The sequence below is a fragment of the Oryctolagus cuniculus genome, chromosome 13 (assembly GCF_964237555.1).
Source record: "Oryctolagus cuniculus chromosome 13, mOryCun1.1, whole genome shotgun sequence".
Classification (NCBI taxonomy): domain Eukaryota; kingdom Metazoa; phylum Chordata; class Mammalia; order Lagomorpha; family Leporidae; genus Oryctolagus; species Oryctolagus cuniculus.
Window position 1 is genome coordinate 20,922,122 of NC_091444.1, and position 55,305 is coordinate 20,977,426.

General features: G+C 54.2%; 2 protein-coding genes across 3 annotated transcripts; one reads left to right on the forward strand and one right to left on the reverse strand.

The window, feature by feature from the left end:
* The first annotated feature begins 2,841 nt into the window (after positions 1-2,841).
* MFSD4A (major facilitator superfamily domain containing 4A) lies at positions 2,842-31,779 on the forward strand. Of its 2 annotated transcripts, XM_070055186.1 has the most exons (11): positions 2,842-3,141; positions 10,824-11,022; positions 11,561-11,821; positions 14,632-14,800; positions 15,077-15,192; positions 15,849-16,022; positions 17,731-17,878; positions 21,520-21,590; positions 22,957-23,077; positions 24,317-24,368; positions 24,493-31,779. In XM_070055186.1, the coding sequence occupies exons 1-11, from the start codon at positions 2,912-2,914 to the stop codon at positions 24,542-24,544; spliced, it is 1,593 nt and encodes a 530-aa protein (XP_069911287.1). In that variant the 5' UTR covers positions 2,842-2,911; the 3' UTR covers positions 24,545-31,779. The 2 variants fall into 2 exon arrangements, with proteins under 2 accessions (XP_069911287.1, XP_002717605.2); XM_002717559.5 differs by having other exon boundaries at positions 2,843-3,141; positions 24,317-31,779.
* ELK4 (ETS transcription factor ELK4) lies at positions 27,251-52,874 on the reverse strand. The gene is made up of 5 exons (XM_051821235.2): positions 52,741-52,874; positions 44,645-44,860; positions 39,340-40,218; positions 38,470-38,586; positions 27,251-35,792 (listed from the first exon to the last, which is right to left on the reverse strand). Exons 2-5 carry the CDS (start codon positions 44,849-44,851, stop codon positions 35,694-35,696), a joined length of 1,302 nt encoding a protein of 433 aa, XP_051677195.2. The 5' UTR covers positions 44,852-44,860; positions 52,741-52,874; the 3' UTR covers positions 27,251-35,693.
* Positions 52,875-55,305: the final 2,431 nt, after the last annotated feature.

Genomic DNA, 55,305 nt, shown 5'->3' on the forward strand with positions numbered 1-55,305 from the left:
TTTTTTTTTTTTTTGCCAGGCAGAGTTAGATAGTGAGAAAGAGAAAGAGACAGAAAGAAAGCTCTTCCCTCCGTTGGTTCACTCCCCTAATGGCTGCTATGGGCAGAGCTGCGCTGCTCTGAAGTCAGGAGCTGGGTGCTTCCTCCCGGTCTCCCATGTGGGTGCAGGGACCCAAGCACTTGGGCCATCCTCCGCTGCCCTCCTGGGCCACAGCAGAGAGCTGGACTGGAAGAAGAGCAACCAGGACAGAATCTGGCACCCCAACTGGGACTAGAACATGGGGTGCCGGTGCCGCAGGCGGAGGATTAGCCTAGTGAGCCATGGTGCCGGCCCAGCAGATTTCTTAATTTACCAAAAAGTCAAAACTATGGGAGCAGGGAGCTGCTTAACATTACTCACAGAACACCGGCTTTTCTATAGGGGAGGAGAAGAACTGGGACTGTGGGCAGTTTTGATGGCTTGCAAACAATTATCAGGGGAATAAATGGCCCCAGAGACAATTTCTTTGGAGTCTAGATGATTCCAAAGGACAGACATTGTCTTCTAATGGAAGTCCATTCAGCGTGCTCCAAACAGTTGTGGGGGCGAGAGGCAGGTGCTGCGGGGTGGCAGCCTAAGCTGCTGCCTGGGACTCCCACATCCCCTTTGGAGAGCCGGCTTGAGTCCCGGCACCTTCGCTTCTGATCCAGCTTCCTGCTAGTGCATCCTGGGAAACAGCAAACGATGGCCAAGTGCTTGGGTCCCTGTCACCCACATGGGAGACCCAGATGGAGCTCCTGGCTCTTGACTTCAACCTGACACAGCCCTGGCTGTTAAAGGATGGGGGAGTGAACCAGTACTGGAAGATTCTCTCTCTCTCTCTCTCTGTCCCTCTGCCTTCAAGTAGATGAAAATAAATAAACAAAATTTCAAGGAAAAAATTTCATGGAAAACATGAATTGTTTTTGTTCTAAAAACTTTGAAATCCACACATAGGTTTTTCACGATGCACGTCTCCATGAACTGTCTGAAGACCCCACACGCATCCCTCTGTCTTCTGAGCTAGGTAACGAGATCGCGGGGCGAGGAGGAAAGGCAATTGGGTTCCCTCTTTCCAGTCTGGTCTCAGTGCAGATAAGGAGAATTCCAGTCTTCTCCTTGCACTTGGGGAATGAGAAGGCAGGAAGGCCAGAGGACTTCGGATTCAGAGCCTGCCTTTCTTTAGCTCAAATTGCTCAGGCGAAAAAAGGCCATAGATTTCAGGTGCTGTTTTCTGAGCCCAGGAGTAACGGGGCATGGCGCCTGGGGCCACAGGGGCCAAGCCCGCAGGGTGATGCAGCTGGAAGCTCCATCCTGGCAAATAACCAAGAACTGCAGGGCTGTGGGCTGCAGGAGCAGATCCCTGGGCAAGGTCATCGTGTGTGGAGGGCGAACACGCACAGAGCAATTAGACCAGCTCTGGGGCGGGGGCAGTGGGGAGCAGGTGCAGGGAGCGGCGTGTCAGGTCAGCCCACAACCCTCACTGCAACCAGAGCTGGCCGGCAGTGGAAGCAGGTCCTCAGGCCTGGTCAGCAGGGGGCTCAGCCAAGGGCAGGACTGGCACACACCTAACGGTCATCACCGGAGAGCGAAGGGACTCAGCTGGAGGTATTCCTGCCAAGTCCATACTCCCACAGTTCTGGAATGCCGACAGGGCGGCAGAGAGGGCTGTCAGAAACATCGGGGCACGCCATTCCCCTCCTCTGGGACGACTTTGTCACGCGTACCACGCAGGCCGACGACTGTCACCTTTCACCTACAGATGGGTTGGGCCACGGGGACCCCAAGGGGGTCCTCTCTTTGCTCAGCCTAGGGAGGAATGGAGAAGATGCTGGGGTGTCCCTGTGGGTGGGAGCAGCCGCTGCAAGACAAGCGGGCCGCCCCCACCTCATGCCAAGTTGCCTTGGGGGCACCCACCCCACGCCTCCCCAGTCCCTGCAGCCCTGGTCAGGCACCGGGACATGATGTCACGGCTCCTGCCACCACCCGCACAGCTGCACAGAAGCCACGCGGTCCAGCCTTCTGGCTCTGCCTCAGGGACCCGTGCAGGAAGCAGGCCCTGGCTGTTTCCCCCCAGCCTGGGCCACCGGGGGAAGGGACAGCAGGGACACCGGCCTGGATCCAGACGACTCTCCCTACCCCGCCCAGGCTTTCCTCCAGAACGCCCTCTTTCTGGAGGATTTTCCCAATTCCTCCCAGGATCCTCAGGTTACCACCGCTCCCTCCCTGGGCCCTGTCCCTGTCCAGGGAAGCGCGCCTGTTTCTTCCCGCGCAGGTCCAGAAGCCCGGCCTGGCCAGTGTCCAGGGCTTTCTGGACCAGCGGTGCTAATACAGGGCGCGCGGACTCCCTCCAGAATGAAACGTACACACGAGCCGTCCCCCTCTGGACCCAGCAAGCGGGCAGCACCAGCAGCCCTGGCGTCCCGCTGCGAGGCCCCTCCAACCCGCGCTGAAGGGGTGCGGGGTCCGCTTTCCCCCACCGCCGAAGCGCAGGGGTGTCTGGGTGGCGGGGGCTGCTCGGGGCCCTCCCGAACCCGGGCGAAGCGCTGGAGGATCCTGCCCTCCGGCCTCGGGCTGCCCGCCTGGATCCCTGGACTCCGAACGGGGCGCTCAGGCCTCTGCGTCCGGGGAAGGGACGCCGTATAAAGAGGCCAGAGGGGCTGCAGCGGTGGGAGTGGGTGGTCCCCGCAGCCGGGGAGAACGGGCGTGGGGGACCGGCAGGAGCGCGCGCCGCGCGAGGCGCGGGGTCCGAGCGCGCCCGCCGCCGGCCGGCCGAAGGCGGGGCCCCCGGCGTGCGGCCCCTCCCCGCCCCGCCCGCCGCGGCCTCCCCGCCCGGCCGGCCTCCCGCGGCGACGCGCGCTCGGCCCCGGGCTCGCTCCGAGCCGGCCGAGCCATGGGCTGCGACGGCCGCGTGTCGGGGCTGCTGCGCCGCAACCTGCAGCCCACCCTCACCTACTGGAGCGCCTTCTTCAGCTTCGGCCTGTGCCTCGCCTTCCTGGGGCCCACGCTGCTGGACCTGCGCTGCCAGACGCACAGTTCGCTGCCCCAGATCTCCTGGGTCTTCTTCTCCCAGCAGCTCTGCCTCCTGCTTGGCAGCGCCCTCGGAGGCGTCTTCAAGAGGACGTGAGTGTCGCTGCGGCCGGAGCTGCCCCCGCCCCCGCCCCCAGCCCCGATCGCCCCGGAAAGCCCTCTCTCTCGAGACCCCTGGGCGACTTCGGTATTATTCGTTCGTCTTCACCGCCCGGGGAGAGGATGATGGGGTGGGCGGAGGTGGTCAGGGACTGCGGTTCCCCGGTGGCCCCAGCCGGCACCAGGGGCGGACTTGGCCCAGAGGGGAGGGCGGCAGCAGGGCCGGGCGCCAGGGCTGGCCTGCGGCTTGACCCGGTGCCCAGGGCCCGGCCGCCGTCCGGGTTAGCTCCACATCAGCGGTCCAGGTGCCCGGAGGGAGTGGGGGCGGGGGGAGAGGGGCTGTGGGTTGTGTGGTCCTGCTCCCGAGGGAGCCAGGACACCCATTCCCGGACGGCCCCTGGAGGCAGAGCTCTTCTCCCTGGGAGCACACGAGACCTCACCAGTAGGGCAGCAGGAGAGTCTTAGGGTGTCGCAGCCAGAGCTTGGGGGGGGACTCCCACCTTGCCAGGAGCCCCTCCTGTTCCCCTGTTCCGGGCTCCCACCTCACCCCCACCCCCGCACTGCTCCAGCCTCTGCCCCAGGACAGGGCTCTGGCCCTCCCTGTGTGCACCCCAGAGATGCCCCCTTTGGATACCGTCCCAGAGCCTCCCTCTCCTGGCCCACACTGGGAGGACCACCTCCGCAGGGCCTTTCTGGAAAAGCTGCAGAATTCTCGCTGGGAAAGCAGGCGGGTGTGCAGGAGCAGATGCCTTGGAGCCAGAGGCTGCTGCTGCATGGTTTCCTTGGTCCCAGCGCCCAACCCAGGACTTTCCTAGATTGCATGGCCTCAAGCACACAGCTGGCCTGGGGGCAAAACCACAACTGGGCTCCTCCGGGGAAACCCCTGGAGTGGCCTTTCCATGCCCAGGGCGAGGGTTGGTATCCCATCCCCCCTGGAATCTGGCGCTGGTGGGGAGGCACACAGGTGTTGGTACAGATGCAGCCCCTTTAAGCTGCGGGAACACTCTCTATCGCCAAGCAGTTATCCCCCCTGGCCCCTGAGTCTCTTGTAAACCACAGGGTTCTCCTCTGTTTTCCGGGGTGTGCCAGGGGGTGCACCAGGGATCTTGGGCTTTGGTGCAGGGCTTGATGTACGGGGCATTCGGAAAATCTGTTTTATTTTAAAGGTTTATTTATTGAAAGTCACAGAGAGAGAGGGAGAGAGGTCTTTCATTTGCTGGTTCCCTCCCCAGATGCCCACAATAGCTGGGGCTGTGCCAAGCCAAAGCTGGGAGGCCGGAATTCCATCCGGGTCTCCTGCCTGGGTGGCAAGGACCCGGATGCTTGGGCCATCCTCCGCTGCTTTCCCAGGTGCGTTAGCAGGGATCTAGATCTAGAGCAGCCAGGACGTGCACTGGAGCTCTGATGTGGGATGCAGGCGTCACAGGCGGAGGCTTAACCTGCTGCGCCCCAACACGGGCCCCAGAACATCTTTTTAAAAAACCCAAGATCCGTTTGCCTAGAGGCTTAATTAGAAGTGAAGAAAAGGTATCTGTGAATATCAGACGTGTTTTTGTGTATTTGTTTTTAAAGTGGCTTGACTTCCCAAAGCTCCCTCACCTGGAACTTTTTAGGAACACGCGTGACGCAAAGAACAGGCAGGAGAATGAGGACAATTGGAAAGGCCAGCGTGGCAGGCCCGGCTGTGTGACACCCCTAACTGGCCCATCTCTTCCGGGGCAGTCCCGCATCTCCGAGGGGCTCCTTCCTTAACAGGGGGCTCTAAACGGACAGCAGAGAGAGGGGCCTGCAGTGGGAAGCCGGCTTCTTGGTGTTCTGCCTGTACTGCCCAACTCGTCTCCTCAGCAGTGTGGTTGGCTCCATTGCATGGGAAAGCGGAGGCCCAAAGAGACCAAGGCACTTGCCCCATTTCACACCACTGCTAAGAGGCCTGGCTGGGAGTCGAACCTGGGCCTTTGTCTGTAGAAGCAGGTGCTCAGGCCACGCCCTCTTGGGCTATTTAATGAATCATCAGCCTCCAGCCGCAGCCGGGCCGAGATGAGCCTCCTCTGCTGGCTGTGGCCACTCCCGCGAAGGCAGTGCCGGGACCTTGGGGTGGGAGCGGAGGAGAAGGCAGGTCCTGCCAGTGCTTCAGGTTTAAAGTCTGAGCCTCGGTCCTGCCACCCCAAAACAGAATGTCCCCAAGAGCCTTTCCTTGGGTGACGTGCCAAGCGGACTTCCACGAGCCTCCCACCACCCAGCTCACTGTCGCAGAGGGGCAGCTCTCATCACAGCCCCTGGCTCCTCCCAACAAACAGAACCTCCACCAGCCCTGAAAGCTACCCCTCCACCCCATAGGCCCGCATCTCAGAATGCTACAGCTCGCAAGGGTGGGCTGTCCAGCATTAGTGCTCCCCGGCCAGCACACCAGGCTGTGACTTGTAAGTGGGTGCTGCATCCACAAATCTTCAAGGGCCAGCTGTTGCGGGGGAGTGGGGAGCGTGGGGGAGGCGCCGAACTACAGGGAGGGGAGGAGAGTCAGGCAGAGTCCCCGGCTGCAGGGGTCCTGCCCAGGTCCTGCCTAGCCTATGCTGAGGGCTCCTGGCTTACAGCGGCTTCAGGAGGCCCCCATCGAGATAGAGCAGGCCCTGGAGGGGCTGCGCGTGGAGAACCGGGGGCCTGAGAGTGGGTGATAATGAAGGACTTGAGCCCTCACTGCCTGGGCCAGCACCAGCCCCTCCCCCATCCTCCACCCCACCTTCTAGCACAGACTGAGGGGTCTTGAGAGGGGGCTGGGAGGCAGGGAGGGGGTGCCAGAGTATGGCCAGAAGCAAACCTCCCTTAGGAAAATCTTGCCTACCACGAGGAGGAAATGGTTCAGGGGAAAGAGAGCCAAGTGCCTGTGGCTGGCAGAATGGATGCTGTGTGCTTTATCAAGGAAGGGGCACTCAGACAAAAGGTCAGGGCTTTTCCTGGTACCCGGGGACCTGTCTAACCACCCTGAACAGTTGCCCCTTATCTCGGAGGCATCAGGGCAGAGAGATGCCTTTGAGAGCTTTTCCTGCCTTGGCCAGCCCCCTCCCCACCTCTCCCATATGCAACCTCAGGCTCGCTGAGGTCCAGTGTCTGCCTGTTCACTCTCTCTTAGATTCCCTCTAGTCTGCAAGCCTTGCCCAGCCCCAACTCCGGTGTGACTCCCTCGTCCTCACTGGATCAGATCCAGTCCTGCGTATTCCTGCCCCCACCACCCTCAGACCTGCTCCCCAAGGTGCTGGCCCCTGCAGGCCCTGGAACACAATACACGCCCAGTCTTCGCTCCGAGCGGGGCTCTGGTCTGTCTCCCAGAAAGCATCTGTCTTTGCCCCCAGGAGCCGGTTGCCTTTCAGCCCGTGCCAGAAGCCTGCTGGGAGTCTCACAGCAGACAGGGCCCTTGTTTGAAAGGCCCCCTCTCAACCTGATTACGTCGGAGCTGACATCTGCATAACAGGAGCGAGCTGGGCATGCCGGGATCCAGGAGGGGTGTTCCAGTCCACAGACTGCAGGCTCAGCCAACACCTAGGGTGCTGTCTCTGGGTGCTCATGGGGACAAGATCACGCTCAGGGTGCAGCCCCAGCCTCATTCTGACAAGTGGTCTCACCCCAGACCAGGATCTCCCCAAAGACAGGCTCGTCTGCTCCCCCGCTCTGTGTCAGAGTGGAGGGCGCGAAGGCCCGAGTTAGAAGGGGCATCCTCTCCGCAGCCTCCCTGGTCTAGGCCACCCCGTGCCCATCAGCCTGGGAACTGAGTTCGGAATGCCACGCTCTCCTAGCTCACAGGGGCTGCCTGTCCCTTTGGGGGTGGCTGAGAGCTGGGGACACCTCTATGTCTTCCGCATGGAGGAAGATTTTCGGTGTCTCTCTCCCCATCTCTGGTTCTTCTGGGAAAGTGATCCTCCAGGCTGGGCAGCCAGGGAAGAGGGAGGGTCATTCTGAGCACTCCTGCTGGGCAGAGGGACCCCTGAGGCCCCTGGTGGGTACTGTGGGTGAGACCTCAGCATTCTCCCCAGCCCTGTAGGACCGGAGACAGCTGTTTGGAGCCAGGCAGTCTCTCCTCTTTTCACAGAAGCAGGTGCCCCAGGCAGGACTAGGTCAAGGTGATCACGTGTCTGTCTGGGTGAGGCCGCGTACCAGGGCTGGCAGGGCTGGTGGGGCTGGGCATGGGAGAGGGGGCACAAGGTCACATAGCAAAGGTGGCTGGGCAGGCACCTCCAGCAGAGCACCCCTCCCCATTTGTACCTCCTCTGTGGAGTCATTGAGAAGCACCTTGGTCATTTCTCGGCCATTTTAACATGGACAACTAGACTTCCTCGGCTGTGCCTGGCTGTCCCCTGGCCCCAGGGGAGACTTCCTCTAGGTGGACTGAGTTACCAGGGAGGGAAGATCAAGGCCACGCTCTGCTGGCCCTTGTCAAGTCCAAAGACACAGGATCCTGGCTCAGTTCTGCTCTGCTTCCTGCCTTGTCTAGGGGACAGGACTTTCGGGTCCTTGTTGCCACTCTAGTCGGGATGCTACAGGTGGACATCACTGGGCAGCCTCTCAGGGCCACCCCTCCCCAAGCCCTGCCACAGAAATAGAGGCTGACAGGGCCAGGAGACGCAGGAGCCGACCCTGTCTCTGCACTCTTGCTGCTGGGCACAGCTCTCAGGGACCAGCACTGCTCTTGCAGAAGCCCAGGGCCGGCAGGGAGTGGGTGAGCAGGGAGGGGGAGCTGCAGGTGGCCAGGGGGCATCAGTGAGTGGGCTAAGGAGGCTCCAGTGTCACACCGCACTGTCTCCCCAGCAGGCAGAGCTTGCTGTGCCCACCCCCCCCCCTTTTTTTGTTAGCTCAGAGGGGCTACGCGCAGTGGCTGACCCTGTGCCACAATGCTGAGCAGTGGCAGAGGCAGACCTGCAGCCCGGTCTTCAGATTCCAACTCACTCTCCATCCTCCAAGCCAGATGCCTGGGACACAATCAGTCTGTCATTCTCCTCACCCACAGTCCTGGAAGGGCCCTTGACCAGGCTGTTTTCAACGGGCCAGAAGCTCATTTCCGTCTGGCTCTAGGCTGCACCTGCGGCTTCCTGGTTGGGGCAGCAGCACACCGTTCCAGACACACTTGTTCCTGCTGGTTTTTGAATGCCCAGGCGCAACCCCACGGAAGTGATCAGAGAGGGCGGGCGGCCTGGGACCCCCGTGCAAGGTCTCCTGTTTCACAGATTCCCCAAGTCCCAGGATTGCGTTCCCACTCCCCTGGCTCAGCCCTCCTGCCCTCAGCTGGACGGCACCAAGCCCCAGTGATGGCCCAGGCTGGCAGGAGAGGCCGGAGGTGTGGGATTCCCAGGCCTGGTCCCCGGCAGCCTCTCCTTTCTGTCTGGTTTTCTCTCCTCTCTCCTGCCTGTCTCTGGGCCCTGTGAGTGTCTTGTGCCGTTTTCAAGAATGACAAGGAGGGGAGGGCATGGCTGGGGTCGAGGGGAAGCTCCCACCCCCAGCCTGGTGGCCAGCGCCCCGCCCCTTCCCTCTTCCTGAGGCTCTGTTGTTCCTGGCCACTGCCCCGCAGTTGCTCTTTATCTCTGTCATCCCCATCAGATAATGTCCCGGCAAGCTCCAGTCCCTCTCCCCAGGCCTTCCTGTGTGGGGGGTGAGGCGGGCCTCCTGGGTGCTCTTCCAACTGCTTCCGGTGGTGCCAGGCTGCGGCGGATGCCGGATGCCGAACGCCGTGGGAAGCTTGCAGGGAGCCCACGGCCAGTCGTAATCACGCCTCTAGAGCCGAGCGACACCAGCAGAGGGGCCGTCAGCCGGGCGCCGTGGCTGCCTACCCTTGCCATTCCAGGCTCTGTGAATGTGGCCTCAGGCTTTCTGCTGGTGCCCCCTCTCCAGCCTGGCTGGGTCCCTGGCCCAGCACCATCCTGTTTACACACACACACACACACACACGGAGTCCTCCACGGACAGGCAGCGTGGCACAACCAGCGTGGCATCGGAAGACCTGGGTTGGAGTCCAGGCTCTGGCGGCTTCTTCGCCTTCCTCAGCCTGGCGTTACTCCTGGGGCGAACAGCATGGGCAGACAGATCTCCCTCTCTGCGTTGTCATTTGCGGTGAGCAAATGCCCACGCTTCCTGTGTGACTACCGTGCTAGCTGCTGCCCAGCGTCTCCGTGTACTGGGGCTGCTGACATCACACCGCCTCTGTGTGCTGCCTGTCCACAGAGGAGTGCACTCGTGTGTGTGTGCAAAGCCTGGTGCTGGGCCACGGACCCAGGAGGTGCACCCTTCCCGCTGAACCTTGCTCCCGGACTTGGAGGCTTCACCCAGGCAACAATGAGAACGCGTTCGTTCTTCCAGAGAGTGTTTGCACCTGGCTTGGGGGAATCCCCACTTTGCTGCCAGGTGGTGAGTGAGGGCGTGGCTTTGTCTGTGTCCTGGTCTCAGCCGGGATAGTGGAAGGCACAGTATGGGGCCACGCAGGAGGCTGCCTGGTCTGTCTTGTTGAGGGAAAGGAAGAGGGGGAGACTCCGAGAGAGGTCTGGTCTGACGTTTGCATGAAGCCGTGAGCATTGCCTCCCACTGTGCTGAGTGCCAGGGAGGAGACAAGTGAGACGCACACCGCAGGGAGCCAGGAGCGTCCCAGGGCAGGTGGCAGAAGCAGGGGCAGCCAGCGCTGGGGACCGTCAGAGTGGGGACTCCAGAGAGAGTCTGAGGGTAGAGAGGGACTGGGCAGCACCCCCAGCCTCCCCGCCTCCCCAGCTTGCTTTCCTCCCACTCTGAGTTCTGAGCAATCTCCCCTACAGATTAGCCTGGAACAGAAAAGAGAAAAAGCCAACAGCTGCTAAGTGCCCAGGGCCCCGTCTTTCCGCTGGGCTGCAGCTCAGACGGCTCTTCCTGCCTCCACCACCCAGCTCTCCAGCCAGCAGCCAGCCTGAGGCCGCCCCGGGTGGGGGTGGGGGTTCTCTGCCTTTTCAGGAAGTGAGAAAGCCCCCCCAGCACTTTCAGAATCTTCCAGAATCTTCTTGCTGCCCAGTCTCACCCCCCTCTCCCAACACACACACATTAGCCTTTCAAACTGGTCCCCAAGATACAATCTCGTTCTTTCTCTGCAAATCTGGCGGAATGTCCCGAAAGACCTTGACAAAGCCTTAGATGCATCATTCATTCATGGGCTCATTCATTCATTCACTTGTGAGGGACCGGCTCTCAGTCGCGGCTCGGCGGGGAGAGCCTCCGGGTTCCCAGCTCCCTCCAGACACCTGCCAGGCGCAGAACCGGTGACCTCTGCCTACTGCAGGGATCACCAAGCTGCCCAGGTGCCCCTGGGCTGCGGAGGGCACCCTGGAGGGCAAGAGATCTGGGTGCAGCCGGGACCCAGCTCCAGTTGCAGGCACCCAGCCCTGTTCTGGGCAGGTGCTCAGAGCAGCCGTCCTGAGACAGGAGTGTTTTTGCACACGATTGTTTGGAAGCAAACAAGGCAAGGTTTAAGCAGCTCAAACAGAAGTGGTTAGGCCGCCTGTGTGCCACATGCCGCAGCATCTTGAGCGCTCACAGCCACCCTGGAGTGGTGCTGCTGGGTCACTTCCCCTTCTGCCAGAGGGTGGGACCTCCCGGAGTGAGTGGAGGGTGGGAGGGAGGGGTGGCCCCTTAGCAGGCCCTGGGCTCGCCGCTGACCCCGGCCCTCTCCCGCTCAGCCTGGCCCAGTCCCTATGGGCTCTCTTCACCTCCACTCTGGTCATCTCGCTGGTGTTTGCCGTCATCCCCCTCTGCCGCGATGTCAAGGTGCTGGCCTTGGTCATGGCGCTGGCTGGCCTCGCCATGGGCTGCATCGACACCGTGGCCAACATGCAGCTGGTGCGGATGTACCAGAAGGACTCGGCCGTCTTCCTCCAGGTGAGCCAGCCAGCGGGCCGGGGCCGGGGATGGGCAGAGCCTGGGAGCTCCCTGGGCCCATCCAACCCCTGCCAGCCCCAGAGTCCTCCCCACTGGGCCAGGACGGTGCCAGCAGGGGGAACCCACATGACTCAGGCCCTAGGACGGGGAGATGGCCCCTGCCTGCACTGCGGGGAAAGTCCCTTGTAACTAGGGGAGTGGTGAGGAGGGTGGGCTTGCTGTCCCCGTCTACACCCTTGCCGCCTTCCCTCCATCACCTGGGGCTCCTGTCCAGCCCTCCCCTGTGTGGGGCCCCTTCCCTTTGGGTCGTTTGCCAGTGGATGCTAACTTGGGGAACAGCCCCAGTGGGGGGTTCAATTGGGGAAAGAGGAGACAGAGGGGGTGTTTGGTCACTGTCATCCAGGGTGCCTCAGCTCTCTGCCCTGTAGTGCTCCCCACTCTGGGGCCAGGCAGGGGCTCCCGGAGGGAACACACACTGGGTGGAAGTCTGGGCTGCGGCTTCTTGGGCCTGGAGACAGCCGCACCCCCACTTTGCCAGGTGCTGCATTTCTTCGTGGGCTTTGGCGCTCTGCTGAGCCCCCTCATCGCTGACCCCTTCCTGTCTGAAGCCAGCTGCCTGCCCGCCAATGGCACGGTCAATGCCACCTCCAGAAGCCACCTGTTCCACGCTGCCAGAGTCCTGGGCCAGCACCACGCTGGGGTCCAGCCGCGGCCCAACCATACACTCCCAGGGCTGCCCCTGAAGGATGGGGCCGGCACCCGCGTGTCCTATGCCTTCTGGATCATGGCCCTCATCAATGTGAGTGTCCCTGGGGGGGCTGGGGGAGGGCTCGTGCCCGTTCACACCTCCAGTCCACCTCTACCAGCAGGGGCTCTGCAGATGCTGCGACATGTGTTTGGGCCACGGTGTATAAAGTAGACCCCAGGACAGAGCCCGGCAGATGTTAAGGTCTTCTCCAGGGACCTCCATCACTGCCCGGAGCTCTTGTGGAGCCTGGGGGGGTAGATGAGATGCCCCGCCACAAGGAGCTCCTCTGGCCAAGGCAGCCTGTGGTGAGGGCAGAGCAGAGAGACCCCCCCCCCCCACCAGTGGCCGGGTCAGCCTGGCCAGCTCTGCGTGCTCTGCAGTCCGAGGCAGGCTTCCCTCCTTAGCCCCCCTGCAGCCAGAGGCCCAGGTGGGGAGACCCACCAGTCTGCTCCCTGCCGGGCCTGGGAAGCATTTGGGCAGCACCAGAGTGCCTGCCTCCTGGCTGGGGGCAGGGAGTATCCCTGGAGGCTGATGGCCTGGCTGAGGGGTGGAGACGCCAGTTGCTCATCACCCCAGCTTAGGGCCTCCCTGCTCCAGGCAGACTTGCTGGGCAGGACAGCAGGTACATCCTGAGTGAAACACCATGCATGCGTGCGTGCGTGCGTGTGCGTATGCGTGTGTGAGCCGCACGCCAGTTGTCATGCCATCCCCGGCTCGAGGTGCTGATCGGGGGCTCCAGTGAGGCTGCGCCGGGCTGGGCAGCCGACGCCGGCGCAGACCTGCTGGCTGTGCTGGAGTCTTCACTGGGGGCCACTGCTCCAGCCCTTTCTGCCCAGGCCCGTCCATTGTTTGGGGGAACAAGCACTCTGGGCCTGTGCCTTCCACGGACGACCTGGGAAGGGCAGGAGCCCTGTTTGCAGAACGGGAGGCTGCGACTGCACGGCCAGGAAGCCGGAAGGGCCGGCTTAATCCCGAGGTGTGTCTCCTGCCCCGAGAAATGCAGACTCCACGGAGGCACTTTGTTTGCTGCAGGATTTCCGGGCTTTTTCCATTGGTTTGCGCCTGAAAATAAACAGTGCGGTGCAGAGACGATGGGGAGGTGCGTGCCCACGGGCACACTCCTGCTGGCACACATGCTCCCCCCCCCATCTGTCACTCTCGATGTCTAAATGTGCTCCTGCCTGCATCGCCAGCCAATCCTGGGAAGTCTTCCCCACCGCCCCTCCCTGGAAAGTCCCTCCTCCGCGGGCTCGGCCTCTGTCGCAGCTGTTTCCCCTTGGCCTTCACCCCGGCTGTGCCTGTTTCCCCACCTCGCGGAAGAGGGACGGCTGGGTCTCCCCCAGCAAGCCCTGGAGCTCCCTTAGGGCAAGGGCTGTCTCTTCCAAGGATTTGCGGCTTTCCTACTGCCAGGAGCTGGCTCTGACCTTGACTTATTTTTGAGTGTGCAGCAAGGCTCCCCAGGTCACCGCTGGGAGGTGCCAGTCTCTGTGTAGGGGGTGTGTTTTGACTTTCACACTGGTGGAAGAACTTGGGAAATGCCCGGTGAGCCAGCCTGCCTCCTGGGGAGGGGACAGGGCTCCAGGGGTTGGCGCAGCTCTGGGCGGGTGAGGGCTGTGAGCGGGGAGGAGCCCTGGGCTGGCTGCACCCACCACCCTGGGGAGCCCGCAGCTGGCTGGGTGCTTGGATTTCCAGGGCCCGAGGGAGCCGGGCTGGAGTCGCAGCAGGGCAGCAGCCCCAGGCAGGGAGAAGGGCTCTGCCAGGCTGTTTAGACCGCAGCTGGGGCACCTGCGGGAGGCGCTGAGGCCTCGCCAGGCAACCTCGGAAGCAGGGGACGCGTCCCACTGCTCTGGGGAGCCCAGGGAAAGCCTAACTGAATGCGGGGCGGGCCCGTGGGTTGCTTGGAAACATGCACTTTGCATGGAAAGAGGCCAGGCCTGGGTTGTCTGTTCAGAGCTGTGGCCCCTCCTGGGACACACACCACCCAGCAGCCCCAGAGGCACTGCACAGGGCAGTAGCCCAGGCCCTGCCCCCTGGGTGCAGCCCAAACACTTCTGCTCTCTGCACCTCACGGGTCCTTTCCACGTCCAACAGGATGTAACTGAGGGACAGCTTGCCCTTTTTTTTTTTTTTTTTTTTTTTTTTTAGATTTATTTATTTGAAAGTCACAGTTGCAAAGAGAGGGAGAGAGATCTTCCACCCGCTGGTTCACTCCCTAGATGGCCACGATAGCCGGCACTGGGCCAGGTCAAAGCCAGGAACCACGAGTTTCATCCGGGTCTCCCACATGCCTTTCCAGGGTGCATCAGCAGGGAGCTGGATCAGAAGTGGAGCAGCCAGGATGCGAACCAGTGCCCATATGGGATGCCGGCATTGCAGGCAGTGGTTCTACCTGCTACGCCACAGCTCTAAGCCCCAGTGCCTGCTTTGAGCCTCAGTGGCTTCATCTGGAAAATGGGGATGCTACCCCCCCCACTTTCTAACGCTGTGATGGACTGAAGTAGAGCTGCTGCCTAGGCGTCACGGGCCCTGCCAGCCCGCAGGCAGGAGGCGCAGGTCCCCAGGTCTATTCAGGCCGTGAGGAATGAGGTTGCCCCCAGCACCCTCATGGGCCAGCGAGGCCTAGAGTCCAAGCTCCACTCAGTCTTTTCTGGGAAATGGGTGTGACCGAGATGAGCCAGCAGCCAGCCATGTCAGGGGCCTGGCTCGGTGGTGGGGGGCGGCGCTGGGGTGGGCAGCCTTGGAAAAGAGCCATCTTCTCCTGGGGCTGTGCAGCTGTGCCGTGTGCCATGCGGCCACGTGCAGTGCGGGCGGCGGGCGGGGCGTGGGGAGGAGAGCCTGACCCTCTGCCCTGCCCCCCCCAGCTGCCAGTGCCCATGGCTGTGCTGTTCCTGCTGTCCAAGGAGCGGCTGCTGACCTGCTGCCCCCAGAGGACGCCGCTGCTACTGAGTGCAGACGAGCTGGCCCTGGAGACACAGCCCCCCGAGAAGGAAGACGCCTCCTCCCTGCCCCGCAAGAACCAGCCACACCCAGGTGGGGGCTCTGACGACCTTTCTCACCCCTCGCCCAGAGAGGGTGAGCCCAGATCCCAGGTGGTAGCAGTTAGGAGAAAACCTTGGCCGTGGCGGACTCTGGGGCCGGGAGATGGCCCGGCTGCCTCCCCGGTTCTGCCCACGCCTGCGTGTGCCTCTGTGGGCCGAGGTCCCTCCAGGCCCGCCCCAGGCACAAAGCAAGAGGAGGCGGAGGAGGCCGCAGGTGGTCTCCCCTCCGCCCCGCCCCTGCCAGCCCCGCCCCTTCCTGTCTCCCCAGGGCACGAGAGCCTGTTCAGCTGCTGCCAGCGCAAGAATTGCAGAGGAGCCCCATACTCCTTCTTCGCCATCCACATCACGGCCGCCCTGGTCCTGTTCATGACGGATGGGATGACGGTGAGCCTGTGGGGACCGGGGCGGCCTCCCGTCCGGGGTGCACCCAGGCTCCCTAGAGACCACCTGTGGGCCTTGTTTTGGTGAGCTCGCCGGGCAGGGGCTGCCGGCAATGCACTGCAAAGCTGGCCGCAGCCACGGGCAGCTCATTCCTCGAATGACCTCTGCTGCCCTGTTTATTGCCGCCTTCTAGAAGTCTCTTAGGGTTAGATTGGGACAGGCCCAAATAGCTGATGGATTAACTGGCTGCCCCGTGCGGGACCCAGAGCGTGAGCCCTTAAAGAACCTCCGCGACCCCGGGCAGGACTCGTGACACCACTGGGTGACTTCCAACGCTCAGTGTGCCCTTGGGCAGCTCGCTGCTCTCTGCTCGCTCAGCTGTGAAATGAGATGCTTGTGCACACCTCATGTTTTTCACTGGGGAGCAGTGCCCGTGTGGCCAGGCGCTCCCGGGGTCCCCAGCACTTCCCTGCCAAGCTCGGCCTCTGCAGGTGCAGTCTGTAAGCTGGGGCGCCCCAGTCGCTGTCCTCAGCTCAGCCCCGGGCTCTGCATCACCAGCCAGGCCTCCCTCGGCGCTTGCCTGCCCCGGCCTGGGCCTCCCGGGGAGGTTGCGGCCTGGCTGGGCTGCAGGCGCTCAGCAGGGCCTGCTCTCTCCACAGGGGGAGTATTCTGCCTTTGTGTACAGCTATGCCGTGGAGAAGCCGCTGTCCGTAGGACACAAGGTGGCCGGCTACCTCCCCAGTCTCTTCTGGGGTTTCATTACCCTAGGCCGGCTCATCTCCATCCCGGTCTCCTCGAGAGTGAAGCCCGCCACCATGGTGTTCATCAATGTGGTGAGTAGCAGGTGGCCGCCGTCTCTGCTCCTGGCCGTGTGCTCAGGACTGGACCCTGCCAGCCGGGAGAGGAGGAAGGGACAACCTGCGTGCCCCTGGGAGCCTCCCTGCCCGTCTGGGTCTCCCGTTTTATACCCATGGAAGCAGAAAAAGCCGGGGCCGGGGCCCCGTGTGACACAGCCTCCTGCTGGTAGCCCGCAGAGAGCCAGGGAAGCAGGGCTGGCCTCTGTCCCCACCCTGCTTACTGTGGTGCCCAGCTGACCAAGGCCTTCTGGTCAGTGGAGGCCAGGGAGCCCCCAGCCTTGAGTCAGTCACCCCTACCCCAGGCTGGGGCCAGTTTGCATTTTGTAGCTCTTCTATGTGATTTTTTAAAAGTTTATTTATTTATTTATTTGAAAGGTAGAGTTACAGAGAGCCAGAGAGAGAGAGAGAGAGAGAAAGAGGTGTCTTCCATCCGCTGGTTCACTCCCCAGATGGCCACAATGGCCAGAGCTACGCCAATCCGAAGCCAGGAGCCAGGAGCTTCTAGGTCTCCCACTTGGGTACAGGGGCCCAAAGACTTGGGCCATCTTCTGCTTTCCCAGGCCATAGCAGAGAGCTGGACTGGAAGTGGAGCAGCCGGGACTTGAACCGGCGCCCATATGGGATGCTGGCACTGCAGGCGGAGGCTTTACCCACTATGCCACAGCGCCAGCCGCTTCTATGTGATTTTTAAGAAAGACACTTATTTATCAGAAAGGCGGAAGCGGCAGAGACAGCTCTTCCACGCACTGGTTCACTCTGCACATGGCCACAGCAAAGCCAGGAGCCGGGAACTCCAGCCAGGTCCGTCCAAGCACTTAGCGCCTGAGCAGTAGCAGGAAGCTGGAATGGGGAGCAGAGCTAGGACTCGAACCCCGGGCTCCCAGAAGTGGTGCCTGAACCATGAGGCCAAGCGCCTGCCCTAGCGTGGCTTTGGTAACTGGTGCTGTGCTGCAGATAGGAAGCTCGGATGGGGTCAGCTTCAGGTGCCCACTGCTGTAAAGCACAGGTCGGCTCACGCCTGGCCCTCTGATGCCACTCTCCTCCTGCCTGCATTTCTCCCCAGGTGTGTTTTGCATAGAAATCACTGTGGACACAAAAACATTTTTAGAAAACTTAGAAATGGGGTTAAAAAACTATGCCCATGCAACTGAACCAGGAAGGTTCCTGGGCCCAGCAGCCCGTGGTAGTGGTCTGGCCGCACGGCCCGTGGGAAGTAAAGCCCCGGGGGGGAGGGGCACGCTGGCCGCCGTGGCGCTGACCCTCCCTGGGAACTTGGCTTGGTGCCCCAGAGGGCAGGGACCCTGCAGCCACCCCTCTCCTGCTGTCTGAGGGCTTCCTCCCTGTCACTCTGCCCCAGTGGGCTCGGGGCGTTTAGTGGGGGAAGGGCGATGGGTGCTCATCCCCCCGCCCTCCATGGTCAGCAGGGCCAAAAGAGCTGATGACGCGGATGGACCCTGGGGACAGGCAGTGTTACACCTCCAACCGCTGCTGCTGGTGTGGCAGCTCCCACCAGGAGCGTTGTCATTCCCACCTTGTCCACAGGGTGGCGCGCCGGTCACAGCGGCGCCAGCGCGGACGCGCCAGGGCCGGGGAGGAGCTGCGGGGGTTCCTTGGCTCCAGGGACGCGCAGTTTCTCCCCACTTCCCTACCCCGGTTCTCACGCCCCCCGCCTCCGCGCCGACAGGTCGGCGTGCTGGTGACATTCCTGTTCCTGCTGATCTGCTCCTACGACGTCCTCTTCCTGTTCCTGGGGACGGCCAGCCTGGGCCTGTTCCTCAGTAGCACCTTCCCCAGCATGCTGGCCTACACCGAGGACATCCTCCAGTACACGGGTGAGTGGCCGCGCCTCGCGCCCCGCGCCTCCCTCCCGCAGAGCCCGCCGCGCCCCGCGCCTCCCTCCCGCAGAGCCCGCCGCGCCCCGCGCCTCCCTTCCGCAGAGCTGAGTGCTCCCGCCGGCCCTGGCCGGGAGCAGGTGCACCTGCAGCACTCGCTCTGCTCCACGTGGCTGGCCCCACTCAACATCACACCCGTGTCGTTCCCCACAGAGAAGTCTGTGGAGCTGCAGCTGGCGTGAGAAAGGCATTTTACAGTGGCCGGCTGCAGTGCCTCAGCCAAGCTTGCCTTGCGTGGCAACTGTTGTAGGGAGCACACAGGCTTAGAAAGATGCCTGGCGTGGGCGTCAGAAATCTCTCTCTCATCCGTTCTCCCTGCCCTTCCCCGGCCCTCCCCAGTGCACACGCCAAAGCTCTTCTTTATAATGAGTTCATTAAAAATAATTATGTTTTGAACACTTAACATTACTCTTAGAAGTAACCGGAGTCTCCCTAGAGGTTGGAAAACCAGCATTAAGATGAGTGATTTTTTTTTTCTTCACAAGTGCAGGATATTGGTGTCTACAGAGGTTAGAACAATTACAGCTATACCTGACTCCGCTTCCCACAGTCACAGCACACAAGAAGAGCCTGGATCACTGGGAAAAAACGGGGAGGGGGGTGAAGCATTGTGGCACAGTGGGTTAAGCTGCCACCTGCGATGCCAGCATCCCATATGGGCGCCTGTTCAAGTCCGGCTGCTCCACTTCTGATCCAATTCCTGCTAATGAACCTGAGAAAGCAGTAAAGATGGCCCAAGTGCTTGGGCCCCTGCACCCACATGGGAGACCCAGATTAAGCTCCTGGCTCCCAGCTTCAGTTTGGCCCAGACTAAGCCATCGTAGTCGTCTTCCATCTGTTGGTTCATTCCCCAAATGGCCGCAACGGCCAGAGCTGAGCCAATTTAAAGCCAGGAGCTTCTTCCGGGTGTCCCACATGGGCAGGGGCCCAAGGACTTGGGCCATCTTCCACTGCTTTCCCAGGCCATTAGTGGGGAGCTGGAACGGAAGTGGAGCAGCTGGGGCTTGAACCGGTGCCCATATGGGATGCTGGCACTGCAGGCGAAGGCTTAACCCACTACACCACAGCGGCGGCCCCGGCGTTCATTTTCAAGATGGAAAGATTTTATTATAAAAGCAGTATGTTCCCTACAAAAATCTCAAGTAACAGAGTGTGTTTTTGAAGCAGTGAGAGTGGCTGAAAATAACCCTCCTGGTTCCTTCCCGGATTCCTTCTGCGCATATGCGTACGTTCTGAAATCCAAATGAGAGCAGGCTGGCCTCCGCCAGCTGTCTATCCGTGATTTAGAAGGAAAGCATCCATGTGCTCCGATGAGTGGAAGAATCCAGTGTCCCCACATTTGCCTCTGGTCCTGTGTGCGGGGAGGGGTCTCAGGGCACACCTGGTAGTTCTGTTGGAGGAGGCGTGGCTCTGAGGAGGTGCTGGCCTGGGCAGAGCGAGCCTGGCCAGGCATCAGGCAGCCCTTCCAGCTGACCGAGCACCCATCTTTTCTGCTGCCCACAGCAGCCCAGCCCCTCCCCGCTGCCAGCCCCCCACCCCGGGAGCAGTGACGTCATGAGAGGATGTTGCGGTCTCTGCTGCCCCCTCCTCTGCCCCTCTTGGCGTCCCCGCCCGAGGCCAGGCCTGCCTGCAGCCTCACTGACCTGTTTGGACCGGGGAGCACGGTCTCCTCGCCCTCCTAAGCCAGCTGGCTCCACCTGGAGCTCTCATCACGAATCCCAGTGGGCCTCACCTCTGGGCCCACTGCCTGCACACACACACACACACACACACACACACCCGCTGCTGCGGCCGGGTGCTGCCAGCTCCCACCTTCTCTCCCCAGCCCTCCCTCTCCCTGTCGTTCCTTTGGGCGCATGGTCAGCCTCTGGCTGCGACGCCCTTGCTGTCTCTCCCACCCCTTGCTCTGCCCGCTTGGCCTGCCCTCCCCACCCCTCCAGGAAGCCCACAGGAGCGGTGTGCCCCAGCGACATCATGCCCGGCCCTGGTGTCTGATGCATCTCCAGGCTCCGTGCCTGTGGTTTCTGCCTCCACTAGGGCGCGGGCCTGGGTTTTGAAGTCGTCCACAGCCCTGAGTGTCCCCCGACGTCCCCACCCACTGGTTTTATGACCTTCTATCATCTCATTTTCTTCCCAAGTCTCGATTTTCTCACCTGTAAAATGGGGGTGAAAATGCTATTTTTGTTTTTAGGATTATTCTATGCTTTAGAGAAAACAAACTCTTGGCAGTGCAGCTGCTCAGAATCCTCGGCGTATTTTTAAAATTTTTATTTATTTGAGAGACACAGCTCCCATCAGCTGATTCACTCCACAGATGGGTGCAGATGCAGGGGTGGGGGGGCGAAGCCAGGCGTCCGGACCTCAGTCCGGGTCTCCCAGTTCCTTCCGTCACCCTTGCCTCCCGGGCTGCACACGAGCAGGACACTGGGTCAGGAGCTGAGGCTGGGAGTCTCCCAGGCACTGTGACGTGGAATGCGGGCCAGCAGACCCGGACACCTGACACTCCTCCGGGTTTGGGGCACAGGAGTAGAAGACCTGGACCTCTGGCAATGACCAGTGCCGGATCCAGAGAGGCCTGAAGGGGGAGGGGGCGTGAGCTGGCTCAGGGGCTGGAGGCCAAGGAAAGGGGGAGGCAGGTAGGGCCAGGAACAGAGATGGTGTGGACAGAAGGCAAAGGAAAGAGCTGGGGGAGCCTGCTGCCCGCGTGACGTGACTTTTATTCAGAAACGCTCCAGTGCCTGCCATGTGTCCCCACTGTGCCACCGCCAACCACACGCCAGTGTGCTGCAGGCCTGGGTGGCTCCTGGCAGGCGGGGAGGCAGGCGGCAGGTGGGGTAGGAGCACACGGAAGCCACGAATCCCAGCTTAGGGGCTGCAGAAGAGACGCTGATGGAAATGTTAGGACCCAGAGGTGCATGGGAGTCTGCCCGACCAGCAGGAGCGAGGGGAGGGGTGGGCTGGCCAGGGTCCTGGGGAGAATCTGGCTGCATCACGAGCAGACGGAGAGCTGGGCCTGGCAGTCACAGGGTCCACAGGCAGGAGTGGGAGCGTGTGAGTGGGGGGCTGGCCTGGCAGTTACCGCACCGGTGACCTGGCCCGGGTCATCCCAGAATCCACATAGGGACCCCAGGAGGAGCTGGTGCGAGGCCCACTGGACAGGGAGAGGCTGGCGACTTCGTCCACGGTCACGTGGCTGGCAGGTGACACAGCGGGGCTTGGAAGCCAAGTCTGACTGGAGCTTGGGCTCGGCATGGCCTTCAGGTACATCAGAGGAGCCTGGCTCCCCTGTGCCAGACCAGGGCCCGCAGATACGAGGAAGGTTCTGGAAAGGCAGGTGGTGACCAGCTTGGAAAGGCCCTGAAGGCCAGGCGACTGCAGACAGGGGTGAGCCAGTGAAAGTTCCAGAACAAAGGGCCCTAACGATGCGGGACCAAAAGCATCCCAAGGGAGATACAGGCGAAGGGCTGAGCAAGCTTTGGAATCCAAAGGCCTGCCAGATGGCCGTCCCTCTTGCGAGATTTCCCACGGCAACACGGGTACCGACAGCTCACTTACCCACTGAGCCCTTCTCTCTCTGTTAGGCTGTGCCACCACCGTGCTGGTGACAGGGGCAGGAATCGGCGAGATGGCCCTGCAGATGCTGGTGGGATCGGTAAGTGGGGGACTCCGGGCATGGGGGGCAGGTGGGCGCCCACCCCGAGCAGGTGAGAAGCTGCAGCTGGCCCCTTCCTGGGTCTGCAGGGCCAGTGGGGCCCCACCCAGCTGCTGGTACCTGTTTCCGCTGTGGGGCCTGGGGACGAGAACAGACACGTGGAAAAGTCCAGAGCGAACGCGAGCCAAGGCTGGGAGCGGGGCCAGGGGGCCGTGGGAATGGCGCAGGGCTCGCAGAGATCGCGGTGGTTGGGGCGGCAGTCGGGGCTCCCTTCCCACCCTGCTCACTCCCACGCCACCTCTCACTGCCCAGGGGCCCGCTGCCCGCCCACCTCCCACCCCTACCAGGGCAACACAACCAACCACGTGTCGCTTGTCCACCAGAACACGGACATCTGTGTTCTTGAGCACTTGTGTAGAGAGGAGTCCCTGGGACACAGGGGAGCAGGAGCGGGGGATGGGGGGTGTGTGGCTACTTGCCCTGGGTCAGCCACACTTCTAGTGACAGGCAGAGAGTGACACACCCGGGCCCCCTCTCCAGAGTCCCCTTCATCCGTCACCACACTGCCGCCTGTCCTGCCCAGCATGTGACGTAGTGTCTGGGATTCGCTTCAGTGTCCTCTAGGACAGGAAGCAGATGGCTCCCGATGAAACTGGTGCTAATTCCTGACGGGTGCCGGGCCTGTGGACGTGCCGCGTGCTGCTTTTCTAAGGCCTTAGCTAATATTTTGTCTTCATTTTTATTAGAAAGGTGAGAGACGGAAGTGGAGAGGAAGATCTTCCAGCCACTGGCTCAATGCCCACATCAGCTAGGGCTGGGCCAGGCCAGGGTGAGGAGCCTGGAATTCAATCCGGGTCTCCCACGTGGGTGGCAGGGAGCCAAGTACCTGAGCCCTCACTGGTGCCTCCTGGGGTGCACGTTAGCAGGACGCGGCATCAGCAGAGCCAGGACTCAAACCCAGGCGCTCAGATCCAGGGCAAGGGGGTGTCCTAAGTGGCATCTTAACCACGGTGCCAAATAACAGCCACTCCGTGTGCTGCTCTGACGTTGTCCTGCGTCCTCATCATATACGTGGAAGGACAAAAAAATGGTATCTTCTGCCAAGTTCCAGTTGGGCCTTACGGGTCCAGAGACACCTCGTATGGCTGGCCTGTCAGTGGTGATGGGGAAATTCTCAGAAGGTTCCAGGACACAGAGCTGGAAAGAACTAAGGAGGTGGTGAGGCAGGCCAGGTGCTCCCTCCTCTGCATGCGTCTCCCCACTGGGGATTGGAGCTGACTTGCCCAAGAACCCGGCCGCGCCTCCCGGCACCCTCCCGGCGCCCCTCCTGCTGCTGTGTCAGCGCCCGCGTCTTGCCCCTCCACAGATATTCCAGGCCCAGGGCAGCTACAGCTTCCTGGTGTGCGGCGTGATCTTTGGCTGCCTGGCTTTCACCTTCTACATCTTGCTGCTGTTTTTCCACAGGATACACCCTGCACTCTCATCAGGTACGCGAAGGCTCGGGGGAGGCTGGGGCAGAAGCTGTGGGCCACAGCAGGCCAAAAACGCCATTCCGTTGCAAGCAGAATGCACGGAAATGTTTATTTTTCTACAGCTTCCTCCTCCCCTCTTCCTGCTTTCCGTGCAATTGTTTAAGCCGGACTCCGAGGCAGGCGGGCGCAGGGCAGACGGCTGACTCAGGGTTTCTCTGTCAGCAGCGGGGCGTGGATTGTGAACTTGGCTTCCTGCGTCCCACCACGCCACGGAGCTGTGGGCCAGCGATCTCTTCCCAGCCTATCCCCGGCACTGCAAGGCAGAGCCTGCCTCCTGGACTGGAACTCTGCCCAGCGGCCTAATTGGCCATCCCTTCTGCAGTTCAGGGTTTTGACTCGAGTCCAGATCTTTTTCCAAAAGCAGCTCTTCAGGCCAAGTGGCAAAGAAAGCAGAGCCGTCTCCTGAGAACACGGTCTCTCCTGGAGACCCCAGGCCGGGGGGCTGGACATGCAGCCAGTTCTCAGAAGGTACCCGGGCAGAAACACGCTGAGACCGGAGGGGCAAGTGTCCACAGGCTCGAGCTCTCTGGAGCAGGTGGACATGAGCACACCTCTCTCCACACTCAGTACAATGGCTGAGCCGAGCCTCCGAGAAGGCAGGTCCCAGGGGTTGTCAGGCCCAGCCCTGGGCACAGGGCTTCACTTGAGATTCATATTCAGTTAGTATTTGCTGAACAGCCTGTAAGTACCACTTACTCGGTTCTTTAAAAAAAAAAAAAATTTGAAAGAGTTACACAGGCAAAGCTGAGAGGTCGTCCATCCAGTGGTTTACTCCCTAACTGGCTGCAAGGGCCGGAGCTGTGCTGACCTGAAGCCAGGAGTCAGGAGCTACTCCCAGGTCTCCCACGCAGGTGCAGGGACTCAAGGACTTGGGCCATCTTCCACTGCCTTCCCAGGCCATAGTGAGACCTGGATGGGAAGTGGAGCAGCTGGGACTCAAACCGGTGCCCATATGGGATGCAGGCACTGCAGGTGGCGGCTTAACCCGCTACGCCACAGCACCGGCCCCAATTGGTTCTTTATTCGTGAGAGACAGTTACACATCCCCCAGGCCCCAGACCCCAGAGGGCCAGAACCGGTAGGTGTGACTTCACTTTGCTCCTCCGTGAGCCAAAGAAAGGCAGGGAAGCAAGGACAAGCACAGCGATGCGTGGCGGCTGCTACTCACCCTGGGTTGGGCTTTTTCTTTCCTAGATGAGACCCGAGACAAACCCCTGGACATGGAGAGCGCCGAGTGTTACCAGAGGTAAACCACGCCATGGGGGTGACGAGGAGTGCCCCCCGCCTCGGGCGCCCGCCACCCCCAGACAATTGGAGAGCTGAGGGTTGCAGCGGAGGCAACCTTTTGATGCCTTTGTTCCTATCTCCAGAAGCAATTCTGCTGAGGCCTGGCACCTGGGTCCTCCCCAGGCGAATCATTAGACACTGACCCGGCTTTTCACGTTCCCTGCCCCCCCACCTGGTTCAGACCCTGCCAAGAACTGTGCAGGAGCTCCGGGAAGGCAGGAGGAAGCCTGTGCTTCCCTTCATTTTCCACCTCCTGCATGGACCATGCCCTGGGTTGGGCTCACTCTTGCTCTGGGAGCAGGGCTCTCTGTCGGTGTTTTCAAGGACTCGAGGCCAACCCCGGAGGGCTCCCTGGCATGCACAAAGCATCGTGCATCGTGTGCTGCTTACCCGGGAACAGCCGAGTCCCTCATCCCTGCAGCGACACCACTAGTTCTCCTGTACCCCGAGACAGGCAGGCCTGGAAGCCCGAGTCTTGCTCTTTGGGGCACGGACGCAGTGGGATGCTGGGCTGCCTCATGCCAGCCCCGAGAAGATGCTTGGTAAATTTGAGGGCTGGCTAAATGCAGCCATTATTAGAATTACACGGGCTTTCTATTAAAAGCAAAGGTAATAAATACTCAGAACTCAGTCCGTCACCGTGTTAGGGAGGCTGTCGAGGTGACGGGTGTCCAGGGTATCGGGAGGGGGATAGGGTTACTGTGTCACGCCAGCTTCTGGGCTGCTTGTGCCCCCTCTGCTCTCAGTGACAGCACGTCTGTGTCTTGAGATCAGCCATGGTGAGAGCATTTACACTGCACAAACCGGCAAGAGCTAAAATCATGGCCTTGTTAGACACTCTCCGGCCTGCCACCGCTAACGGGCAATGCTAATGGTCCACAGTCTCTGGGGATAATGAGATGCATGTTCTCTTTTCTTTGCTGAATTGACAAGCATATAAAAGGACTAAGAAATAGCACAAAGAATTTCCCCAAAACGCGTAAGTTTAATTCTACGTCTTCTGTACAGAAAAGCTTACTCCACACCAAGGTCTTCCCTTTAACAAAAAGCCGAGGCTGCCGAGCGACGCCGCGTGCAGTTTGAGGGTCCTGTGGTGACACAGGTGGGACTGCAGACCTGCCGGCTCGGGCGGGACTGGGAGGCTGTGAGAGCCGCAGTCTCCCGGCTGCTCACGCAGACACAGACGCACACGCAGGAGCACCCAGGTGAGGTGGATCCGGCTTCTTGGTAACCTGTCCCAAGTGCCGTGGGCCACATGCCTGGGCCTGTAGGTGAACCATCCGGTTAGCCGACTCTGACCGCCGGCATCCTAACTGCGTGACGAGGAGCTGGCTGGAGACCCGGTCTAAGCCTTGGCCTCGCCTTCCGGCTGTGTGGCCCTGGGCGCACTTCTGAGGCTCTAACCCTGGCTTTTTTCACCAGTTTCGTGGCATTTCTAAAAGTACTTACTTACCCTACCTCAGAGGAATTTTCAAAGAACTAAATGAATTTGTATAAAGGAATTACTATAAGCCTGACAGAGATTGCTTAGTAAATGTTAGCAATTTCTATTTTTAAAACTTCCTTCTAAGCAGTTTGGAAACTGTTCATATGCTTGGTACCTATTTATTGTAAGTTCAACAGATCCAGCTTCTTTGGAAAGCTGGTGGTCCAGGGCTATAGTTTCAACTCTGTAAATACTTCTAAGTTAGCGGCCAGCCAAATTTGAATGTGCAGTCTAACTATGGAGATGAGGGATGGGGCAAAGAGAAAGCAGTTGTATTTTTTCTTGTGGTTTTTCAGGAAAATATCTTTTTATACAGATTTAGAAAGAATCAATGGTTATAACTAAGTTGATTGTGATTAATTTGTTACTGCAGAAAACAGGATTAAACAAATCTAAGCCTATCTTTCCTAAAATAAAAGTATTTTAAACTTAATAAATGTGTTCTCCATCGTGAAGGACCACTGATTCTACTTCAGAAGCTCAGAACCAAGGGCCTGGTGTTTCTGGCGACAGGCGCCTCTCCTGCAGGTTCAAGGGGCTGCTGTTCTAGACAAAACAAACTCAGGCAGGAGTGCCGGGAGCCACTATGGCTTCTTAGAACCAGCCAGAGAACCAAGCACAGCCGCTTAGCCCACACTTCAGAATCAGCTCGGGCAGGCAGGGCTGGGATCCACACTTCCTTTTGGGGTCTGGCATCCAGGGGCCTGGAGTTCCCCCGTTCCCAGGTTTCCCTCTGCGGCCTGGATGTGGGACTCACACCCCGGCACCCCTCCAGGGGTAGGGAAGTGCCTCTTCTGAGGACCTGCCTCTCTGTTCTGCTCCCCTCCAGAAACAGTTGTCTCTGATGTGACTCTCTCACCTACTAATGCCACGTCCCAGCCCAGTTCCGAAAAGGCCTCGTTTTGTTTGCTAAATGAATTAAAGCCTCCGGTTTCTTATCTCAAAAACTGTACAAACGGTGCCTGGAACAGAAGCAAGCTGAAGCTGCTCCTCCTCAAGGGCTACAGTAAAAGCATCTGGTGACGTTTTTAAAACCCTTTTAAGATGTTAATTTTTAAAAATAAAAGATTTCCGTGGTGAATGCTGTTTTCAGCTGGTCGGTCAGTCGTTTCTCTCCCCACTCCCTTTCTATCACAGTCACTTTACCATCTCCCTCTGCCACCTGTGACAGTGGCGGGGTCACTACACGTGTACACAGTGCTCACGTACACAGCAAAGAGTTGAGGGCAGGTCTTAGTAACACCCACTGAGAAACTGGAACGCTTTCCTTACTCCAGTTAGCATGGATGAAAACAACACCGAGACCACCTCAAATGGATGTGAGAAGGAAAATGAACGATCGATTCAGATAAGCATTTTGTTAAAAATATTTATTTAAAAAAATACAATTGTTGTCCACATCTAGTTGCACATAGATCTATTAACATATCTGTATAATTTTGGACTTATAGTAAACTTGCTACAGTGCTTTCTTAAAGCTAGATTGCATTATACAAAGCAAATTCCTCTGTCAGTTCTTTCATAAAATAGTTTTTAAAAAAATGTATCATCTTTCTTAAAAGATGTATATCACCATTATAGAAGTTAACAAAATGTCTGCAAAAAACCGGGGAAATGATGGAAAACCGGACCGCCAGCCCCTGCCTCTGCAAATGCACCGGGTATCAACTATACTTTTGTCTTTTCTTTTTAAAAATGTTGCTCTATGTTTATTTTAAAGCCAGAGAGAGAAACTAATCTCCCGTCCCCTGGTTCACTCCCCAAATGCCTGCAACAGCCAGGATGGGGCCAGGCTGAAGCGGGGGGAAGCTGGAAACTCCATCTAGGTCTCCCACGTGGGTGGCAGGGACCCAAATACTTGAGCCATCAAGCAGCCTCCTAGGGTGTGCGTCAGCAGGAAGCTGGAAGAGGAAGCAGAACCGGGACTTGAACCCAGGCACTCAGATATAGGATGCGGGTATCCCAAGGGTACCTTGACAGCAATGCCAAACACCCACCCTGTTTTTCCTTTACAAAGCAGGGCAGCACGAAGCTCTCCAAGTGCTAAGGCGTCCTTTTCCTCACCCACCTCAGCCCTGTCGAGTTTCTCAGCCACAAACAGAATTCAAAACCAGCTGCACTCATCCCAAGCAAACGTAAAACAACTTCCATGTGTTGCCCTACAGGTGAGTCAGGCTGCTGAGGGAGAAGACAGGGAGGCAGTCTCTCTCCAGCTGTATCAACAATTAATGATGCAGCAAGTGTTAACAGTTACCATTTAATGGCATATTTAGGAAAAAGAAAAGAAGAAAGGTCACCTTTTAATACTTTGAAGGTCTCCTAACATGAAGCACATTAAATCAATCAAGACAAGTTACTAGTAACACTGTAACAACTGCTCATTCGGGTAGGCACGCGCTTGCAAAGCATACACAGCGACGCGGAAGTTCTGAGATGCTGATGTCAGTAAGATCGACAAGCGGGACTAAACAGTGAAGCGAGCGTCTTCTCAGCTGGGCTGACTGGCTCGAGGAAAGCACCCCAAGTTCTTCCTGCCACACACCCCAGACGACGCGTGCCCGTGAGGTCACATGGCTCCCTGCAGCACACCTGACGGAGACCACTGCAGCAGTCCCTGGGGGACACGTGCTAAATGGGACTGAGAGCTGACCATTCGGCACGCACACCCCTGCTAGTCCACGGGCCGCCAGTGCCCCCGCAGTCAATACCTAAGACCCCCTCACTCCTGTCTCTGAGGAGGACATGTTGTGCAGAACATCGAGTAGGGCTAATGGAAAAGTCTTACTTTATTCTTCAAAGTGCAAAGCTGCACACTTTTTAAAGCCAATTTCTCATTTGGTGAATAAAGGTCATAATTCTAAGAAACTATTATTAATCAGTTTTATTCACCTCAAACCCAAGCTAACCACTAGGCAAAATGACTGCACTGAGTTTCGTCTTTAATCTTCCCTACCCACAAAAATAAATGAAGCTGCCACGAGGCGAGAGTGAAGAGATCGCTATGACTGCGCTTGGCAAAGACCTAGGGCCAAACCCAATGAAGAGCCCTGGGGTAGTCAAAGGTGAACTGTGTGCTTTGTCTTCACCCGGGAGCAGACGCCACTCCACGGCCGCGGCAGTCCATGAAGGACGCTACTGTCGCAACCGCGGGACACCTGCTCACTGCTGACACTGCCCCAAAACAAAACGCAGACATGTCTCAGAAGTCGGACTGCCGCCTACGTAACAGACAATAAGTAACGGTGATTAAACAGGAAGAGTCGGATACTTCACAAAATTAAGTGTAGTCTATCAAATGCAAATCATTATAAAAAGTCCTACATTTCTAGAAAGCACAATCCTGAAAGCCTGCCAGTCATTGACGACATCCTGGCCGAAGAGCAGGCCCACGGCGCGAGAAGGCCGGCTCAGTCATCCGCTCACGCCGTCTTCCGACTCTCAATTTCCAGAAGCTATGCATGAGAAAGAAACCTGACTGCCCTGACCCTCCAAACCCTTACGCTGAAATTAAACAAAATAATCATTAAGTGCTTCCAGTTATTAAAAACCAACAGTGCTAATAACTGTGCCCAAGAAAGTGCCAAGTGATTTAATACAAGGATAGAGCACTCTCACCCCTCAGCCCTACGTGGACTTGAGCGATTCCACTGGTGAGAATGCTGGGCCAGCCACAGGGCATCCCCGCCCCCACCCTGGCCCAGCCACAGACCCCAGGCCGGCCAGCAGGGTTCACAGCCCTTGGAAGGGACAGGACTCGGAAGGGGTCTTTGAGATGGGAAGCAAGGCAGAACTGTGAAGACTTCAGCCCACAGTACGGAGGTTTCACTGCGGCTAATTATGTACAGTTCAAAAAGAAAAATCAGGCAACAATGCCAGAAGCCCTCCACTACCCTATCAATCGTCAAACCTCTGTATTTCAGAAATCCCACTTCTAGTATAAATCTCTCTGAGACTTACAAACCAACCTGATGAACATTTTACACAAAAGCAAATGTAAATACAGAAATTTTAAGAAAACATCCTTACCTGCTCAGTAATACATGAACATAAGAGAATGGTTTAAGATGATTTGATTTGGAATATGTCACATAGAAGCACTGGATCTCTAAAATGTTAGTAAGCAATTAGTCTTTAAGGCCTAAAAATCTATTTTTAAAAAATGAAATGTGTAAGTCATTAATCTCTAAAAAATGACAACTGCAAGTTGCAGCAATTTTTTTTTTTTTTAAGTTTTAGTATAAAACAAGACCAGGAGCCTTCCTAGTCTCGAGGATGAGTAACACATGTTCCCTCTGAAAACAGATTTATACACACACTCAGCCAACACACCAGTGCTCACCTACACGCAAACCTGTGCGTACTCAGTCAGGATGACCTGGAAGCAGTGTTCTAGTCTCCCCGTTAAATGTCTCCGAGTGAAGTTTCAAGCCTCGTGCAACTTCCTGATGTGTGCTGCACTCCCAAGAGCAGCGGTCACAAGACCTGGCAGGCTGCAGGGACCCCTCATGGACGTCCTCGTTGGCCACAGCCTGCTTGCCTGGCTTCAGCAGGAAGCCTGCAGCCACTCCTGCCCCTCTCTGGATTTCCATCTTTCACAACACTGAGCTGCAAGACTGACACACCCTAGAAACCAGGGTTTTCTGGCATCCCATCAATCTATCACAACTTCAGAAAAGTAGCTTAGAGAAGCCAACAGCTTGAGATGGAGCACTTCGACCACAACCAGCAATTCGCCTGTCAGATCTGCCGTGCTGACAGGTCAAAACATGACTTTCACGGGAACAGGCTCCACCAGGCACAAGAAATGAAACCAAGCCGCCTTCTCGTCTTGTTTAATACACCACCACCCACGAGAATTCTAGATTCTAAGATTAGAACTCCAACTTCAGGAAACAGTTCTGATGACATTAAGGGGAGTAGCAGGGCTCTGTGACTCAGGCAACGCTAGCAGCATTAAAAACACCCACCGAGCATTTACTTGTTGACCCTAAACCAAGCAGAAAATTAGCAAAATACTTTCCATAGAACCTATTCTCAGGTCCAGTGTCTGCTGCAGGCGATCAGAGTTGCCCTGCCCTGCACTCACACCGTGGACTGAATACTGCCTGCCAGTTCTGTTTTGGAAACACCATCAAACCCTCAGAGCGCACACTGTGTCACGAGCAGTCTCACTTTCCTGGGGGTTTGCACAGAGGGACCCGCGTGCCTTTCCACACTTGTTTGCACACCTAAGGATGGCAATTCAGCACACTTCCACGGGCAAATGAAACACACACAAATGAAGTGCAGACATATCAAGAAGAGTATTCCTCCAGAAGCTCAAGTGTCAGGAGTGAAAAAAAATGAAGAAATGGAAGCTGTTATATATTTTAACCTAAAGCAACCTGAAATAATCCTGAACTTGGTGGTAAAATATAAGGCCAAAAGAACTTTGTAAGCAGACTAGTAAAATAAATTGAGTCATACCTAACATGAAGATGAAAGAGACAAAAGACCATCAAAAATAGTAAGTACGAAGTCCTACAAAACATTTGGAAATTGGTGATTATTTAGCAACTTAGGAGTAAAAATGTGAAAGTTTCCAAGTTGATGACAGCCTCCTCTGAAGAAAGTCCCTTCTACGATTTTTCCAAATATCACAAGAAAAGCACATTTTTTTTTGGCCCAAAAATTGGATTGAAGGGCAGGCACTGGGGCACAGGGGGTTAGCCATTGCTCGGGAACCTGCATCCCATCATCAAGGTGCTGCTTTGAGCTCCAGCTCCCTCCACTCCCATTCCAGGTTTCTGCTGCTGCACCCTGGGAGGCAGCAGGTGATGGCACCTGCCACTCATGTGGGAAGCCCAGATGGAACTTGGGGCTTCTGGCCTTGGCCTGGCCCAGCCCCAGCTGTTATGGGCATTTGGGAATGAACCAGCAGGTGGAAGATCTGTCTCTCTTTCTATGTTCTGCCTTTCAGGTAGATGAAAAGAAACACTTTTTAAGGGACTGGATTGAGAAGCAGTAGCTGAGTAGGTGGTCTGCAGAGCAGAGCTCGTGTTTCCAGAGGGCGCACGAGACAATCTGCTTGGTGCGAGAAGAAATTACATGGAGCCTTCCAAAAGTTCGTGGAAAATGATTATTATAAAAAAATTATGTATGGACTATAAAACACTTTTGCACCAAAATAAACTTATTAAAAATTTATCTGAAAGGCAGAGTGACAGAATGAAAAGGAGAGTCAGAGAGAGATCTTTCATCTGCTGGTTCACTACCTAAAATGCCCACTACAGCCAGGGCTGGGCCAGGCTGAAGCCAGGAGCCAGGAGCTCCATCCAGGTTTCCCACGTGGGAGGCAGGAACTCTAGCACTGGGGCCATCCTCTGCTGTTTCCGAGACACAATAGCAGGAAGCTGGACCAGAAACTGAGATGGGACTTAATCCCAGGCTCTCTGACAAGGATGCAGGTGTCCCAAGTGGCAGCTTAATCCACTGCACTGCAATGCCTGCCCCCGGACTTATCTTTTAATTCCATTTTCCATAAACTTTCAGAAGTTCCTTCATATTAAAAACTGATTTCTAATAATTACTTTTATGTCATCCTTTGTTTCTATGTTAAACATGGATGTTTGATAGGGTAAGTTTTTACGTTTAAGAGCTTTTGCTGATCAAGGCAAATGTTCAAAAAGACTAGAGATTGCTTCTCTCAATATCACTGAGTGCTGTGACTGTGCTTGAACTCGCTGGAAACACAAAGCTACCTTTCAGAACGCTAGTCAGCATCGTATGAACTCTGAGAGCAGGACACAACAATGCCATCGGACCAGACATCACGCGTGCTGGGTGTGAGTGGGACAGGAGACACTGTCCACAGCCCACGGTCAGCTCCAGGATCCCAAGCTTCTGATTTACTGAGTCGTCAGTCCTGTCTTTCTGGATCTCTCATACAGTATGTAAACCTTCAAGGAATTTTCCAGTTTAAAAAAAAAAAAAAATCCAGTATTCTATGTGGGCTCATGTGCTTACCTTCCCCATCAAAATCTGAAAACCCAGTATTATGCCCATTATTCCACACACCTGAAAATGTGAGGGAAAATTAAACTTACATATTAATCCTAGGAAGCTTCAGGCTGACCTTTTGAGGGCCCCCAGTCTTCAATTCTGTACAAATTAAAAAAAAAAAAAAAAAACTTCCTACCTTTGTTCAAACATACAAAATACACCACCACAAAAGTACTGGGACAAATCATTTTTAGAAGGTATTACTGAAGTCAGACGTGTGTTTTTAAAAATCAGCATATGAACAAGAAAAAGCTCACTTTAGAAACGGCGGCGTGCACGCAACGCAGCATTAGCACGCTGCACCGGCTCCCAGGCAACCACATGGCCCTTCTCAGCTCCAAGATGGTGACCGACTCCGGCTAATGCCACAGACTCAGGGCTTTCCGGGTATCCTAGCTGTCATGGGTCCCCCAGCATGCTGATGTGCAGCTGGGGAAGGCTGAGGCAGCTCAGGGAACGCCAGAACCCACTCAGCCCGCTCCGCTTCCCGAACTGGGGCTACCACTGCCCAACAGCATCCACCCAGCTACGACCAGCAAACACGCATCTCTCTGGGAAGACTGACCTCAACTGCTGGGTACCTTCTGATGCTAAGAATTCCGTGGATTTTCAAAAGACTATGGAGCTGAGACTTTTCCAGGAAGGAGGTAGTCTGCAAATAGAACTGTCTGCCTCAGACACATGAAGGTTGTAAACTCTGACTTTAAAAAGGATACACGCACACACACACACACACACACACACACAAACTTCCCCAACTAGCTGATCCCAAAGGAAGCAGACTCTCATCAACTCATAAGGCTTCACACCTCTCTGAGGCTTCAGCTCAGGTTTACAGGAAGGATTCCCTAGAACTGGTTCCCAGGCGGCTGCTTGGCCTGAGTTTTAATGGTGCCCTGGTTTAAGGCACCTCTGTACTAAGATAGCTAATTAGCAAATACACCATCTGTGAAAACAAACCAATGGCTTTTCTCCTTTAATTCAAAAAGATAAAACACTTTTGTGCTTTCAAATTTAAAACATCTACTTAAACTGAGCCATCAATATTTACCTATTCAATGTAAAAAATGCTAGCCTAATAAAAACTATTCCAAAGTGCTGTGAGAGATCTAATTTCAAACAAGCAGGCGAACTAATTAATTCAATGCAGGGAGAAAGTTCAGAAGGCTGCTCCCCACCACCCCGACACTGCCTTTCCACATGACTATTGCACATCACAAGTCTCCCACACTACACACAGGAAGGCAGCTCGCTGAGTATTCTCCCTCCTCTGCCAGCAACCTAGCATAGATGACTTAACAAAAGCGTCTCTACACAGCACAACAATGAATTTAAAGTGAACACTGTGCATCTAGAAGATGCTGGCTTGTATCAATGTCATTCTGAGCTCTTAAAACCTTACTTCCTCATTCTATCTAGTTCGTGTGACTCGATGACAGGGTTAAAAGACCAGTTTAATGGACAAGCCATGGAGGTGACAGTTACGACTTGATCTTGGATTTCAAAGCAAAAACTTTCAAAAGGCCCCGTGATTGATACTGCTATCAATTCAGGGTGGGGCTAAACAAATCTGTGTGCACCTGGCCCTGATTCCCAGCTGGGACGATTCTGTACAGGTGGTAAGGTAAAGACGAAGGCCTACACCTCACTACAAATACAAATAATCCAACCCCTAAGTAAGGCATTCCCCAATTATAAACCAAACAGGATTTGCAGGAAATAGGCCCATCTTTACCTCACTACTGACTACCTCTTTAAAACTGCTACCTCTAGCAACCTTGCATTTCAAAGGAAAGACCAAAGACATGCCATGGGAAATGAGGTAAGATGAGCAGGAAAGAGAAAGGTTCCTTCACTCTGGGTATCTCTAACGGAGAAAAGCCCTGTGTGCTGTTTCAAATTATGCACTGACTCTTTTACTCAAAGGTGCCTCAACACTTCAAAACCTAAGTTCATTTTCCAAAAAGGCATCATTTTCCACGCTGCATACCATGGGCAATGCTGCCTACCACTCCTGGAGAACAGAGGACCCTTCTGGCCTGATGTGGGGTCCCACATTCTCACTGGAGGTTCCAAAAACTGAATTAAACCCCAGGTTTAAAAATCCTTCTGTGCTGTAATAGACAAGATCCAAGCTCTGCCGACAGGCTCAGACAAGAGCACAACTGAGATCCACCCTAAATCAACGTAAACAAGGCCGCCACAGGTCACAACAGGACAGGAGCTGCCCATGTGTGGCTTCGATCCAGGAGGAATCAGAATGGTTATTTTTCTTCCACTGCTCGTGAGCAGCTCACGTACAGTCATTCAACAGAGCACACTTAGTCCTCAAGATAGAACCAATTTCATTTAACTGATATTTCTTTAAATAATAGACTCTAAGTATAATTTTTTCCTGGCCAGAGGGTCCCAAAAGCCAGGATTAACTTTGTTCTTGTTCATTCCTGCAAAGCACAGCTGCTACATCCCACCAAACATTACTTTAACACAAAGCTCACAATATTTAAAAATTAAAAAAAAAAAAAAAGGAAAAGAAAAAAGAGGGAGGTGGAGTTTGAGCTCCAATTAAGGCATCTTTATACACAGTCCACTTGAGTCCTAGTCAAAGGGAATCCTCCAAAGGCGTTTCACGGGGAACAGCAGAAATCACAGCGGTCTACTGTCAGCACTGTAGAACCACCACCCACTCACTTCAAGCGCAGTCGCGCTGGGTGTCTCTGTCTCTGCTCCTCGGTTCTCATTCCGCAAGTGCACAGGTTATGTCTTCTGTAGGTCTGGGGAGAATGGGCCAGGGGTGGAAGGTCCATCCAGGCCAGAGAGAGTGAATGGCCCGTGAGTATTCAGGACAGAAGGAAACTGGGGAAGAAGAGAAAACACATCAGCATGCTTCAATCACCCCACCCTTGCCCTCTGTGTCCCTGCCATGCTCACCCTGAGGCTGACCAGCGTCCACAGGACAAAGTGGTGTCAAAGCGACACTTACAAAAATCGTTTGTCCTCCCCATTAAATACAAACACTCTCCAACCTGTCTTGAAGAATCAGTAACAAAGAACACGCCTATAGGTCCCCTCAAGTCCTAGGGCACACAGGTTTACACTGAACCTCAAGTGAAGGTTGTTAAAGGCTAAGAAAAAACCAGTGTATTCAGCAATAAAGCAAATCATGAATCCTCAGAAAGAAGTCTAGGCAGGCACAAATAGTTGGAGGGTGCTTGTCCCAGAAAAGGGGTCCCCACTGCTTATTCTGAGCCCAACTCTCCAGGGAGAGTCCAGGCTGAAGCCAGGGGAGCACGGTAACTCTGCGTACAGTCTCAGACTGCTAAACCCAGTCATCTGCTGTGAGGCCATGAAAAACAGGAAAACAAAATACGGACAATTCTCAGCACTCTTTCTACTCAGTAATACAGTGACTTTGCAACCAAAGGGAAAAGAACAACACGGAAATGTACAAGGACCTTTTTCTTCCTTTTCCTTATTATTTCATTTCTAAAAAAAACAAATGAAAAGTTAAATTACAAAATATAAGAAAATTTCCCAGGGACAGTTACCTCTAATAAGTTAGTGAATCGACCACAAGAAACTCTACAATTTATAGTCTATATTGTGGGGACAAAATAATGGTTAAACCCATTAGGAATAGGAAGGGGGCAGGTGCTGTGGCGTAGTGGGTAAGGCTGCACCATACGGGCACCAGTTCAAGTTCCGGCTACTCCACTTCCAATCCAGCTCTCTGCTGTGGCCTGGGAAAGCAGCAGAAGATGGCCCAAGTCCTCGGGCCCCTGCACCTTCATGGGCGACCTGGAAGAAGCTCCTGGCTTCTGACTTCCAATTGCCCCAGCTCCAGCCATTGCAACCATTTGGGGAATGAACCAGCAGATAGAAGACCTCTCTCTCTCTCTCTCTCTCAATCTCTCAATCTCTCTCTGCATCTGCCTCTCTGTAACTCTGCATTTCAAATACATAAATAAATCCTTAAAAAAAAAAAACAGGAATGGGAGCATAACACAATACTCATTTTTAAAAATATATACTTAAAATGTTCTCAAGTATCAATTCTGAATAAAGAGCAAATGGGAGCATTTGATTTTCTCTATTTTTTAAATTTCAAACAAGAGGAAGAAACCTATGTGCAGAGATTCCCTGTGTGCATGTGTATATGTGTGTCTGCCTAAGAATGCAAGGGTACGTCAAAATGTTTGTTGGAAACTGGAATTAAAAGGTAAGTTTATTTGGGGGCAGGAGTTTGCTACAGGGGTTGTCACACCGTGGAGCGCCCACATCCCACCCTGAAGCACCTGGCTCGAGTCCTGACTACTGTTTTTCAATCCAGCTTTCCGCTAATGCACACCTGGAAGGGTGCAGGTGTTTCAAGTACTTGAGTCCTGCCCCCACGTGGGAGACCTGGATTGAGATCCAGCCTTCTGATTCATTCTGACCCAGACCTGGCTGTTGTTGGCATTTGGGGGGAGTGAACCAATGAATCAAAGAACTCTCTGTCTCTGCCTTTCAAATAAAAACTTTCTAAAAAAGTTTTCTTTTGTGCAAAAACATTTTGAAATCCAAGATTTTTCATAATACATGTTTTCCAAGACTTTTTAAAGACTCTTCACATTTATTTGAAAGGCAGAAAAAGAGAGAGAGACCCATCTCCCATCTGCTGGTTTACTCCCTGAATGGCCACAACATCTAGGGCTGAGTCAGGTTGCCAAGACGCCGGAATTCAATCTGGGTCTCCCACATGTACAGGAGAAACCCGACCACCTGAGCCATCATCTGCTGCTTCCTAGGGTACGCATCAACAGAAAGCCGGAATCAGGAGCAGAAGGAAGACTCAAATCCTGCCTCTCTGACACAGGATGCGGGCATCCCAAGCAGCACCTTAACTGCTCTGCCAAATGCCCATCTGTTTTTTTTTTTTTTTTTTCCAAATAGATGATTTGTGGTGTTTAAAATGACTAAAAAACGTGGTTATGCTCACAATAAGCCATAGCATTAAGTCTTTTTTTTATTTTTATTTTTTGACAGGCAGAGTTAGACACTGAGAGAGAGACAGAGAGAAAGGTCTTCCTTCCATTGGTTCACCCCCCAAATGACTACTGCGGCTGGCGCGCTGCACTGATCCAAAGTCAGGAGCCAGGTGCTTCCTCCTGGTCTCCCATGCGGGTGCAGGGCCCAAGGACTTTGGCCATCCTCCACTGCACTCCCAGGCCACAGCAGAAAACTGGACTGGAAGAGAGGCAACCAGGACTAGAACCTGTCACCCCAACTGGGACTAGAACCCGGGGTGCTGGCGCCGCAGGAGGAGGATTAGCCTAGTGAGCCGCGACGCCGGCCCAGCATTAAGTCTTGTTCTGACTTAAATGTATATAATAGTAAAATGAAAGGTAATTATGCTGTGAATATTTGTGTTGGTGAAATTTCTAAATCATTAATTAAATCAAAGTTTTAGAAAGATAAAACAACAGTGGGACACCATCTTTCTGTCTTATTTAATACGCTCCATTTACAAGAGACAGATTTTTATGCAGTTTACCTGGAAAAGTGTGTTAGCACCTTGCAACCTGGCTGGACTCGGGGGAGCCACAGGGCTGAGAGTGCTCCAGAAGTGGATGCTGGACAGCAAGGGGCTTGGAGTCAGGAGGATGGGAGTCTGCAACACACAAATAAAAACATTCGCTCAATGACTCAACAGGATTATGCTTTATCCATCAACAGAAGGCAAACAGCCTGATGCCAAATACTGCCCTATTCTCCACCGTATCTCCAAGTCCAAAATGTTATCACAATAAAAAAATTCCTAAATTATTTTTACAACCAAAGAAACATAAAGGTCAAAGTAACTACTTTTTCAGCCAAATTTTATAGTCTTTCCCAAACAGAAAACTCAGCCTGTATTTGGGTGCAGAGGATGATGGGCAACTGAGTCATTAACATTTCTCTGCATAACAATGAGATGGTCTGGGAGTAATCTATTAAACTGTCTTCTGAGATCTCAAGTTAATGGACACTGACTGTAACTGTTCAGACTTGTTACTCCACATCACAGCAGCCAGGACACTCAAGGCCTCGGGAACTGATGTTTTCTAGAGATTATCACTGTTTTTTACATATCAACAACTTTCACAAAACCATAAGGAGGCAGAGGAGCACACATTATTTTCTTCAGGAGGAAGTGGAAAATCTCAAAGTATTCATTTACTTGCAAGCAAATTTTTAAAGCCAACACTCCAACTCCTATTTTGACAATCTCAACTGAGGTGAGGAACTGTGTTGCTTTCACAGGGTTACATACCTTTCTAAGGCAAACCTAAGTGACAGATAGCCAACCTGAGTGCCAATTCTGGATCTGAACTCAAATGAAGATTTACAAAGGGGGAGAAATGCAAACAGTGGTGACAGCTACCTGTGAGAAAAGGGCTGGTGTAAGAGACGCTGTAGGGAGCGAGGGGCTTAGTATTCCCAGTGGGCTTGGATCACTGCCTGTGATCACAAGGGTGGGTGCCAGTTCCAACCCTTTGGGCTTCTTGGATCTTGATGAGTTATTGGTTTTGTCTTTTTCTGGCAAAGCAGAATCCTGGTCTTTAGGCTCCAGTGACAGGTTCTCCGGGAGCGCCACGGGCTGGGAGGCCACCGAGTCAACGTCTGTGTCGACGTCTGGGTGAGAGCTCAGCGGGGGCGAGGGCGTGCGGCTGGGAGGCTCCTGCAAGGGAGGGGAAAGGGACGAAGCGGGAGCTGTGCCAGGGAAAGTGGTGGATACGCTGCACACGGAAGCTGGGGCCTCCAGGAAAGGCAGTTTTGGGGACACCAGTGTCTCCAATGCTTGGATAGTTTCCTCTGAAGACGGAGAAACAGCTGGGCCGTTGGAAACAGCAGCAGCCACAGGTTCACCGGGTGGCTTTTTGGAAGGTGTCGTTACAAATCTGATGACAGACGGTGCTGGCTCCTGAGGAGCCTTCTTCTCTGCCAGTCTCTCAGCCGGGCTCTCGGTCTTCATGGATTTGGAAAGCCTCTTACTGCAGGAGTTCAAAGAGTTGAGAGTGAAGGAGGAATACAAGCCAGAGTGAATGTAGTCGTTTCGGCTGGAGGTCTTGGTGCCAGGCTGAGGGGGCTTCTCTTTCCCGCCGTTCTCCATGTCTTTGGAACTGCTACTGACATCACTGAAGTTCAAAGTCTCAGAGTCTCTCTCAATCCTGCCCACTGTCATTGGGTCCATCTTCAGAATCTCTGGGTAAGAGACAAACTTGTATACAAACTTCTGACCATTCACTTTTTTGATGATATTCTGTAGGTAAATAAAATAAGCATTCTTACACTTTCCTGCACACTTACATCCCACAGCTCAAGAAGCAGCTGACTTCATGAGGTTCTCTACTTGACAAGGAGCCATAGCTTACTTAAGAACCTCAGAATCATCTCAATTCACTGGGCCACATCAAACACAGGCCCTATACTACAGAGAAGCTAAGGCAAGAATATTCAAATGCCTTAACAACTGAGCTACACTGTTAGAAGCAGACGGACTTTAACTGCCTAACTCTCACCCAGGTATCTGCAGTAAGTCAGAACTCACTGGACTGCAATCTCAACTAATTCCAAAGACACAGCCAAACACATCCTGAGTGAGCAAAAAAGAATTTACAGCACTACATCTGCTAAGTTCCCTACTTCATTCAGAATTTCCAGCTGTTGGGGCAGACACTGTAAGCCCCTGCACGTAACACCCACATCCACTAGCAGAGGGCCTGGGGTCAAGTCCCACCTCTGCTTCCATCCCTGTTAATGCACACACAGGGAGGCAGCACACGATGGCTCAAATACTTCCCTGCCACCCACGTGGAGACCTAGATGGAGCTCCTGACTCCTGTGCCCCAGCCACGGCTGCTGTGGACATCTGAGAAGCAAACAAGCAGAAAGAAGATCTATCTCTGCCCCTATGCCTTTCACATACATTTTTTTAAAATTTTGTTTTATATTTCGTTGTTTCTTACTTCCTGTCTCATACCGGAAAGCTGGTAAGATCAACCACTTAAAAGGTGAATGAGATTAGGATCTCAGCCTCCCGTTCTAAGGCTGTCCTTTACAGCATTTACTTTACTTCAGTGCCCAAGAATGTATTCACAGCAATCACTTGTTAAAGAAAAACGATATAAGTTTAATTAAATCTATTCTATATATTAACAGCTATTCTTCAGGGCAGGGATGGGGAACCTTTTTTCTGCCAAGGGCCATTTAGACCATTAAAACATTATTCACAGGCCATCCAAAATCATCAACTTAAAAATTAGCATGCTTCCTGAGGAACTACTTGTTAAATTCTTGATTTAGGCGAGGGTTAAGCTTGTGATTATAAAGTAAGTTGAAAGTATGTCATCGGCACCAGCGCTGTGGCACAACAGGTTAATCCTCCACCTGCAGTGCTGGCATTCCATTTGGGCACCGGTTCTAATCCCAGCTGCTCCTCTTCCAATTCCGCTCTTTGCTGTGGGCCTGGGAAAGCAGTAGAAAATGGCCCAAGTCCTTGGGTCTCTGCACCCACGTGGGAGACCTGGAAGAAGCTCCTGACTCCTGGCTTTGGATAGGTGCAGCTCCAGCCGTTGCAGCCATCTAGGGAGTGAACCAACTGAAGGAAGACCTTTCTCTGTCTCTTCCTCATTGTCTGTAACTCCACCTCTCAAATAAATGAATAAAATCTTAAAAGAAAAGTATGGCATTGCAAAAATTAAAAGAAATGTAAGAAGAAGGAGAGAGAGTGGGTAGCATCATCATCTTTTTTAAAAAAAATTTCTTTATTTGAATGAGAGTCATAGAGAGGTAGATAGAACAAGCGAGACAGGTCTTTCATTCGTTGGTTCACTCCCCAAATGGCCCAATGGCTGGAGCTGAGCTGATCCAAAGACAGGAGCCAGGAGCTTCTTCTGGGTCTCCCACGTGGGTGCAGGGGCCCAACAACTTGAACCATCCTCTGGTGCTTTCCCAGGTGCATTAGCAGGGAGCTAGATCGGAAGTGGAGCAGCCAGGATTTGAACTGGTACCCATATGGGGATGCTAGCACTGCAGGTCAGGGTTTTAACCTGTTGCACCAAATCACCAGCCCCAGTATCATTATGATCTTTTTTTAAAAAAAAAATTATTTTATTTATTTCAAAGAGTTATAGAGAGAGGTAAAGCCAGGGGAGAGAGGTTTTCCATTCTGCTGGTTCACCCCTCAAATGATTGCAATGGCCAGAGCTGAGCAGATCTGAAGCCAGGAGCCAGGAGTTTCTTCCGGTCTCCCATGTGAGTGCAAAGGCCCAAGGACTTGGGCCATCTTCACTGTTTTCCTGGGCCACAGCAGAGAGCTGGATCAGAAGAGCAGCCAGGACCCAAACCAGTGCCCATATGGGATGCTGGCACTGCAGGCTGGGGCTTTAACCCACTGTGCCACAGCACTGGCCCCATTATGTTCTTAAAAGCTGCATATATACGGGGGCCGACACTGTGGCTCAGTGGGTTAAAGCCGTGGCCTGCAGCACTGGGATCCCATATGGGCGATGGTTCAAGTCCTGGTTGCTCCACTACTGATCCAGCTCCCTGCTAATGCACCTAGGAAAACAGTGAAAATGGCCCAAATGCTTGGGCCCCTGCACCCACGTGGGAGATCTGGAGGAAGCTCCTGGTTCTTGGCTTCAGCCTGGGCCAGCCCTGCCTGTTGTGACAATTTGGGGAGTGAACCAGCAAATCAAAGATCTCTCTCTCTCCCTCCTTCTCTCTCTAACTCTGCCTTTCAAATAAATAAACCTTAAAAAAAGTTATATTATATATATTATGTACATATGAAATACGGGGAATTTGTTCCCTTTATATATGTTTTTAAAAATATAAAATAATTAAAAATAAATGAAAAAATGAGCCTGCTGTAAATTTATTAAATTTGAGTCCTGCCTATAGTTGCCTTGTCAGGGCCAGACTCAATGATTTAACGGGCTTTATACTGACCACATCCAGACATTCCCCACTCCTGTTAAGGTTTTTGTTTTGTTTTTGCCAAACAAGCCTTGCACATTATTTTTAAGATTTATTTATTTATTTATTTGAAAGGCAGAGTTACAGATAGAGAGGCGAGACAGAGAGAGATTGATCTTCCATCTGCTGGTTCACCCCCAAATGCCACAATGACTGGGGCTGGGCTGGACCTTGCCAAAGCCACAAGCCAAAAGCTTCTTCTGGGTCTCCCACACAGGAGCAGGGGCCCAACAATCTGGGCCATCCTCCACCGCTTTCCCAGGTACATTATCAGGGAGCTGGATAGGAAGCGGAGCAGCCGGGACTCAAACTGGTGCCCATATGTGATGCTGGAGCTGCAGGCCCTGGCTTAACCTGCTGTGCCACAGTGCTGCACCCCTCCTCACAAGCTAAGGTACTAACTTGTGCTCCCTGGATTAAGCTAAACTAAAAATGAAGTAAAGCTATAAAAACAAGTACCGGGAGCCAGCGCTGTGGCACAGCGGGTAAAGCCACCGCCTGCAGGGTGGTACCCCATGTGGGCGCTGGTTCGGGACCCAGCTCTCCACTTCCGATCTAGCTCTCTGCTATGGCCTGGGAGGGCAGTAGAAGATGGCCCAAGTGCTTGGGCCCTGCACCCGTATGGTAGACCCGGAGGAGGCTCCTCGCTCCTGGCTTCAGATCGGTGCAGCTCAGGCTGTTGCGCCCAGTTGGGGAGTAAAGCAGCAGACAGATCTCTCTCTCTCTGTGTAACTCTGACTTTCAAATAAATAAAAAACACTTTTTAAAAAAACCACACTGTATATAAGAGGCAAGTACTTAGTGTGGCAGTTAACCCCATATTGAACTGCCTGGTTAGACTCCTAGCTCTGCTTCCAATCGCAGCTTCTTGAAAACGCACACCCTAGGAGGCAGTAGTGATGGCTTAAGCACCTAGGTCCCAGGCCTGGCTGTTGCAGGCATTTGGGGAGTTTACTAGTGGATGGACGACCTCTCTCTCTGTCTCCTGTCTCTCTCATTATGTTCCTTTACCTTTCAAATAAAGTAAAAATAAATAAATATATAAAAATTTAAAGTAATTTCTTTTTAAAAGTTTGTATTTATTAGAGAGGCAGAGAAGGAAAAGTGTCCCCATCTGCTGGCTCACTCCCCCAAATACTGGCAAGCAGGGGACTGGGGAGGGCCAAAGGCAGGTGGTTTAGAAATCAATCCAGGTCTCCCACAAGAGAGGCAGGGACCCAGTCACCTGAGTCATCAGCTGTTCCCTTCCAGGATCTGCATTAGCAGGAAGCAGGGACAGGGGAGCCAGTGCTGGACACAGGAGCAAGAACTCCAATGCAGGAGGCAGGCACCCTAACCAGCATTTAAAACGAGAGACTAAGTGCCCTCTCCAATACAATTTTTAAAGTAAATTACAAAATACATAAGCATATGTATTTATCCTTGAGAATCTCCAAATTTCTTTTTCCAATCCTGTACTTTTTCTTTCAAAGACAACTGCAATTAGGAATAAAGCATGTACAATTAGAATAGCTTACTGCGTAAGAGTTTGTACAGATATAACTGGAACACTGACACCCTGTATCCTAATTCCAAACCGCTGAAGTTCTAAAATAAACTGGATTGAAATAAACTAAGACATTAATATTTACAATCTCAACAGAAAAGAAGGAGTAATTCTTGTCTTGAGGTTTTCTGCGTCCAATCACGACCAGGACACGTATTACCTTCACGTAGTAGTATCTGAGGGCCCGGCTGAGCTTGTCATAGTTCATGGTTGGCTTGTTCTTGCGGACCCCCCACAGCCGAGCCACCTCCTCCGCCTGCAGGAGCTTGAACTCCCCGTCATTCGAGGTCCAGCAGATGACGTCCTTATTCTGCGGCTCCTGCAGGAGCTGAAGAAGGAACTGCCACAGGGTGACAGCACTGTCCATAGCAATGGGCTGCAGGAACAAGACAGATGAGTGATAACACAAGTGGCCAGTACCAATGCAGCACTGATTGTCAGAACTGGTGAAGTGCTCAAAGTGTGTTTACTCACTGCACGCACACAGCACTCCACTGTGAGAGGGTTACTAGTACATCCTTTCACATGGGTGAAGTAACTCGTCTAAGGTCACACAATTAACTCTCGAAACTGAAACTTAGGCCAGACACTGGGTGACCAGAGTGTAAACTCTTTAAGCATGGGTGCAGGTGCTGTGGTGCAGTGGGTTAAAACCACAACCTGCAGCACCAACATCCCATATGGGCAATGGTTCAAATCCCAGCTGCTCTACTTTCAACCCAGCTCCCTGCCAATGTGCCTGAGAAAGTAGCAGAGAATGGCCCAAGTGCTTGAGCCCCTGCACTCACTGGGAGACTTGGAAGACGCTCCTGGCTCCTCACCCAGCCTAGCCAATTCAACCATTTGGGGAGAGTGAATTAGCGGATCAAAGATCTGTTGCTCTCCCTGCCTCTGCCTCTCTGTAACACTACCTTTCAAATAAATAAATTAAAAAAAAAAAAACAACAACCTCTTAAGTACACCATGCTGCTTAAGGAAACTCGTAAGTAGTAAGCAGCTTACAAGAAAAATAAAGCTACTTCCATGCATTATAGGAGCAGACTGATGATTGCCAATCACTACACTATCACGGTTATTGAATTTTATCTTAAAATCTCATCTTCTAAGGGCCAGCACTGTGGCACAGCAGGTAAAGTCACAGCCTGCAATGCCAGCATTCCATATGGGCACCGGTTCAAGTCCCGGCTGCTCTATTTCCCATCCAGCTCCCTATTAATGGTCTGAGAAAGGCAGTGGAAGACAGCCCAAGTGTCTGGGTTCCAGCCCCCCATGTGAGAGACCTGGATGGAGTTTCAGGCTCCTGGCTTCAGTCTGGCCCAGCCCCAGCCATTGAGGCCATCTGGGGAGTGAATCAGCAATGGAAGCTCTCTCTCTGTCTCTTTCTCTGTGTAACTCTGCCTTTCAAATAAATAAATCATAAAAAAAAAAAAACTCGGCCGGCACCGTGGCTCACTTGGCTAATCCTCCACCTGCGGCACCGGCACCCCGGGTTCTAGTCCCAGTTGGGGCACTGGGTACTAATCCAAATTGTTCCTCTTCCAGTCCAGCTCTCTGCTGTGGCCCAGGAGGGCAGCAGAGGATGGCCCAAGTGCTTGGGTCCCTGCAGCCACACGGGAGACCAGGAGGAAGCACCCGGCTCCTGGCTTCGGATATGCACAGTGCTGGCCATAAGCGGACATTAGGGGAGTAAACCAACGGAAGGAAGACCGTTCTCTCTGTCACTGTCTATAACTCTCTCTCTCTGTCTCTCTCTCTCTAACTCTGACCAAAACAAAACAAAACAAAACAAAACAAAAAAAACAAAAAACAAAAAACAAACAAACAAAAAAACTCATGGTCCAATTCTCTCAAAAAAGACCATCATTTTGAGGCCAGAATTGTGGTACAGCAGGCTGGGTTGCCACCTGCATTGCCAGCATTCAGTGTAAGCACTGGTTGAAGTCTGGTTACTCTGCTTCCAATCCAGCTCCCTGCTATGTACCTGGGAAAGCAGTGGAAAACAGTCCAAGTACTTGGGCCCTTGCCATCCTTGTGGGAGACCCGGATACAGTTCTAGGCTCCTGGCTTCAGTCTGGCCCAGCCCTAGGCATTGCAGCCATTTGGGGAGTGAACCAGTGGACGAAGATTTCTCTAACTCTGCTTTTCAAATAAATAAATATTTTTTTAATGGCCATCATTTCATCAATCTAAATCAACTTTATTTGTTTACTTGCCAAAATGGCATGGTTGGCCGGTGCCGTGGCTCACTAGGCTAATCCTCCACCTTGCGGCGCCAGCACACCGGGTTCTAGTCCCGGTCGGGGCACCAGATTCTGTCCCGGTTGCCCCTCTTCCAGCCCAGCTCCCTGCTGTGGCCAGGGAGTGCAGTGGAGGATGGCCCAAGTGCTTGGGCCCTGCACCCCATGGGAGACCAGGAGAAGCACCTGGCTCCTGGCTTCGGATCAGCGCGATGCGCCGGCCGCGGCAGCCATTGGGGGGTGAACCAACGGCAAAAGGAAGACCTTTCTCTCTGTCTCTCTCTCTCACTGTCCACTCTGCCTGTCAAAAAAGAAAAAAAAAAAAAAGATGGCATGGTATGGTGTGTGTGTAGTCTCTCTCACAGTGGCTCAGGGGCTAAGTAAGGTACACAGAATAATGTACTTTTGCTCTAACTAGTATTTTTTCCTCCAAATAATATCCATTATCATAAATGCAATTTACATACAAATTGGTAGCACTGAGATTTTAGCAAAATGTTTCCTGATTTACTTTACGAGTTCTGTCACCCTCTGTCCGTGGGGGTACCTCTGCACAGATTCTCCTTTTACTTGACTGGTAACCTTTATTTGGTTATCAAGACAGGAAATGAAGAACAATCCTTCACCAGCTGAAGCTTTATCATCTCCCTGTTTGGGCCAGGGTTTCTCAATTTTGGCCCAGATCACTGTCCTTGGTGGGGGCCGGCAGCACCCTCCCAGCCTGCTGTGACAATCAAAACAGTCTGCAAATGTTCCCCTGGGGTCAAAACTTAGTGCGGCTAATTTAAGCAATTAAACCACAAGGAAATGATGTCACAAAGGTATTTTCCTCATAGAATTTCTCTTTGTCTCTTAGCAAGCATCCTTCAGGGCAGTAACTCTGGCCAAACACACACGAGCCTGTCCTAAAGAAGCTGAGGACTAAACACCCTTCCTCACACAAAAACCAGAACCTACGAGTGCACTCTCACTGGACCATGAGAGAGTTTAACAAATTAAAACAATTCCATCCGAACACTACAAACACAGGTAAACTGAACTACATCAATACAATTGTTGTGTAATGCCCAATATGGGAGAAAATACTTTCAAATAATGTATCTCAAAAGGTATTTCCATCCAAAATACAGAAAGAACTCTTAAACACCAAATTAAAATAGAAAAAGGATTTCAAAACATATTTCCCCAAAGAAGAGAAATAATTAACTACTAAGCATACAATAAATGCTCAATATCACTAGTGATTAGGGAAATGAAAATCAAAACCACCTTAGAAACCACCTTATGCCCACCAGGATGGCTGCAGTAAAACCCGACGGACAGTAAGTGCTGGCAAGGACATGGAGACGCGAACTCTCAGACACTGCTGGGGGATGGCAAAGGGCGCAGCTACTTAGGACAAGCTTACCGTGGGTACAGAAATTCCACTCTGAGATACACACCCAAGAGAAATAAAACATGGGTCCTCATAAAAACTTATACCGGCATGTCCACAGTAGAATTATTAATATAAAAAAAAAAAAAACCAACCTGATGAATGGATAAATAAAACGTGGTGCATGGAGCCAGAAACAGAAATGAAGTACTGTCACAACAGGGATGAACCTTGTCAACGCTACACAAGTGAAAAAGCCAGCCACCAGAGCACACACAGTGTACACGTTCTTTCCTACGAGGTGTCCAGAACGGGCAAGTATACAGACACACAAAGCAGATCGCTGGTTGCTCAGAGCTGAAGACAGGGGTGAAGACTGGAGAGCAACCGTTAATGGGGACAGGGCTTCTTTTGGTGATGTAAAAAATATATATTTTCAGAAACTTCTTTTTGGACAGGCAGAGAGAGAAGACAAATACAGCTCCCACCTGCTGGCTCATTCTCCAAATGCCTTACAATGGCTGCAGGGACCGGGAAACTCAATCCAGGTCTCTCACCTGGGTGGCAAGAACTCAACTACTTGGGGCCATCACAGCTGCCTCCCAGGGTCTACACTGGCAGGAAGCTGGAATCAGAAGCTAGAGCCAGATATCAAACCCAGGGACATGGGCATCCTAACCAAAGAATTAGCCGGCCACTAGAACAAATACCTGCTCTGTGATGAAAATATTTTAAACCTAGATGGTGGTGCTGGTTGCACAATTCTGTAAAAGTGCTAAAATCCCTGGATTGTACATTTCATGGTACATCTCAATAAACATGTTTTGGGGCCAGTGTTGTGACATAGCAGGAAAAGCTGTCAACTGAGATGCCAGTGTCCCACATGGACGCATTTCATGTCCCGGCTGCTCCACTTCCAATCCAGCTCCCTGCTAAAGGTCTGGGAAAAGCACTGAAAAATGGCCCAAGTGTTTGGGTCCCTCCCACCCACGGGGGAGACATAGCTGAAACTCCTGGCTCCCATCTGGCTCAGCGCTGGCAACTGCAGTCATCTGGGGAGTCAAGCAGCATCTAGAAGACATCCCTCTCTAACTCTGACTTTCAAGGTAAATAATCTTTTAAAAAACAAACATGTTGGAAACAAATCTAACACAACAGATAGAAAATCCAGACTGAGAAGACTAATTCCAACACAAAACTCATAGGAGATGGGGTCCTTAAGAGTCATCCACGGGGCCAGCACCGTGGCTCACTTGGTTAATCCTCTCTGCCTGCAGCGCCAGCACCCTGGGGTTCTAGTGCTGGTTGCTCCTCTTCCAGGCCAGCTCTCTGCTGAGGCCCGGGAGGGCAGTGGAGGATGGCCCAAGTGCTTGGGCCCCTGCACCCACATGGGAGACCAGGAGAGGCTCCTGGCTCCTGGCTTCAGATCGGCACAGCGCTGGCCATAGCAGCCATTTGGGGAGTGAACCAACAGAAGGAAGACCTTTCTCTCTCTCTCTCTCACTGGCTATAATTCTACCCGTCAAATTAAAAAAAAAAAAAAAAAAAAAAAAGAGTCATCCACATCTGCTTCCACCGGGGGCAGCAGTGGAAACACCTGGGTTTCTGCCACTTTTCTGAGACACCAAAAAAGCTCTCCAGGCCACCTGGTTACCACAAGGAAGCCACATGCACAGAAAAACGGTCTCCCAACATTGAGAAGGGGAGATGTGTCCCACAGAGAAGTACAGCCATTCATCCAAGTCTCTCTCTTCAGTCTTGTACTATTCATTAGGGAAATCTCCTGGGCCTGTTAAAGCACTAACATCACCAGCTGAGCATAGAGAAGTCGACCTATTACATACTGAGCACCAATAAGCCACAAACAGTAAGTGCTACCTTAACGCGGAACAACCATGACCACTAGAATCAGTGCTACACTCACTAAAACTGAGATAACAGAATTTTTAAAAAGATCTACTTATTTGAAAGGCAGAGAGAGAAAGAAATCTTCCATGCATTGATTCACTCCCCAAATACTTCATCTGGATCTTCCAAGTGGGTGGCAGAGACCAAGAACTCGGACCATCATCTGCTGCCTTCCCAGGCACATTAGCAGGAGACTGGATTGGAAGCAAGCACTCAGTAGCTGGGATTCGAACCAGGCATCCCAAGCAGGGGCTTAACTTGTTGCACCACAATGTCCACCCCAAAACAGCAGGCTTTTGAAAATCTCCATGGGAGGGTGGAGGGGTAGGGTGTTGGGGACAGTGCCCTGTCATTTTTCTGAGTTTGCCAGATGTATCTTTATTCAACATAGTCTTCCCACTTTAAACAATTATTTGTGGGGTGCATGTTTGGTGTAGCTCCTGCATCCCACATCAGAGTGCCTGGGGTTCAAGTCCCAGCTCTGCTCCTGAGTCCAGCTTCCTGTTAAAGTGCACCACAGCAGGCAGCAGGTATTGAATTCCCAGGCCCCCGCTTTGGCCTGGTCTAGCCCTGGCTGCTGGGGACATTTGGGGAGTGACCCAGCAGAGGGAAGATTCCTGTCTGTCATTCGCTCTCAAAAGTTTTTAAAATTTAATTACTTGCTAGTCTAAGCCTGTTAATGCTCCTTCCTAGTAAACACTAACTTAACCAAAGATCTCAATTTCCACATTTGCAGACATGACCTTCACATCAGGAACGCTGTGGGGTAGAGGTCCGAATGCGAGACAGGATGATAGAGGACACCAGGAAAGGCAGGCAGAGAACCAGAATCTCCAGACTACAGACGTGGTGCTTATAATTCCACCGAGTTTTGGAAAGCTTCTAAAACCCGGATTCCTATGTCTTGACACCTGTCATGTGGATACTGTTTAAGCCCCACAGGTTTATGATGGCTAAGCTGTCCAGAGACAGAGATGAGACATCAGTTTTTCCACAGTGAGCCACCCAGGTGCCATCCTGAGCAAGGCAGCAGCGTCCCTGAGGTGAGGTGCGTGGGCTCTGCCTTCCACCTTCCCCTCTGCAGTGGCCGCACGGCGGGGTGGGGGCACAGCCCAGCTGGTGGGGCACAGCCCAGCTGTGGACAACCCCGTGCTTCCTGGTGTGGCTAGAATGCTGCTGACAGTGAAACAGGCTCTGTGGTTTGGGACTGAAGGACTGAACATTTCTTTTGAGAAAAACTAACATACACATAAAATGGACATCTGCAGTGGGTTTTAAAGGAATGTCTTGTTAATTCAATCTTGGTGTCAGGTTACTCTTTTGACTGAAAAATTGGTGACCCTTTGGGTCTATAATAAAATGCAAACATTTTAGTTCCCGAAAGTGTGATATTAACTATGAACTTCAATGGTTTTTTCAACCATAAAAGAGGACTGAAGGAAAAAAAAAATCCAGAAGAGAATTAAAAATTACAAAGGTGAAATGAGTTAAAAAAATACAAATACTTTCCATTCTTGTTACCTATTAAAAGAGGAAAAAATAAAACATGATTTTCCTTCTTAGAAAAACCCCAAGTTTTCCACAATTAGTTTTAAAAAAAAGTTTTTAGAGGTGTAATGAAGGAACAACTAATTGAAATTAATGAGTCTGACTTCCTAGGGGTTAAACGTGAGGACATAATTGATTCCACCTTACCCCTCCGAAGACCAAGCCCTGAGCCACCCTGTGAGCGGGGCATGATGAAACAACTTGTTAGGAAAAGCAAGGCTCAACTAAAGGAAGCTTCCCACCCTAAACATGTTTATAAAACACACAGTCCAGTTGCTGTGGAGACCCACGGCCAGACTATTTTTCAGAGACAGTAGCTAAGAACCAAAAAACAAGTCTCCAAGTTCTTCAGTGAGCAGCTTAAAGAAAACAAAACCAGATTATAAAATGCACCAAGCCCAGACCTGAGTTAAAAATCACCACAAGCTCTACAAACAGGACGGGAGCGTGTGCCCATCAGTCACGAAGCATCCTGCAGGGTAACGTGGCCCAAAAAATCCGGGCCCGAGCCACCGCGCCGTCAGCCCGGAATCCCCAGGGTCCACCCAGCAGAGGCCGGCGACTGGAGACCCCCAGGACACCCCCCACTGAAACGGCCCACGCTCCCGACGGCCGGGGAAGAAGCCCACCGTGCCTCGCTCGCCCACCGCGGTCCACCGGACGCCAAGCCCAGGCACTACTCCGCCCCCCACAGACGTGCCCAGAGGGTCCTCCCGGGGACGCGGCGGCCACCAGCCTCGCCGCTGCCGCACCGCGAGCCGGGGGAAGGGAGGGGGCGCTGCGGGCGACCGAGCGAGGAGGAAACTCGACACCGGATGAGCGGCCGCTCGGGGCAGGAAGCCGCGCCGGCGACCGTGCGCCCCGGAGATCAAAGTCCGCGGGGCCGGGCGCGGCCTCCGGGCGCTTTCATTTTCCAACTTCCTGTCCCCCGGCGAAGTCGCACTCACTCCCCGCCGCCACCTTCTGCCCGGGTCACCTCGCAAGACCAAATAAGGGGCGAGGCGAGCCGGGCGGGGCGCTCCGCGTCCACCTGCGCAGCGCCGGGCAGCAGCCGCGAGGCCGGGCGCGTCCGGGGCGGCCCCGAGGGAGCGAGCGCCCCGCCCGCCCGCCCGCGCGTTTCCTGCGGCGCCGCGAGCCCCCGGGCCCGGCCGCGGCCGCCGCGAGACCCCGCTGGGGCGCGCCGCTCACCGAGGCCGCGCGCTGGGCTCCGGGTCGCTCTCCGCCTCGAGCTCGACGCTCCGCTCCGCCCGCCGCCTCCTCGCCTTCCTCACGCCGGGCACTCGAGGACAGCGCGGCAGCCGCTGCGACCCCCGCGGCGGAGGCGAGCCCGCCGGGTGCCCACAGCCGCCCGCATCTCCCGCCGCCGCACGGCCGCCGCGGCTCCTCGCGCCCCGCCCTGCCCGCCCCCGCACGCGGCGGCAGTGGCGGCGGCGCCGGCGGCTGCGGCGGCGGCGGCGGCGCGGGTCGTCCGGCCGCTACCCGCCGGGCGCGCGCTCTGGGCGTTCCTCGCCGTCGCCCGGCCTGCCAGTCGCGCCGCGGCCGCCGCCACTCTCAAACCCCCTGGCAGCGCCCGGGCCCCTCCCAGATGCCGTCGCCGCCGCGCGTCACTTCCGGGGGTGTGGAGGGCGGGGCCGCGACCCCGAGGGGCGCTGCGAGGCCCGGCCGCCCCCACGCGCGGGTCCGGGGGCGAGGGGTTCGGGCGTGGGCGCCGCGAGGGCGCCCCCTGGAGTTCCCCACTAGCCGCTCGCCGCCGCCGTCGGCCGTGTCGTACCTCCCTGAGTCGCCGGGCCCGAAGCTGCCACCTGCGTCGGGACCCCCGACTCCCCCTCCCGGGGTCGTAGGGCCCCTGCGTGGGCTGGGCGGACGGAGGGGCTGTTCGCGGAGCCCCCCGCCGGGGCTGCCGCTTCTGCGGCCGCAGAGCCCCCGGGGGCCGCCGTGCCCCCTGTGCCGCCCGCCCTGCTTTTCCCTGGCTGCGTGGACCCCAAAGTTGGGGCCGCCGCCGCCGCGTTCTCGCAGGGCCAGGTCCCGGGGCGCGCTCTGAGGGAGGACTAAAGCGGCACCGTGGCTGCGCGGCCCGGCGGTGCAGGTGTGGAAAACCGGGGGCGACCTGGGCGACTTTCCTCACTGGTCCCAAACGCGATCTGGTTATCCAGAAAAGGGGGTGCGCTCGCCCCGTGTCCTGGAGTCCAGAGCTTGCAGGGACGCTAGCTCTTGCGTTCCCGCTAATGGAATTCTTAGGAAACCAGCTCACACTTGGGCCGAGAAACTACTTGACCCATTAAAAAAAAAAAAAAAAAAAAGATGTGGAGTCGTTAATAAACTGGCATTGGCTGAGCAAAACCTTCAAGAGGTAGATTGCCTTTTTTTAATTTGACTTCACAGGAAGCCAGAGGCAGGTCAGGCAGTGTGGGAGCTGCTGGCCGTGCCTGGCTGTTCCCTGGTGTTAAAGAGGAGAAGGAGATGAAGAACATAACCGCGTGGCGCGTCATAAACACCGGGGTGGTGACATCATCGCGCCGCCTCCCGCCCCCGCGGTGGAATTCATGGTGAAATTCGTCGAGCTGCCCGCGTGAAGGGAGATCCCGCGCTCCCTCTGGGTCTGGAAAAGGCTCTCTGCCTTTGATGTCCAGCCGCCTCCTTCGTACTACCGCGTAATTATACTCGTGTGCAAGCAACTCTGCTGAAAGGTGTAGCTTTTAAAAGTAGTGCCCACAGAGGAGGTAAACCTATTTTCATTGAGAAATACGTATTTAAGTGAAAATGCATTATCTGAAAAGCCCTAGCAGTCTCGGCCCCTAGTGTAAATTGTTCCATCATAGAAACCAAGAGGAAAAAAATAAGATTTTTGTTTTCCGTGTTACTTGAAAGGCAGACAGACAAACGTATCTTGTATTCTTGTATCTGCTGGTTTGCTCCCCTAATGCAACAGCCAGGCACGGCCAGGCCAGGCTGAAGCCGGGGACCTGGAACTCTGTCCAGCGCTTCAACACGGGTGGCAGAGGCCCAAGTAGTTGAGCCATGTCTGCTGCCTCCCAGGGTGTGCATTGGCAGGAAGCAGAGCTGGGACTTCAACCAGGAACTCCCCACATGGAATGCCCACATCCCAAGCGGCATCTTAACCTCTGTGCCAGACGCCTACCCCAAGAATAATTTTTAAGTAGGCTGTTTACAATGCAAAGATGGGGGACATTTTGTTTATAGAAAGCTTTAATTGTAAAGCCCCATGCCAACAGCAGCTCAGGGGTGTGGAGGTCTCCCAGGGCCCACCCTGCCCTGCCCACACCAGCAGTTGGCTGTGACAGAGCCTGGGGTCAACAGTTGTGTCATGTCTCTCTGGTGCTGAGCTTACAGTATTGTCAACTGCAAAGTATTTTTGGAAAAGGGCCTGCTTTGGGAGTTCTTAAATTAGTCATAGCAAGTCTGTCTGCTTTTAAATTGACTTTTATTTTTTTAATGCAGTGCGGGTTAACAGCAGAGAAACTGGAAGAGTGGATTTCAAGTTAGTTAACTGGGAAGGAGGGTATTTGTTAATGGGCCTGGTTTTTCCTCCTCAGGATTCTTTTTTTTTTTTTTCTTTAAGATTTATTTACTTATCTGAAAAACAGAGTTACAGAGAGGTAGAGGCGGGGCGGGGGGGAGATCTTCCATCCATTGGTTCATTCCCCAGATGGCTGCAACTGCCAGAGCTGTGCCCATCCGAAGCCAGGAGCCAGGAGCTTCTTCCGGGTCTCCCACACAGGTGCAGGGGCCCAA

Excerpts from the sequence above, each read along its gene's own strand:
- MFSD4A (XM_070055186.1), top strand. The coding sequence starts at position 2,912 with ATGGGCTGCGACGGCCGCGTGTCGGGGCTGCTGCGCCGCAACCTGCAG. Across the intron at positions 3,142-10,823 it reads GGAGGCGTCTTCAAGAGGAC|CCTGGCCCAGTCCCTATGGG; the intron begins GTGAGTGTCGCT and ends TCTCCCGCTCAG. Across the intron at positions 23,078-24,316 it reads ACACCCTGCACTCTCATCAG|ATGAGACCCGAGACAAACCC; the intron begins GTACGCGAAGGC and ends TTTCTTTCCTAG.
- ELK4 (XM_051821235.2), bottom strand. The coding sequence starts at position 44,851 with ATGGACAGTGCTGTCACCCTGTGGCAGTTCCTTCTTCAGCTCCTGCAG. Across the intron at positions 38,587-39,339 it reads CACCAGCCCTTTTCTCACAG|ACTCCCATCCTCCTGACTCC; the intron begins GTAGCTGTCACC and ends TGTGTGTTGCAG. Across the intron at positions 35,793-38,469 it reads GTGCTAACACACTTTTCCAG|TTTCCTTCTGTCCTGAATAC; the intron begins GTAAACTGCATA and ends CTTCTTCCCCAG.